Genomic DNA, 67,965 nt, shown 5'->3' on the forward strand with positions numbered 1-67,965 from the left:
CCCTGTGCCCTCCCTGACCCCTCAGGCCTCTCACCAATCTCATTTTTGGCGTTTCCTTGTTTTGCCTGACATATTTGGGGCTTCCCCTCCCTCGATAACAGTTCCTGGAGCTGGGCGAGGAATCCTGGGCGTGCTGAGCTGCCTTGCACAATTCCCGGGGTGTTTGGCCCGGAGGGAACCCGAGGAGGACAGGAGGGAATAAAAGGCGCCGTGCCCAGCTCAGCATCACTCAGTCCTGCTGCTCCTCTCCGTCCTGCGCGTCCTCCGCCGATCCCAGCGCTCCTCAAGGTGAGCAGCTCCTCCCAGGCAGCTCCAGGAGCTGATCCCCATCCTGGAATTCCATCCAATCTTTGTCCCTTCCTTCCCAGCAGGATGAAAACCGACCTGGAGCTGGCGCTGGAATGCGCCGTCAACGTTTACCACCGGTACGCGCTGCAGCGCCCCTTGGACGATTACCTGAGCAAGGACGAGTTCTCCAAACTGCTCAAGGAGACGGCCGAGCCCTTCCTGAGGAACACGGTGCCGGTGAGACCCCAGAAATGTGGGGGGAAAAGGAGGGGAAGGGGTTTGGAAGATTCTCTCATTCCCGGGGTGTTGGGAAGGGGCACCTTGTGCTAGGCTGAGCCTAGAGCTCAGTCAGCCCGGCCTGGCATCCCAGTCTGGGGTGGGTGACACTCCAACCTGGGGTGGGTGACACTCCAACCTGGGATTGGTGACACTCCAACCTGGGATCAGTGACATTCCAATCCGGGATCAGTGACACTGATGGATGTTGGACACTTCCAGGGATCCTTGGGGATGGGGAAGCTGCCGTAGGTGGATTTTGGAGTTTTTTTTGGGGGGGATTTTTTGGGGGGGTTCAGCCCAGCTCTGGGGACAGGCAGGGTGACCCCGAGCTGACTCTGCCCCTGTTTGTGCCCCCCACAGCCCAACACGAGCACCGAGAGCTACATCAACCAACTCTTCACCAAAGCTGACGCCAACCACGACGGCCGCCTCAAATTCACCGAGTTCCTGAGCACGCTGAGCCTCGTGGCCATCGATGCCCACAACAGGTCCCACGAGGGGCCTGGGGGTGACCACGGCCACGACCACGACCACGGCCACGACCACGGCCACGGCCACGGCCACAGCCACCGTCACTGAGTGGAAATGTCACCTGCAGTGGCCACGGGACTCTGAGTCCCCCCAGCAGCCCCAGCCCTCGCCTGGAGCCAAACCTTTGTCACCTGCTTCTGCTTTTGTGGCACTGAAATAAATAAAATTTACTCTGAGCACCAAATCCAGCTGTGTTCCGTGTGCTGGGGTCTCCGGGGAGGGGGTGATGCCCACTCGTGATTAAACGGGGATAAATTGATTAATTATTAATGGGAAAAGCAACGGGAAGGGGAGAGGGGCACAGGGGGAGTTTGTTTTGGGTAAGGGGGGGTCAGGACAAGGCATTGGGGGGTCCCCACTGAGCCGAGGGGGCTCCTGGAGGGTGTCAGACCCCGCGGTGACCCCAAACCTCGGCAGGTGGGGAGGGGGCAGCACCCCTTGAGTTTGGGGGCTCCGGGGTAGGAACAGGCACAGGAACATTCCCAGTTCGTCCCAGTCCCACTTGGGACCAGCTCTGGGAAGTGTCAGGGGTGAAACAGAACTGGGGGGGCTGGGGGGGGGGTCCTGTCCCTCCCCAGGGCTGGGCCAAGACCCAATCCTGGATCTGGGGGTGTCACATTTTAGGGGTGTCACATTCTGGGGGTGCCACATCCCAGGGGTGTCTGGGATAATTCTGGAACCCCCAAACCAACCCAGCAGCCCCGGCAGAGCCCAGAACGAGCCCGAGGGGCTCTGGGGGCTCCTGGGGCTCCATCCCAGGAGCTGCTGGGTGGAACAGCAGCTCTGCAGAATAAATCGAACATTTCGTGGTTTGAGACAATGAAATCTCCGTGGGTTTGGGATCCCCCTGGCCACGACACACCTGAAGCCACCGTGGGCTCCTGGGGATGGAACTGGAGTGGGGAAAAACTCCTGGATCCGTCAGTGAGGGCAAAACCTCCAACAACTCCAACATCGGCCAAAACCTGTCCTGGGTTTGGGTTTTACAGGGGACACAGGACAGCTCTGACTTTGGGGAGCAGCTCTTGTCCCTCTCTGTCACCCCAGGGTCACCCGGGCATCACTGCCCTGGTAGGGCTGGGCTGCGACCCCCGTGGGTTTTAGGGAAAAAAATGGGAAAGTCGGGAAAAGTGGGAAAGTTGGGAAAAAGGCTGAGTGTGGGAGCTGGAAAAGAGCAGCTGGGGAACGGGGGTGAAATTTGGGATGGGTGTTTGGGATTTGGAAGTTTGGGATGGGTGATACTCCAATCTGGGATGGGTGACACTCCAATTGGGATCGGTGACACTCCAGTCTGGGATGGATGACACTCACCAAGGAGCAGGTCCGGGAAACAAAAGGAGCAATGAATGAGTCAGGGATACGGGAACCAAATCCCTGCCATGCCCTGGGGCCTCGGGATTATCCCCAAACAGGGATGGGCACCCCGGTTCGGGCTGGTCCTTCCCTTTTCCTCAGACCCATTGTCTGATTTTTTAATCATCTCATTGTCTGCTCGTCTCGTCCCTAATGTGAGTGGCACGGAGGTGACAATTGCAAAACCCGTGGTGGTTCCTGCACCAGCCAGAAAAGATCCCGACCTTGGGTTTTCTCCTGGTTTTGTGCTCGGTTTCCTCCAGAAAAATCTCTGGAGCGAGAGCAGAGGTCTGGTACAAACGGGAAACAATGGAAAATGTTCTGGAAAACAGAAAACAAGTTATAAAACCCAGATGAGTTGTCTTGGGCGGTGTCCAACCAGTTGGGGTTGTGGAAAACAGAAATCACATTGAAAATTCATCCAAGGGACAAAGCTCTCCCTGTTTCCATGTGAAGCAGCCCAATTTGCAGAAGGAAAATGTGCACATTTTTTTTTTTTTTTTTTTGGTCACTTTGCAAAACTCCCCCAAGTTTTTGGCAACTCCTGGCCTTGCCCTCCACACCGAGGTGTGACAAACGCGGGGTTTTTCCCCTCCCTGAGCCCTGTCAGAGGTGACAGAGGGGAGAAGCACAACATTTCCAAAGCCTGGTGGGTGCAACCAGGAACTGCCAGCACAGGAATGAGGCCGGGAGGGGCTCCAGGGTCCCACCTGGCAATTTCCAGGTGCGGGAAATGTGAACTCAAGCCGATGCTTGTGGCAGGTGTGTCCCAGCTCTGATGAAACAGGACCTCAGACAGGTATAAAAGATGTGCTGCAGCCTCCCAGGTCACAGCAACCGATCCATCCCCTGCAAACCCTCCTCGGACTCCAGGGTGAGTAGGACGGGGATGGTCCTTGCAGGGGGAAATGAGGGAGAGGTGGTTTGGGAGCCCAGCCCTTGGGGTAGAGCAGGAGCTTGTTTGGGGTTGGATAACGAGCGCCAATTAATGGGATTTTGGTGCCATCTTCGCTGCAGGCACCACTAATTCTGTTCCCTCTGCCCTAAACCTTCGGTCAGTGGCCTCACCTGAAAAAAAAAAACCCAGGTGTGTAGGAACAAGCTGCAGAGCTGAACTGGAGCCATAACCCAGCAAAATCCCCAAATCCCCCCATTTCCTGCTCCACACCGAGTGGCTGGAGGGCTCAGCCCCGGCAGGACGAGACTCCAGGTTCAGCTCCAGGTGCAGCTCAGATTCAGCTCAGATTGAGCTCCAGGTGCAGCTCAGATTGAGCTCCAGGTGCAGCTCAGATTGAGCTCCAGGTTGAGCTCAGATTCAGCTCCAGGTGCAGCTCAGGTTCAGCTTCAGATTCAGTTTTCCAGGTTGATCTCCATGTTCAGCTCAGGTTGAGCTCCAGGTTGAGCTCCAGGTTTAGTCCAGGTTCAGCTCAGGTTTAGTCCAGGTTCAGCTCAGGTTGAGCTCCATGTTCAGCTCAGGTTTAGTCCAGGTTCAGCTCAGATTCAGTTCCATGTTCAGCTCAGATTCAGTTTTCCAGATTCAGCTCCAGGTTTAGTCCAGGTTGAGCTCCAGGTTCAGCCCAGATTCAGCTCCAGGTTTAGTCCAGGTTGAGCTCCAGGTGCAGCCCCCGCTGATTTTTGGCCGCTCTCACATCGCCCCCCTTTGTCCCCTGTCCCTGCAGGTCGTTGCAGAGCTCAGCCATGTCCTCCAGCAGCCGCAGCCAGCCCGGGGCCCGGCAGTTCCCCGGGAATTGCACCTTGGAGAGGGCCCTGCAGACCGTGGTGGATGTTTTCCACCAGTACAGCAGCCGCCAGGGCGAGCTGGACCTGCTCAGCATCGGAGACTTCAGGACCCTGCTGACAGAACAGGCACCGAACTTCCTGGGGACCTGCGTGAGTGAGGGGACAGTCCCGAGGGGACAATCCTGAGGGGACGGGGGGACAATCCTGAGGGGACAATCCTGAGGGGACAGGGGGACAATCCTGAGGGGACAGGGGGGACAATCCTGAGGGGACAATCCTGAGGGGACAGGGATGGAGGACAGGGGGGACAATCCTGAGGGGACAGGGGGACAATCCTGAGGGGACAGGGGGACACAGGAGAGATTTCTGATCACGCCCAGCCTGGGGTCACCCCCTGCTCTTCCTCCTGCCCTGGGCAGCCACGGGGGCTTGGGACAAAATCCGGTCCCCTCTGGGCTTTAACCCGGGACTAAGAGTGAAGGGTTTAAATTGGGACTAAGGGTGAGAGGTTTAACCTGGGACACCCCACAGCTTCCAGAACCTTCCCAGGGCTGGGCAGGACCCACCCAGCTCCGTTTTCCCCACGGGGGTGGATCCGAGCAGGGACTTGACCCCAACCGTTGTCCCCCAATTTTAGGACAGGAACCGGGCTGGCTACTTGGACAAATTGTTCCAAGAGACCGACCTGAACAAGGACAAGGAGCTGAGCTTTGAGGAATTCACCATCGTGCTGAGCAAGCTGGCAGACGACGCTCACCGCATCAGCCACGGCTCCGAGCGCTGCGGGCCGGACCGGGACTGAGCCTGGGGACCCCAAAACGGAGCCTGGGGACCCCAAAACGGAACCTGGGACCCCAAAACTGAGCCTGGGGACACCAAAACCGGGCCGGGGCAGCTTTGGGAATGGGGCTGTGGCTGATCCCCGCCTGCCTGGGACAGCCTGGACACAATAAAGCATCGCTTGGAATCCTGTGGGATTTTCGTGTCTCCTCGTCCATCCCCGCGGTGGGAGGCGGGGTCAGAGCGGGGCTGTTGGAAATTGAGGGTTTTTAGAGTTTTTTTTTTTTTTTTTTTTTTTTTTTTTAAGGTTTTTGGGGGCACTTCCTGAGATTGCACCAAAATTCTGCAACGTTCCCGGACACCCGCGTTGTGAAACGTTCCAGAGGTTCCAGAACCTTCCCCCCCAACCCTTGTTGTGAAATGTTCCAGATGTGAAATGTCCCTGCCATCTCCAGATGTTCCAGAACCCCCTCCAGCTGTGACATGGGAGCTGGGGCACAGAATTTTGGGATCATTTCACTCAGGAATCCCCTGCAGGGTCGAGTCCAGCCTGTGGATTTGGTCACTCAGGGCAGTGTCCATCCCCTCCCCCGGTCACCCAGACCCGCTTTTGTTTTGGGCTCCCCTCGCTGTCCGAGCCCAGCCTAAGCCGGGCAGGTTAAGCCAAGCCTAAAGCGGCGTGCTGAGTCAGCACTGTCGTGAGGAAACAGAAGAAATTCTCGTTTTGCTCCCAAACCCGGCAGCTCCGAGCCTCTGGCACGCCCCGAGAGCCGAAAAACAAACAAGGAACAAAATAAGAAACAACAATGGAAAAAAAAAAACCAAAAAATACAAAGGGAGGATGAAGCCCTGGAAATAAAAAAAATAATAAAAAAAAAAATTAAAAAATAAAGGAACTTTCAGCCACACCTGGGCTCTGCACACCTGAGCCTCTGCCATGCTGAGAGACAAAAAACAAACGAGGAACAAAACAAGAAAACAAAACAAAACAAACCACAAAGGGAGGATAGAGCCCTGGAAATAAAAATAAATAAAAAGAAATAAAAATAAAAATGCACCTTCCAGCCACACCTGAGCCTCTGCCACACCGAGGAAAAACAACACACACACACAAAAAAAACACATGCAAAGCGAGGACAGAAATAAAAAATAATAAAAAAATAGAAATAGAATTAAAATAGAAATAAAAATGAAATAGAATTAAAATAGAAATAAAAATAGAATAGAAATAGAAATTCTTGCACCATGTCATTTTTTGGTTTGTCTCGTTCTCTTCTGCTTTTGCTCAGAGCAAACGGATTTTTTTGTGTCCGGGCTTGGTTGTTTATTACATTTTATTAAAAATGACAGAAAGTTCAGCAGCACTTCCAGCCACCTGCTAGGGGACATTTTGGGGACATTTCAGGGATATTTTGGGGACATTTCGGGGCTCGGTGGAGCTGGGCAGGCTCTGGGTGTTTTCACCCCCCGGGCACAGGGAACCAGCCCTGGGAAGGAGCTGGAAATTTGGGGGATTTGGGAAAAATCCCAAAAGAAAGCGGAATTTAATGAGAGCTGGGGGAGGGGACAGAGGACAAAGCCACCCCCACCTGTGACACCCCAAACTTGCGGGAAAAGCCACAGATCCCTTTTTTTTTTTTTTTTTTTGGGGTGAGGAGGGGGGAACTTCCCGGAGCCTTGAGCAACCTCGGGGGACAGGACGGGGACATTTCACAAGGGCTGGGCTATAAGAGGACACCGCGGTGGCACCGGTGCCACCCGTGCCCACCCGGGGGACATCGCCACCATGAGCAAGGCAAGTCCGGGGTGGGGTTTTTGGGGAGATTTTTGGGGTCTTTTCCAGGACATCGGGGCCGGGAGGATCCCCGGGGAGCCGCTCCTGAACCCCACACCCGTCCTGGAGGAGATGGCGACACCACAGAGGCTCCTGGATGTCACCTCTCGTCCCCAAAAAGGGTTTTTTGGGGTGTTGTCACCTGTTTTGTGTCCCCTAAAAGGGTTTTTTGGGGTGTTGTCACCTGCTCTGTGTTCCTTAAAAGTATTTTTGTGGTTTTTGGGGTGCTATCACCTGGTTTGTGTCCCCTAAAAGGGTTTTTTGGGGGTTTTTGGGGTGTTATCACCTGCTCTGTGCCCCACTGAGGGTTTTTGGGGTGTTGTCACTGCTCTGTGTTCCCTAAAAGTATTTTTGTGTTTTTTGGGGTGTTATCACCTGTTTTGTGTCCCCAAAAAGGGTTTTAGGGGTGTTGTCACCTCCTCAGTGTCCCTACAGAGAGTTTTTGGGGTTTTGAGGGGATTTTGGGGGTTTTTGGGGTGTTGTCACCCACTGTGCTTGGTTTCTCAGCAAAGCCAGGCTTAGCAAGGCTCAGTCTGGGGCACAAAGCACCTCTCGCTCACAGCTCAGAGCCTGGAAAATCCTGGAATAAATGAGAGACAGAAGTCTCGATATTCAGCAAAATTGAGATTTCTTTATTTGATATAGAAAAAGCAAGCTGGGCAACTCCACGCTCCACCCAACCTGGGTTTGAAGCCTTTTCTTATATTGTGGTTTCTCGTTGTAATCAATAATTTTTGGTTTTTTGTTTTTTTGTTTTTTTTTTTTTTTTTTGTTTTTTTGGTTGTCATAAGCAGTGGTGGTTGAATAAATATCCTTACACAAATTCACAAAAATTTTGGGCGATAATCAGTCACAGGTTTGGGAGTCTGGTGCTTGCAGAGAAGGTTTAGGAGTTTGGTTTTTGGGATTGGCAGCATCGATCACACAAAGGCGGGAACGGATATTGGAAAATCATTGATCAGACAAAGGCAGGAAGGGTTATTGGAAAATCATTGATCAGACAAAGGCAGGAAGGGTTATTAGAAAATCCGATTTTGCAAGCTGGTAGCCGATACAATTTATTTGGAAAACATAATATAATGTAACATAATACAACATAACAATGTGATTTTAAATTAAGAATTATTTTATCATATAATTTCCTTTATTTAGTGCCCATGCTTAATTCAGAGCTGAATATTCTGGTTTTATACAAACCCCGACGTTTTCGTGATTAACACGAAATCTTTTATCGACGCTCACGATCCCAGCCCCGCTGTGCCCATCCCGGATTTCCCGGGATATTTAATCCCGTTTTTTCCCAGGCCCAGCAGAGCCAGGAGCCGCTGTCGGAGCTGGAGAAGGCCATGGACACCATCATCGATGTGTTCCACCAGTACTCCCGGCGGGAAGGGGACAGGGACACGCTGAGCAGGAAGGAGCTCAAGCTGCTCATCGAGAAGCAGCTGGCCAATTACCTGAGGGTGAGGAGGGACCCCAGGGTCCCCTGGGTGTCACCTGGGTGTCCCTGGGTGTCACCTGAGTGTCCCTTGGGTGTCCCTGGGTGTCCCTGAGTGTCACCTGGATGTCCCTGAGTGTCCCCTGGGTGTCCCCTGGATGTCCCTGGGTGTTCCATGGGTGTCTTTGGGTGTCCCCTGGGTGTCCCTGAGTGTCCCCTGGGTGTCCCTGGATGTCCCTGGGTGTTCTATGGGTGTCTTTGGGTGTCCCCTGGGTGTTCCTGGGTGTTCCATAGGTGTCCCTCGGTGTCCCAGGATGTCCCCAGAATGTCTCCGGGTGTCCCTGGGTGTCCCCTGGGTGTCCCCTCGCTGTCCCCAGGATATTCCTGGGTGTCCCCTGCATGTCTCTGGATGTCCCTGGATGTCCCCTGGGTATCCCTGAGTATCCCCTGAGTGTCCCCTGGGTGTCCCTGGGTGTCCTTGGGTGTCTCTGAATGTCCCTGGGTGTTCCATGGGTGTTCCCTGAGTGCCCCCTGGGTGTCCCTGGGTGTCCCCTCGCTCTCCCCAGGATATTCCTGGGTGTCTCTGGATGTCCCTGGGTGTCTTTGGGTGTTCCCTGGGTGTCCCTGAGTATCCCCTGAGTGTCCCTGGGTGTCCTCAGGATGTCCCTCGGTGTCCCCTCGATGTCCCCAGGATATTCCTGGGTGTCCCTCGGTGTCCCAGGATGTCCCTGAGTGTCCCCTGGGTGTCCCCTGGGTGTCCCCTGGGTGTCCCCTGGGTGTCCCCTGGGTGTCCCCAACCACCCCAAAACCTTCTCCATGAAGGAGCCCCCAAAGCTCACAGGGTGACCCCGCAGCCCCTTCTCTGCACAAATCAGGATCGTGGTTCCCGAAATCTCCTTTTCCCTGGAAACCACAGCAGGAGCAGAGCCCAAAGCCCCTCTTGGAAAAAATTCTTTAGGAACTCGCTTCCCTAAAGCCCCTTGTGGTTTTTTATTTTATGTTATTTTAATTTTTTTAATTTTTTTTTGTTTGTTGTTGTTTTGTTGGTTTTCATTTGAACTTGCTTCCCTGAAGCCAAAAAAAGAGCTCCTTTTAAAAATTTTTATTTTGATATTTTTATTGTTCCTTTTATCTTCATTTTAATTTTTACTTCTTTTTCTTTTCACTTTAAATGTTTATTTCAATTTATTATTATATTTACATTTGCATTTACATTTACATTTACATTTATACTTACATTTACATTTATATTTACATTTACATTTATATTTACATTTACATTACTATTTCTATTTATATTTCTATTTACATTACTATTTCTATTTCTATTTCCATTTAAATTTATCTTTATTTTTACATTTACATTTATTTTTACATTTACATTTATATTTACATTTACATTTATTTTTATTTTTACATTTACATTTATATTTACATTTACATTTATATTTACATTTAAATTTATTTTTATTTTTACATTTACATTTATATTTATATTTACATTTATATTTACATTTATTTTTACATTTAAATTTATTTTTACATTTACATTTACATTCATATTTCCATTTATTTTTCATTTTTTTTTCATTTTTATTTCAATTTACATCCCACATCCCCAAACCCCAAGCAAAAAAAAAATAATTTTTTTTTTAAATTTTTTTGTGCGGGAATTTTTGAATTTTGCGAGAACTCCGCCCTCACCCTGTCCCGTTGTCCCCGGCAGCACGTGAAGAACAAAGCCACCATCGAGCAGATCATGAAGGACCTGGATGTCAACAAGGACGAGCAGCTCAGCTTTGGGGAGATGATGCTGCTGGTGACGCGCGTCACCTGCGCCACCCACGAGCACCTGCACGAGGTGGAGGAGCATCAGCATCAGCATCAGCATCAGCATCAGCATTGAGGCAGCACAACCCCCCACCCAAAAAAAAAAAATTCCCAAAAAAATCCCTCCCCCAAAAAATAAAAAATCTCTCCCCCCCAAATACAAAAAATCCCTCCCCCAAAAAATAAAAAAAAAACCCCAAAACCAAAAAAATCCCTCCCAAAAAACAAAAAATCTCCCCACCAAAAAAAAATCCCCCCAAAAAACCAAAAAAATTCCCCCCCAAAACCCAAAAAACCCCCCAAAAACCAACAACAAAAACCCCCCAAAACAAAAAATAAAACCCCAAAACAAAACAAACCCCAAAAATCAACCCCCCCCAAAAAACCAAAAAAATCCCCCCCAAAAAACAAACAAAAAAAACCCCAAAAAACACCCCCCAAAAAATCAAAATTCAACCCCCGCCCACCTCCCTCCCTCTCCGCTGCCGAATAAAGATTTTTTTTTTTTTTTTCCGAAGCTCACCTTTGCCTCTCTGCTCTTTCCTCACCTGCAGCCAGGTGAATCCAATCTTGGCGTGAGCTCCGCGGGTTGGGGTTGGAAAAATCTGAAAGGATTTTCTGCATTTCCGAGTGGTGGGAAAAAAAAATAAAAAAAAAAAAAATAAAAAACTCGCAAGTTTTGGCCTGGAAATTCTTCCCGGTTTTCCTAAGGCTGAGCTGAGCTGCTGGGCAGGAGCTGGGAGGGAAGGATGGGCAGGGGTGATTTGTAATTTATTGAGGAAAACACTTTTTAGGTTTTTTTTTTGCCCTTTTTAGGGTTTTTTTGGCCCTTCTTAGGCTTTTCCCCCCACCCCCTTTTTAATATTTTTTTTTGCCCTTTTTAGGCTTCCCCCCCCTTGTAGATTTTTTTTTACACTTTTTAGTTTTTTTTTTTCCCTTTTTAGTTTTTTTTTTCTACCCTTTTTAGGTCATTTTGGCTCCACGTTTGAGGGTGGACTCGTTAAATTTTGTGCTTTGTGAGGAGAACAAGAAACAACCCCAATTCCTCACTCGGAACACCCCAAATTTGCGCCTAAAAATATTCATTTATTAATCAATATCTGCTTCCCAGAGGCGAAAAAAAACAAAAAAAAAATTATCTGGAAACATCGATGGAGCAACTCCTGATTTCCAAACCCCTGTCGGGACAGGAAAAGGAGCGGGGGCGATTTCCCAAGGGTGACTCGGAGCCCTGAAATCGCTCAGCTCCGGGAAGGAACTTTCCAGAAGCTTCCCCAAAGCAGCCGGGCTGAAGCAAGACCCCCAAAAATGACACAAGAGATCCCCGGGTTTGCTTCACCCCCGGGGTTGCTTCAGCTTCCTTTGGGGTGTTTTTTTTTTTTTTTTTGGGTTTTGACACCCCAAAATGTCGAATTCGTCCTGACCAGGTTAAATGTGCTGCAGGAGCGGCGTCTCCTCAGCCCCCAAACCGGGAACCCTAAAACCGGGGAGCCCTAAAATCAGGAATCCTAAAACCAGGGAGCCCCAAAATCAGGGAGCCCCAAATCCAGGAGCCCTAAAACCAGGAGCCCTAAAACCGCGAGCCCCAAAATCAGGGAACCCCAAAACCAGGAATCCTAAAACCAGGAACCCTAAAACCGGGAGCCCCAAATCCAGGAGCCCTAAAATCAGGGAACCCCAAAACCAGGAATCCTAAAACCAGGAACCCTAAAAGCGGGAGCCCTGAAACCAGGGAGCCCCAAATCCAGAAGCCCTAAAACTGGGAGCCACAAAATCAGGGAGCCCCCAAACCAGGAACTCTGAAACCGGGAGCCACAAAATCCGGGAACCCTAAAACCAGGGAGCCCGAAAAATAAAGGAGCCCCAAAACTGGGAGCCCCAAAACCGGGAGCCCTAAAAATAAAGGACCCACAAAATAATGAGCTACATCCCACCGGCAGTTTTGGGGTCTCTGGAGCAGGAGGAGCCCCCACATCCAAACCCACAGGGATCCTTTAATCCTATCCCAAATCCACAGGGATCCTTTAATCCTATCCCAAATCCCCAGGGATCCTCTCACCCCAAACCCGCAGGGATCCTTTAATCCTATCCCAAATCCCCAGGGATCCTCTCACCCCAAACCCCTGGAGGGATTTTCCAGCCTCAAAACCCTCCTGGATTGGGAGCCGGGCCGGGCTCCTGGTGCCACCTGCTGGGATGTGACACCGCCGAGACGGCGACACCGGCAGAGCCTGCAGGGACCTGCAGGGACAGGATCGGAGCCTGGCCATGGCCCCATGGAGACTGGATCCCATCCTGATCCCAACCATGGCTCCTTTAGGGTCGGATCCCATCCTGATCCTGTCCATGGCCCCATTGGATCCCATCCTGATCCTGTCCATGATTCCATGGAGATTGGATCCCATCCTGATCCCAGCCATGGCCCCATTGGATCCCATCCTGATCCCAACCATGGCACCATTGGGGTCAGATCCCATCCTGATCCTGTCCATGGCTCCTTTGGGGTCAGATCCCATCCTGATCCCAGCCATGGCTCCTTTGGGGTCAGATCCCATCCTGATCCCAGCCATGGCTCCTTTGGGGTCAGATCCCATCCTAACCCCAAGCCCTGACCTTCTCCATCCCTGATCCCAGTCCCAATCCCATCGGGATGATCAAGGAGTGGCTCCCCCACGGCAGGGACATCATCACCCCACGGTCACCTGGGTGTCACCTGGGTGTCCCCACCGTGCCACCCCTGCCCTGCCAGCTCAGCTCCTGCTCCTCTCTCACCTGAGCTGGGTCTAGGTGGGTCCAGTCTAGGCCCAGAGGCAGCTCAGTGACATTTGGGACAGCCTAAAAAAAAATATAAAGATTTAACCCCCTTTTCCTGCAGGAACTTTTCTGATCTGTGACACTTTCTAAACTTTGCCCATGAACTCACAAACCCCTTGGGCTGTAGAGAAAAAAAAAAAAAAAACAAACAAAAACCCAAACATTTAGGGGATGTCAAAAAAAAAACAACAACAAACATTTAGGGGATGTTAAAAAAAAAATCCCATTTAGGGGATGTTAAACGCAGAGTTTGACGTAGGAATGGAACCTCTGGGTGCCTTTTTTTTTTTTTGGGGATCCACGGCCGTGCAGAACCCTGTGTACCTGACCTACATACACCTGTGCAGGTGTGCTGTAAACATCCTGGGAGCTCCGTGGGAAGAGAACAGGACTGACCGGAAGGAATCTTCTCCTCCTCCCACTCCCGGGAGCTGCCAGGAGCTGCTCCCACCATTCCCAACCCGGCCCCGGCTCCTGCAGGTGAGGCTCCACCGTTTCTTTTTTTGGGGGGTTTGAAATCAGTTTTGTGTTTGGGAAGGTGTGGGGGGGTTGGTTTAGAACTGGTTTTACCCGGCAGGGCTCAGGTCTAGATCAGCTCCCAGGCAGGAGTTGATTCATTTACCCCAAAAGCGCCTGGAAGGTTCCAGGGAACAGCTCCCCTTTAATTTAACCAGGGAAAAGTGGAGAAATGAAGGGGAAAAAAAGGTGAAAGTCCTCAGAGAAGCCGGGAAAGGAAAACTTCTTTTTACCTCTGGTGAAATAAAATTTGGGGAGGCTGAGCGGGATGTTTGGGATCACTGGAATGGGATTTTCGGGATCATTGGAAGGAGATTTTTGGGATCATTGGAAGGAGATTTTTGGGATCATTGGAAGGGGATGTTTGGGATCATTGGAAGATTTTCCTGACTGTGGCTTTGTGATGTTTGGGATTACTGGAATGGGATTTTCGGGAATATTGGAAGGGGATGTTTAGGATTATTGGAAGGCGATTTTCCTGACTATGGCTCTGTGATGTTTAGGATTATTGGAATGGGATTTTCGGGATTATTGGAAGGGGATTTTCCTGCCTTTTCCTCAGGTTCTGCTCCTCCCCGGGACTGCAGCCATGTCCAAACTCATCAAAGCCATCACGGACCTGCTGCAGAGCCCCCAGGGCAGCGCCAGGAAGGGCAGGAAAGCGGAGCCCTTCAGCAGGAGCGAGTTCAAGAAGCTGATCCAGCAGGAATTCGCTCCTGTCAAGGTAACCCCAAGGGGCTGGAGGGGGGGGGGGAAAATGAGGCTGGGAAAGGTTCTGGAGGGAACCTGGGCTGGGGTCTCCTCACCCTCCCGTTTTTATCCCCCCAAATCTCCCTTGCCCCCCTCCCCGGTGCTGCTGCGCCCCCTTTTCCTGCAGGAGCAGGAAAAGCTCTGCACAACTGGAATTTAGGAATTCTCGGGGGGGTGGTCCCGGATTTTTCCCCCCCCCCCAACCCAATTCGGGAGGGTCTGATGGGGTCGTGTCCCCCCTCAGAGGTCCCCGAGCTGCCGGTACCGATCCATCCCCCGGGGCTCGGAGCCCGACACGGAACCCATGAACCAGGAGAGGGGTCCCGCCAAGCGCTGCGTGTACTGAGGGCTCTCACCTGGACAGGTAAGAGACCCCCCAGAACTCCGGGACCCCTCCCTGGGTGGGGACAGAGCGGTCCCCGGGATTGGTGTCACAGGGAGTTTAATCAGCTCTAATTAACTCTGCGCGGTAATTGGGGCAGCAATCAGTGCGAAGAAGAGGGAGGGGGAGAGAATCCTGCCAGGTTTTGGGGATTTTGGGGTGGTTTTTTGGGGGGTTTTGGGATGATTTTGGTGCTTTTGGGGTGGTTTGGGAGGTTTTGGGGTGATTTGGGGGGTTTTGGGGTGGTTTTTGGGGTGGTTTTGGGGGTTTGGGATGGCTTTGGGGGGTTTTGCGGTGGTTTTGGGGATTTTGGGGTGTTTTTTAGGGTGGTTTTGGGGTTTTGCGGTGGTTTTTGGGGTTTTGCCGTGGTTTTTAGGGTTTTGCCGTGTTTTTTAGGGTTTTACCTTGTTTTTTGAGGTGGTTTTTGGTTTTTTTTTTTGGGTGCCCGTGGTCGAGCCCCCCGTGGGTTTTCCTCTCCCTTCCCGCAGGATCCCGGGATTGCTCCGTGGTGGGATCTCCTTCCAGCCTCTCCCTGCTCCCGGCACATCCTGGGAGAAGCCAAGACCCTTCCCAATTCCACCAATTTACCTCCATGAGGCAAAAATATCCCCCCAAAAAATTCGCTCTCGATGCTCCAGCGCTGTCTCCTTTAAAAAAAAAGCAGCTTTAAAGGTTTGGGGTGGAAGGGGGTGTGGTTGGGGGGCAGATTTTAATTTAATTTTATTTTTTTTTCCTCATAAAAAGTAAGGAAATCTCTACCCCTTCACCGCGATTATTGACAGGGAAAAAAAAATAATAAAAAAAATCCCTGATTAATAGAGATGAGCAGGGTAATTAACTCGACTCAGCCTGTACAGAAATAATGAACCCAGAGAGGAGAAAATGGAAATTTTCATTGCTGGGAGATCATTTGGAGTCAACAGCAAAATCCCCACGGGTTTTTTTTTTTTTTTTGGGGTTTCACGGAGATGTTTTTGCACTGTAAATATCCCAAAGGCGTTTTTCCCTGGCTTGTTTTTCCCTTTTTTTTTTTTTTTTTTTATTTTTTTGGGTTGTAACGCCATAAAAACGCAATAAAAAATATCCAGCCCCGTGCCTGCCTGGATTTTGGGAGCCTCCCACAGGGATAATCCCATAGGGATGATCACGCAGGATTGATCCCACAGGGATTGATCCCCAATCAATGATCCCCAGGATTGATCCCCAATCAATGATCCCCAATCGATGATCCCTAATCAATGATCCCCAATCAATGATCCCCAGGATTGATCCCCAATCAATGATCCCCAATCAATGATCCCTAATCAATGATCCCCAATCAATGATCCCCAGGATTGATCCCCAATCAATGATCCCCAATCAATGATCCCCCAGGACTGATCCCCAATCAATGATCCCCCAATCAATGATCCCTAATCAATGATCCCCAATCGATGATCCCCAATCAATGATCCCCAGGATTGATCCCCAATCAATGATCCCCCAATCAATGATCCCTAATCAATGATCCCCAATCGATGATCCCCAATCAATGATCCCCAATCAATGATCCCCCAGGACTGATCCCCAATCGATGATCCCCCAATCAATGATCCCTAATCAATGATCCCCTAATCAATGATCCCCAATCGATGATCCCCAATCAATGATCCCCCAATCAATGATCCCTAATCAATGATCCCCAATCAATGATCCTCAGTCAATGATCCCCAATCGATGATCCCCAATCAATGATCCCCCAATCGATGATCCCCAATCAATGATCCCCAATCATTGATCCCCCAGGACTGATCCCCAATCAATGATCCCCCAATCAATGATCCCCAATCATTGATCCCCAATCAATGATCCCCAATCGATGATCCCCAATCAATGATTCCCTAGGATTGATCCCCAATCAATGATCCCCAATCGATGATCCCCAATCAATGATCCCCAGGATTGATCCCACAGGGATTGATCCCCAATCAATGATCCCTAATCAATGATCCCCAATCGATGATCCCCAATCAGTGATCCCCAATCGATGATCCCCAATCAATGATTCCCTAGGATTGATCCCCAATCAATGATCCCCAGGATTGATCCCCAATCAATGATCCCCAATCAATGATCCCTAATCAATGATCCCCAATCAATGATCCCCAGGATTGATCCCCAATCAATGATCCCCCAATCAATGATCCCCCAATCAATGATCTCCCATGATCGATCCCCCAGTGCAGAGCGATGGATCAAGGCAGGAGCAATCGAGCACAGGGGGGTGCCCGGGGGTGCCCGGGGAACAATCGATCACAGAGTGATTGATCAATCAGGAGCGATCAATCAGGAGCAGTCGAGTGCTGAGCAACGGATTAAGGCAGGAAGACTCAAACCGAGAGCAATCGATCAAGACATTAGCATTCGATCATCGATCGGCAGGCATGAGCAATCGATTGCCGATCTAATCGATCGGCAGGCATGAGCAATCGATCGCCGATCTAATCGATCGGCAGGCATGAGCAATCGATCGCCGATCGAATCGATCGGCAGGCATGAGCAATCGATCGCCGAGCTAATCGATCGGCAGTCGCGATCAATCGATCGCCGATCTAATCGATCGGCAGGCATGAGCAATCGATTACCGATCTAATCGATCGGCAGGCATGAGCAATCGATCGCCGATCTAATCGATCGGCAGGCATTAGCAATCGATCGCCGATCTAATCGATCGGCAGGCATTATCAATCGATTACCGATATAATCGATCGGCAGGCATGAGCAATCGATCGCCGATCGAATCGATCGGCAGGCATTAGCAATCGATCGCCGAGCTAATCGATCGACAGGCATTAGCAATCGATCGCCGAGCTAATCGATCGGCAGGCATGAGCAATCGATCGCCGATCTAATCGATCGACAGGCATGAGCAATCGATCGCCGATCTAATCGATCGACAGGCATTAGCAATCGATCGCCGAGCTAATCGATCGGCAGGCATGAGCAATCGATCGCCGATCGAATCGATCGGCAGGCATGAGCAATCGATCGCCGATCTAATCGATCGGCAGGCATGAGCAATCGATCGCCGATCTAATCGATCGACAGGCATTAGCAATCGATCGCCGATCTAATCGATCGGCAGGCATGAGCAATCGATCGCCGATCTAATCGATCGGCAGGCATGAGCAATCGATCGCCGAGCTAATCGATCGGCAGGCATTGGCAATCGATCGCCGATCTAATCGATCGGCAGGCATTAGCAATCGATTACCGATCTAATCGATCGACAGGCATGAGCAATCGATCTCAGAGCAATGGATTTAGTAATGAGGAATCGAGCTCAGAGCAATGGCTCAAGGGAGAAGTAATCGAGCTTCTTTTTTTTTTTAAGAACAATTGTATTTTTATTCCTTTTAAAAAATTTTTATTTTCATTTTCATTTTTATTTTCCTAATTTTAATTTTAATTTTTTAAATTTTAATTTTTATTTTTTGTTTTAATTTTGATTTCAATTTTAATTTTCATTTAAATTTTTTATTTTAATTTTAAAATGTTTATTTTTTAATTTTTATTTTTATTTTGAATTTAAAATTTACTTTTAACTTTCTTCTCTATTTTTAATTTTAATTTCCATTTTATTCTTTATTTTTATTTTGTTTAAATTTAATTTTTATTTTTTAAAAATAACACATTATAAGAGCGGTATGTGATATCTGAGTGCATCTGGCTGTGCCTGGATGAGTCTGAGTGTCCCTGATCATCAGGGACATCCCCGGAGCTGCTCCTTGTCCTGTGCTGGTCACCTGTGGGCACAACCCCACACGATCCCAGTGCCACCACTGTCCCCACGGCTGGGTCCCTGTGCCTGCCCCATCCCAAACCCATCCCCGCAGGATCCTTGCAGGGATCAGGGGGTCCTGACCTCCCTCCCTGCGCCCCAAACCCCGCGAACATCCCGGCCCCAGCTCCTGGGCACTGATTCCCCCCAAGGAGGAAAATCCACCTGAGCTCCCTGAGCGTGAGCAGGGAATGAGGATCCCGGTATGGGAGATCCTTTATGGAGCTGTCGCTCCTTATTTTTTTATTTTTTTTTTTTCCACCGGAAATCTCTGTCCATCCAGCGCCCAATCCTGGTGACACCTCCCTGACTCAGCCGATAAAATCTCCCCGTTTTTATCAGTTTCCTGTGCCACGCCAGCTGCTAATTGCAGTGGGAAAACCCGTGGGCGCCTGCTTTTCCAAAGGTTCGTCTGGCTTGCTGAAATTAAGCCCGGGTTTAATTATAGCCCCTCCTGCTGCTCCCAGAGCTTAATCCCTGCTTTGGAGATGGCACCAGATAAAGCCAGGAACGATGCGGGTAAAAAGAAGGGAAAATGGCTTTTTGTTCTTCACGGGAAGAACGGAACGAGGGCAGAACCCTCCTGGAATTCCTCTGGAGAAGGAATCGCTGCCTGGGAGCTGTCGGAGGAGGGCACAGGAACAGTTTGAGCTGAAACCCGGCATCGTTTATCAAGAGAAATCAGCGGATTTTTGGCACCCAAAATCTGCTCCTTCCGGCTTCTCCGGGGAGCTGCGCGTGGATTTGGACAAAGCCCCTCGGGGTGTGAATCCACCTGTGGGACCAGGCTGGAGGTTCCCGGGGCTGGGGTGGGTGCCTGGGAATTTGGGATTGGCTGCAGCAGCTGCTCGTGACTCCCGGTGTGCTCCGGAGGTTGGGATTGCACCAGGATCTGACGGAATTTTTGCATTTCCGACGGGAAAAATAATCCATGTTTTGATCTGGAAACTCTTCACGGAGAAGAGCTCAGAGAGCATCGAGGCCAAGCTTAAACAAGTCCCAGCTGGGCGGAGGGGATGTGGTGACAGCCACTCCCCCGGTGGCTGCAGTGTCCCCAGGGCAGGGCGCTCTCACATCCCAAATTTTGGGTGCCCGGACTGGGAGTTCCCAGCTGTGGGTGCCCACCCCACCTCTACGATCCCATTCCCTGTGTCTTGTCCCTGCAGTTCCTGAGGAAAAATCCCTCTCCAGCTTCCCTGGAGATGCTGGCAGGGGCTCTGGGGTCTCCACATTCCCAACATTCCCAAAATTCTCAACATTCCCAGCCTGGATCCACAGGAGAGGGGCTCCAGGCCCTTCATCAGCTTCGTGCTCTCCTCTGTTCTTTCTCCAACAATTCCACGTCCCTTTTGTGTTGGGGACACCAGAGCTGGGCTCAGCATTCCCGGTGGGATTTCACCAGGAATCCCTTTTTGGGATTTCACCAAGAATCCCTTTTGGGATCTCACCAGGAATCCCTCGTGGGATTTCACCAGGAATCCCTTTTTGGGATTTCACCAGGAATCCCTTCCCTCCCCATCCACCCTTACCCTCACCCCACCAGGATGAGGAGTGTAAGGAATCACCCAGACCAGAGGGATTTAGGGAATGTGACTCTTTATTGTCAAAGGGCCACCAGGGCCGTGCCCAGGCTCCGGAGGGCACCGGGACAAGGCGTGGGCCACGCTGTCACCTCATGCTCTGCTGTCACTTCATCTTCTGCTGCGGCACCTGCGGCACCTGTGGCACCTGTGGCACCTGCTGCTGCTGCTGCTGCTGAGGTTTCCCGTGGCAACCGGAGCCACCGGAGCTGTGACAGCCCCCGGAGCCACCGGAGCTGTGGCAGCCGCCACCACGGGAGCTGTGACAGCCCCCGGAGCTGCCCCCAGAGCTGTGACAGCCGCCACCACCGGAGCTGTGACATCCCCCGGAGCCACCGGAGCTGTGGCATCCGCCACCCCCCGAGCTGTGGCAGCCGCCGCTGCTCTGGCGCTGCTGCCGGTGGCACTGGTCCTTGTCCTGGCGGGAGCACATGGCTCTGTGCTGGGTGACCTGCGGGCACACAGGAGCTGCCAACGCCTTTTCCTTCCTGCTCCCACCCTTCCAGGCGGCAGCAATCCTGGTGTTCCTTTCCCTGTCTCAGCCAGAGCCCAAAATTCTCTTCCAAGCTCTCCTGGATCCTTTTCCCGGCTGGGATTGTCCCACCGGGGGTGTTGGGGACGCCCAGGCCATGCTTGGATTTCCTGTGCCAAGCCCCCAGAGCCTCCCTCCACATCCTGGGCTCCCTCCTCACTCACCCCCAGAGCAAATCCCAAATCCCAGCCCAGTCCCAGGCGTGGGGGTCCAAAAATTCACCCCACCCCAGCCCCCCCTCTGAGAGTTTTGGAGCCCCCAGCTCTTACCTGAGCTGCTCGTGCAGAGAAGAGATGAGGAAAGGATCAGAGGCAATGAGGCTTTTGGGGACAGGAGCACTTTTATACCCTCCCTGCACACCCCACCTGGAGGAGAAGCCCCTCCCTGTGCCACAGCTCTGCCCGTTCATTTAATTAGCCGGTGGATTTTTTTTTTTTTTTTTTTTTTTTTTTTTTTTTTGCCTCCCCATTCCTCGGGCTCCTGGGGTGACTCACCCCATCCACGCTGGGATTGCCTCTCCCTTTAGGTCGCCTTTCCTGTCCACAGAAATTTAATTGCTGGCTCTGCTGGGCTGGGGGTGTCGTGTGGGCGGCCCCGGTTTCCCCAGGTCAGGTTCGGTGTTGATCACACCCGGGGAGTGCTTTGGGTTCAGGAGGGGAGGTGATGTCTCATCCCTAAATCACAACATCCCTCCAGAATATCCCGGGCTTCTCCAGGCCTGAAACCCCTCCTGAAAACTGGGATAGGTCTGGAAGTACCAAAAACAGCTTTGGGGAAGGAGGAGACTCTTGTTCAGCAGGAATTCCCTCCGTGCTGGGCACTGGAGAGGGGAATGGCCAGGGCTGTGCCCAGCTCTGGGCAAGAGGGGCTGGAGTGGGTCCAGAGAAGGGAACAGAGCTGGGAAAGGTCTGGAGAGTCCTGAGGGAGCCGGGAAAGGGGCTCAGCCTGGAGAAAAGGAGGCTCGGGGGGGAATTCTGGCTGTGAACAAGTCCCTGACAGGAGGAGCAGGTTGGAATCAGGAGGAATTTTTTTCCTGGGAAGGGCAGGAGCTGCCCAGGGAGGTTTGGGGTCACCTGGAGGTGTCCAAGGAATTCCTGACCGTGACCCTCTGGGCTGGGGACAAGGTGGGGATCAGGCACAGCTTGGACTCGATGGCCTTGGAGGACTCTTCCAACCTCAGGGATTTGGGGATTCGCCTGGAATCACCATTGGCTCGTTCCTCTTCGAACCGGCCAAAACACTCTGGGGCCGGGAAAAAACTCCAAGGTTTCCACAAACAGCTGGAATTCTTATTTTGGGAAGGAATAAGCCCTGCCCTGGGCTTATCCAGGATTGGCAAGGAGCTTAATTATGTGGTTGAGTCTCAGCCCGGGAACAATTCCGGAGCCGTGGTTTTATTCCCGGTGCTGCCGGAGGAGGAGGAGGAGGAGGAAGAGGAGGAAGAGGAATCCCACGGGAGCCCTCGGTGGTGCCACACTGTGGGGGGCTGGCAGACCCCCGGGACTTTCTCCAGAGCTGCAGGAACACCCTTTTTCATGTTCAAAATAATTTCCCCTGATCTCCAATTAGCTCCTAATTGGCCAGCAAATCCCGGTGCTATTCAGCCTCACACGGAGATAATTTGGGATCCTCCCTGTACCTTTCTGCTGCGTGGGCGGGGAATTCTTTAGGACCACGGGACTTGCTTGGCCCTTTTTTGTCACTGCTCGTGGAGGACACTGGAATCATGAAACAGGCAGCAAATCAGGCTGAATTCCGGATTTCCTCATCTGGGAACTGCTGTGGGTTTGTCAGTGTGGAAAGGATTGGGAAACAGAAAGGAAATATTTCTGAAATATTTCTGAAATATTTCCCGAGCTCTCCTGCCTTTGATTTGTCTTTGTGCACGTTGGCCGAGGTTCTGTGGTGGCCACGGGGCCATCCAGAACCCACCCACATTTGCTGGTATCCAAACACTTTTTGGATTTTGGGATTTTGGGAAAGGTGAGAGGACAGGGCAGGTGAAGGAAGCAGGTGAGCAACCTGAAGCTTCTTTTGTGTTGCTAAACTTGTGCCGTGATCTAGAACAGCATCAGGGCAAGCTGTGCCAGGGCTTGGTCTCTGCTCCTTAATTGGGTTTTGTTCTGGCCTCGGCAGAAATGTGGTCAATGACCTCTGGGGAAAAAAAAAAGACTCGAAGGAATTTTTGGCTCCTGGCATTTCCCTGTGATCATTTCCTTGTGTTTTAATTGCTCTGAGTTCGTTAACAACGGGCACCTCTACATTCTGTGTTTGGCCACCTTCATGTGCCTTGAAAATGAGATTTGGAATGCGGGGGGCTCAGGGCAAATCTCAGATTTGGACAAGGATCCATCCCTGCTCCAAAAACAGGGAGGGAGCTGCTGCCTGCACCCTTTTCAGCAATGCCAGAAATTTCTGATGCTCCTGACGCACTGGAGAACGATCTTATCACGGTGACATCCACTTGGTGGATGGCAATACCGGAGCAATAAATTACCCAATTCGTTTTAATTACAAGCTGAGAAGAAATTCAGCAGCTCGTTGTGTAAGGATCGAGCAACGCCCCTGGCACGACCCAGAGCTCGGGCAGGGCTGGGCACGGCGTTTCTCGAAAGGCTGGATGGGGTTTTGCCACCAAGGGCAGAGTTTTGGGGCCAAATAGTGAAAAAAAAAAATTTTTTTTGTTTGTTTGTTTGTTTGTTTTTTTATGGGGCTTTTTGGCTCAAAACCTCTCCCAAATTAGGGATTGTGGCTGCTCAAATGTAGTCACAGACTGATCCAGACACGACTGTGCCAGCAGTGAACAAAGAGTTTATTTCAGCACCCGCAGAGAAGCTCAGGACAGGTTAACAGGGCTCACCAGGGGTAAGGGAAGGAAAAATTTCCATGGGAATTGCTGGGGACATGCAAAGCTCTCCGAAAGTAGCACAGGATCCGGGATGTTCCTGTGGATCACCTGCAGGATCCTGGGGATCACCTGCAGCTGATGGAGCCGTCACTTCATGTTGGAGGACACTTGGTAGATTTGCTGCTGGCACTGCTGTGGCCTTCCCTGGCAGGATCCTCCGGTGGTCCCGTGGCAACCGGATCCGCTGGTCCCATGACAGGATCCGCCACTGCTGCCATGGCAACCGGATCCACCGCTGCTGCCATGGCAACCGGAGCCGCTGCTCCCATGACAGGATGCGCCACCGCTACCGTGGCAACCGGAGCCGCTGCTCCTGTGGCAACCGGAGCCACTGGTCCCGTGGCAACTGGAGCCACTGGTCCCGTGGCAACCGGAGCCGCTGGTCCCGTGGCAGGAGGCCCGTTCCTGCTGGTGGCACTGGTCCTTGTCCTGGCGGGAGCACATGGCTGGAAACCTGCCGGGAAAACTCGCCCGTGAGAGAAGGCAACGGCCAGGGATGCTGGAAGAGTCCGAGGAGGCGTTGGATGGGACTTGGAGAACCCTGGGATAGTTCTGGGGGGCTGTCCCTAAAATCAGTGAGCTTCCAAGCCGACCCTTTCCCACGATTCCATAATTCCACGATTCCACAATTCCAAGCCTAATTATTGATCAGCGGAGGCGTTATCACAGCACCCCTGCCCGTGGTGGCTTCTTTGGGAAAACCTTCCCCTTTCACATCAGAGAGAAAAAAGGAGAAGAGCTGGACAGAGCCCAGAGCGAGACACGCGGAGCCCTCAGCCGCCAAAACCAGGAATTTTTACAATTTTCCTAATTTTCCTACTCGGAAGAAGCGCCGAGATGGAGACAGGACGCGGAGCAGAAGCGCCCAAGAGCTCAGGAGCGGGGAGAAGCCGCAGAGCCTTAAAGGTGCGGAAATCGGAGGGGTCTGCACTCACCTGGATCGGGAGGAGCTCGGCAGGAGACGCTGAGGATCTGAGAGGCTGAGGAGCGACGAGGAGCGAGCGCTTTTATGGCCCGGCCCGGGTTTCTCCTCCGGAAACGCGATGGGGCCCCACTGGAGGGACCTGATTGCTCAGCACCCCGAGCTCTTGGCTAATTGGGAGTTTTTGCGCTGCTGTTTTGACTCATTGGAGCTGATCGATATCCCGACATCGCTCTTGTTACCCCATTAAAATGTTAATTGCCCACCACGCCTGGCCCGGGGGGGCTCGGAGCTGGGATGGGTTTTTGTCACCTTTTGACGCCTTTTTGTTGCCTTTTGGCTGTGGCCCAAAGCGCAAACTGAGGAGTTAGAGGGTGAGCTTGTGGGGTTGTAAAGGAAATCCAGAAATTAAGGGGAAATGGAACAAAAAAGGCCACGGTGGTGGGTAGTAAAAATAAACGTATTTGGACAGGGTGTAGCATCCAAGAAACACCGAAAATTCTGGATAAAGCCAACAAAGAGGCACTAAATCGGGGTTGGAATTTTTCAAGCCGGTGTTTTCTTTACTCAAAGTCTTTCAAGCCAAGCAGAAGGAATTGAAAGCCCCGTAGGATGTGGGAAATGTCCCGGTAGGAGCTGGAGGACATCGGGATCTGCAAAAAAAGTGTCTTTGTGCCCATGGAGAGCTCCAGGCCTGATCTCCCACAGGACTCTAGAGGCCACTGTGATATTAAAAATAGCCTGGATTGAATTAAAATAAAATCAAACCCAGCGTGCAGGAGACTCCTTGGTCCCCAGTGGAGCTGAATCACCGGAATTGATGGATGAGGAAATCCGAGCACGACTCGGGACATTTCACAAACATCGGGAGAGTGGGAATCCTTGTGAAACTCATTATTCACGATTAATTACAGCCCTGATTCGGTGCATGGGGATAAACCTGTTCCATCGGAGATGGAGACAAACACCTGAGCAGGAGCTGGGGGCCCAGGTGTGGGACAGGAAGGTGCTGACCCTGTCCCTGTATCCCCTACAAAGCTCCTGCTCCTTGGACAGGCATGCCTGGATCCATTCGGAGCAGGAAACGACTTTTTTTTGGGGGAATTTATTGGTTTGATGAAGGAATTGCCTCTGCAGAGGTTGGCAGGGGAGGCTCAGGGCAGAGTCAGAGGCTCCAGATCCCTGCTCCGCCCCAAAAATCCTCTCAGGGGGTTCCTCTCCAAACCCCACAAGACCCCACCAGGAATTTGGGGTCTTTCACCCTGTTGGAGCCATTCCCAAATCCTCTTCCTACCTTTTATGCCCAGGGCTTTTTTTTTGGAGGTTTATGGAGCAAACCCAGCTGTACCCGTTGCCTCACAGTCCCAAACATCCCCTCTGCTTTTTCCCCCTCTCTGACGAAATGCGGATTTTTCCTCACACAACTTTATTAATATTTAATTACTCTCTTGCAGAACCACTCCGTGATGAGAACTGTTACTTTACAGACCAGGAATCTGCCTGGAGTGGGAATGAGGAGCCACCAGGTGGAACCAACCCGGAGCCTCCTTGCGAGGCCGCTGCAAACCCAGCTTTGGCCACCAGAAGGACCAGAAACCGCTGAGAGGGACGAAGAGGAAAAAAACCACGGATGCCGGGGGATGGGGTTTGAGCCAGCATTTTTTTTTTTTTTATTGCCTCCACATCTTCTGTGGAACAAGCGAAGAGAATTTTAAATTCCACAGCGCCAGTGGGTCACAGCTTGCGTTACAAGCAGGGGGACAGAGCAGAGATGGGTGACAGCGCAGGGCAGGGACACGGCACGAGAAGGGGACAAATTCCTTTTGTTTCCCCTCGCTCCTCACGGCCTTTATTTGATCTTCCGGGCTGGAACTTTGCAGATCTGCTTCTGCTGCTGGTTGGGGATGCCCTTGGCTACGGGGACACAGCTCTGCTGGACCGGAGGGGGACAGGGACAGGGACAGCTCTGAACTGGTGGGGGACAGCTCTGAACTGGGATGCTCTGCACTGGTTGGGGACAGCACTGCACTGGTGGGGGACAGCTCTGAACTGGGATGCTCTGCACTGGTTGGGGACAGCACTGCACTGGTGGGGGACAGCTCTGAACTGGTTGGGGACAGATCTGAACTGGGATGCTCTGCACGGGCTTCCCACAGCACGGCTTCCCACCCTGGGCCACCGCCCCGTGGCACCTCTCGGCACACACGGACCTCCCGTAGCCCTGACACCCCCCTGAACCCCCGTAGGACACCGTGGGCCTCCTGACACAACTGGACCCCCCTCCATGACACGAACCCGACGAGCCGTGGCACCTCTCAGCACACACAGACCTCCCGTAACCCTGGCACCCCCCCGAACCCCCGTAGCTGTACGTCGGTCTCCTGACACAACCGTGGCACGAACCCGAGGAGCCCGAGGAGCCGTGGCAGCGCTCGGCGCAGCGGGGCTGGCGGTAGCCGTAGTGTCGGTAGTCGTGGCCCCTCATGCCCTCGACGCCCTCGCCCTGGCAGCCCGGGGAGCAGCAGTTGGAGTAGCCGTAGCGGAAGGGCGTGCGCCGCGTGTCCAGCCACGAGCCCGACGGGTCGTACCACGTGGAGTTCAAGTTGAAGTAGGATTCTCTTCCCGATGAGTAAATCATGGTGGGGCTGTGGGGGGGAAAAAGCTGGAGGAAAGAGGGGTTGGTGTCAGCAAAATCTGGTCTGGGTGTGTTTGATTTCCCCGTAGAACGGCGGGGTTTATCCGGAGATAAACCGGGTTTGTCCTGGGTCCAGAGGGAATTCCTGTAGTTGCCCAACAATGGTCAGATTCCATCTAAATTGCATCTAAATTGCATCCAAACTGCATCCAAACTGCATCTAAACTGGATCCAAACTGCATCTAAACTGGATCCAAACTGCATCTAAATTCTATCTAAACTGCATCCAAATCTCTTCCTGTTCTTCTCTTCCCGATTTTTCACCTCCAAAACCAACCAGAGTGGTGGCACCGCTGTAATTCCCACCCTCAAGTCCCTCAAGAGCTTCTCCCGTGGCTCAGAGCCTGGTCTGAAGGTCCAGGTGTGCCCTCCCAAATCCAGACCCCCAAATCCAGACCCCCCCAAATCCAAGCAGGGACCAGGCTGAGTCTCACCAGCTCTGAATCAAAGGCAGGTGTTGAATGTGAGCAGAATGTGAGAGGCCAAGGGGCCCGGGGCTTTTATAGAGCTCTGAGTGCTCCCCTGCCCGTGAAACACTCAGCAGGAACGAGGATTAAATTATTTATTGGCAAAACATCTCCTCCGTTTGGATGCTGTTCCCGGTGCCTGGCATGTTCTGCTTGACTCACGATTTCTGATAAGCATCTTTTAATTATAACATCGCTCCCCAGCCGGGCACATAAAAGAGTGACACGGCCCAAGCCACACTTTGGCTGTGTGAGACGGGTAATAAAGGAATTATTCAGCCTCTGCAGGGGACAGGACACTGACGGGTGACCTGTGAGTCAGGAACGGTGATGGCACCGCTCTGGAGGAGCCATTTCCAGGTGAAGCACGAGCAGGTGATGGGGAAGAGCCAGCTCAGAGTCACCAAAAGCAAATTGTGCCCCCTCGGTTTCGGTGATGAGGGGGTGAGGGCGGGGAGAGCCTGACACGACTTTTCCAGGGAATTCCTGGTGCCTCATTGCTGGAAGTGTCCAGGTTGGACAGGGCTGGGAGCCTGGAAGGTGTCCCTGCCTGTGGGACTTGGAGCCAGATGATCCCAAAGGTCCCCTCCAACCCAAACCATTCCCTGATCCTGTTTCTCCTCCATTTCTGATGATCCCAAAGGTCCCTTCCAACCCAAACCATTCCCTGATCCTGTTTCTCCTCCATTTCTGCATTCCACATGTGGAATTCCTCACCCCAAGATGTTTTTTTGAGGTCCTTCCCAACCCAAACCGTTCCACCATTCCACGTTCTGGTGCCCCAAATTCTGCGAGGATTTTGGCACAGCAGCCTCGGGGTTAAACTGGTGGAGGCTTGGACTGGGTGGATGAACCCTGTGGGGGTTGAAAAAGAGGCAAATTCTGGTGCTGGGGCTGTTTAATACCTTAATTAAATCCCTGGATAAAGGGATGGGCTTGGAAAATCCTCGGGTGGCACCGAATTGGGGTGAGGGGCTGGAACTGCTGGAGGAACAGTCCTGGAACTGGGGTAACTGAGGTGGGGTAACTGGGATAACTGGGATGGGATAACTGGGATGCAAGGGCTGGTGAAAAGCAGCTTGGAAGATGAACTGGACCAAACTGGAGCTGGAAGTGAGGGCAGAGCTGGCCCTTGGTCTGTGGGCTCTGAGTCAGCACCAGGAACTGGGAAAAGACTGAGAAGAAAATCCCGAATAAAAAAAAGGGCTCTCCTAAGGTAAATTCCACAGGCGAGCGGTTTTTTATTTGGCTGGCATTAGACACGAGAAAAACAAATTGTTGTGGTGAAGAAAACGAGGGTGAATTTCCTTTTTTTTCCCTTCCCGGCTCTCCGGGGTGGTTGTGTGAGGACACGCCTGGGCACAAAGAAACCAAATAATTTATTTTTTAATGCACTTCGTGGGAGGCTTTTTTTTGGCGAGTTGAGGAGAAGGAGCAGCTCAGCCGTGTGCCTGCACCTCCCGGCAGGAGCGAAAAGGCATCCCCGGCATGCTCGGCCACACCTCCCGCGCTCATTATCGTAATTAACATCTCAGTGAGGATTCTTCCATCCAGGGGATGATGGAATCCAGATGTTGGTGCCCGGGTTGGTTGGGAACCACGGTGGGGAGGATTTTCCTGGAGGAACCGCTGCAGCCAGAGCTGAAAGCCTCCCGTGTGAACCCTGGCTCTGATTTAAATGCACGAGTTTTAATTTAAATGCACGAGTTTTAATTTAAATGCTCGAGTTTTAATTTAAATGCACGAGTGAGTTTTAATGGCTCTCAGCATCTCGTTGCAACGTCGGTGATGTTTGTGCGGGCAAGAAAGAGAGGAACCAAATTTGCTCAATATTTTTCAGCTTTATTCTTGAATACACGGGGAGGAGATAAAACCGCAGGAGTCCGCGGTGCTCCTGCCGTCACAGCGGTTCCCTTTTTTCCCTTTTTTCCCTCGCAAAGTCCTGGGGCTGCTTTCAAACAACCTCGAAACCAGAGCCCAGTGAGAAGGGAAATCCGTGGAAATCCGGGACACCCATCCGCTGCTTCCCCAGGGAAAAACCAAAACGCGGCAGGTTTAAATTCCGGCCGGGAATTTAAAGTGTCAGTGCTGGGGATGGCCCGACCCCGAGCGTGATGTGCAAAGAGCAGCGAGGAGCGCAGGGCGGGGGTCGGAGCAGACTTTGGGCAGGGGGGGAACGAACTCTCCACGAGTTGGGGAGGGGTCGCGGGGGTTCAGTTCTTCACGCACAGCGGCACCAGGGTCACTTTGTGCTGCTGCTGCTGGTGCTGGTGGCCGGGATGTGGTGGCAGCGGGACAGCGGGGGGGCAGCAGCGGGGAACGACCCGGGGGCAGCAGCGGGGCGCGACCCGGGGGCAGCGCTGGCTGCAGGGACAGCGATGCTGCAGCGGCAGAGGCTGCAGCACCACCGGGGGCTCCTCATCCTCCTCCGGGCACTGCTCCACTCTCCTGCGCGGCTTCCCGCAGGATTCGGGCTCCGGGCAGAGCGGGCGAGGCCGGTGCTGTTCCAGCGGCCTCCGGTGGATTTTCACGGGCGGGGGGCACACGGGGGGCACCGGGCTCACCTCCACCCTGCGCCGGGGCTTGCAGCTCTGCGGGGCTGGGCAGGAGGAGGGCTGGGGAGGGCAGAGCTCGCCGGGGTGGCAGCCCTGGGGAGGGCTCTGGCAGGAGCCCTCGATGTCGTGGCTGATGCTGCCGGGGTTGTGGCAGATGCCGGCAGGGTCGTGGCAGTGCCCGGTGGAGCTGGGCCATGTCCAGCCCTTGTGGTCGCAGCCCGGGGAGAGCGGGCACGGCTCGTGATCGGTGCCGCCTTTCTGGTAGAGCATCCTGGGGCAGAGATCACAGAACGGGGGAGTTATTGAGGGTGGGAAGGAATTCCAGGGTCGCCCGTGCTGGATCAACATCGCCCAGCCCAGCCCAGCCCAGAGTGCCACGTCCAGGAATTGCTGGGACACCTCCAGGGATGGGGACTCCAAACCTCTCTGGGCAGTTCCAATCCCTGACCTCCCTTTCCAAGGGGAAATTCCTGCTGATTCCACCCTGAGCCTGCCCTGGCCCAGCTCCTCTCCTCCTGTCCCTGCTCTCTGGGAGCTGAGCCCGACCCTCCCCTCCTGTCCCCTCCTGTGCAGAGCCCGAAATTCCCCCTGAGCCTCCTTTTCTCCAGGCTGAGCCCCCCCAGTTCTCTCGGGAGCTGCTTCTCCCATGACTCACAAATCCTTTGAGCGTGACCAAGCCCTTGGGCATAAACAGCCTGGGAAAAAGAAAACAACAAAACACCGACTCCTTTTTTTTTTTTTTTTTTTTTTTTTTTCCTCTTTGGCCATTTCCAAGGGGAAAACTGAGGAATTTGAGAGAATCCAACTCACCCTGCGAGCAGAAACGGGCCGGGCTGAGCAGGGAGTCGGAGTCCTGGGCACAGAGCTGGGGCTGAAAGCTTTTATACGTGGCCGAGCTGTCCTGGGAATGAGGCACGTCCTGGGAATTAATAGCTGAGCACTGAGGCCGCTGCCGTGTGTGTGTGTGTGTGTTTTGTTTCTGGCACTCTCTGTCGGATTAATCAGCCGCAATTAGCGCCGGGCCAGCGCTCAGCAGGGCCAGTGGCCATTATCTCATTAGCCCTGGTCATGCTCAGATCGGCTCCTGCCTCTGAGTCAGGTGGGATCCGGGGGTGCGGATACCTGGGATGCCGAAATGCTGAGTGGTGCCCCCAAAAAAGAGGCTCCGGTGGCGGTGGGAAAACCACGGGAAAACCCAGGGTGGCCCCGGGACCGAGAGGAACAGCGGGTGTTGCTCCTGTGGGTGACAGGGAAATGGGAATCCAGAATCCCTACGGACACTGAGGGGGGGGACAGTGGCGAGCTGGGGATGGGATTTTTGGGATGTTTATTCCCTGATTTAAACGCATTAATTCGCTCCCCAGTGGCTACGGCAAGGAAAAGCCTTTTATGTGTGGAGAGTCTGGAATGGGGACACCAGAGGAGCGATGACCTCACACAGAAACAACGCCAGGCTTTGCCAGGCACCTTCCTGTGCCACCTTTCTGGCATTTCAGCTTTGATTCACGCTCCGGGGAGCTGCTCCACTTCGCCTTTCTGTGGCCGAGACGGTTTTTTTTAAGCACCAGGAAAATTCCCGGGGTTCCCAAGGCATTTCCACGCGGAGCCTCTGTGAAGGATGCTCGGAGTTGGAATTTGGGTTTGAATCAGCGGGAAAAGCATCCGCAGAATTCGGGGGTGTGGCTCCAGGGCTGCGCTGGCACCTGACGGGGCTCTGCTGTAATTTATTCCGTAGCTACAGGAGAAGTGGAATTGCCTGGCAGGAAGCCACGGGATTTGCGTGGAAAGATGATAAAAAGACCTCAGGATCTTTTAGGACCAACCAGGATTTTAGGTTTAGAACTCATTGCCAGAGTCCCAAGTTTATGCTGGTTTGGGATTTTTTTTTTCCCTCACGTTAGAGGAGTTTTGGAGCAACTTCCCGAGGATTTCACAAATCCCCAAGTGTGAATATGGAGTTTCTGATCTCGCCTCTTAAAGTTTTCCACATTTTAATAGATTTCAGAGAAAACGACTCAGCATTTCTGAATCCTTTAAATCTGATCAGCCTGGACACGTGGGAGGTGTCCCTATCCTTTAAAGCTTTAAAGTCCCTTCCAACCAGAGCGATCCTGGTCTATTTAATCAATTTAAGAACCCTCCTTTAAAGCCCAGCAAACTCTCTGGAAAGATTCCCATTAGGAAAAAAAAATCAGCTCTGGCTTTGGGACCACAGAGATGCTTTGGTTGTGAACTGGGTCTCAGATCGGGAGAATTTCGAATAATCAAATAATCAAACGGAATTAAACTGATGCTCCTCTTGCTGAGGTGACATTTTTCACCTTCAGGTCCCATTTTTCCCCCAGGTGAGCACCGGCCCAAGGAGCTCACCAGGTACACCGGGGCGTCGTCATCCCAGAGTGACAAACATGCAAAATTAATTACATTAATCAATTAGGCAAACGTTAAACACCCTCCCACAGCGGAGCTCCTGTTTAAGGGATAAAGAGAAATGAATAAACATAACCCGGGAGTTTGCAGGGTCAGAACTCACAAATTTTATTCTCTCTCATGGCTAATTGGAGATTAAAGAAAGAGGAGGGAACATCCCACACACCGGGAGGGGGAAGGAAGAGCAGCGCAAGAAACTCGCTGGGCAGCGGCTTCAGGGCGCAGCAAAACACCTAAAGGGGACTAAAAGCAGCAAAAAGAGAAGGCCCGAGCGTCCAAAAAGAGATTTTTGGGGTGGTGTCCACGTCCAGGTCCGTGTCCGAGCCTCAGTTGCCGCAGCAGCCGCCGCTGCCGCCGCAGCAGCCGCTGTTGTTGTTGCTGATGGTGTAGCAGCAGGACATGGGCATGCAGCAGGACTGCATGGGCATGCAGCAGGGGCTGCAGCACTGCATGGGGCTGCAGCACATGGGGGTCTTGCAGCAGCGGGGGCTGCTGTAGCAGCACACCGAGTAGCTGTTGCCACCGCCGCAGCACCCGTTGGGCATCTTGGGGGGGTTTGGTGGGGAGCTGGAAGGAGCAGAGAGAGAGAGAGGCCGTGAGTGGGAGCACGGGTTGGGTTAATTTGGGGTTAATTCGAGGATCTCTTCGTTCATTCGCATCCCCGGGGCTCCAGGAGGGGAAGCCCAGGCGTTGTTTGTAAATTGTGAAACGCACAACTCCGGGTTTTTCCCGTGGTGCAGGTGCCCAAGGATTCATTCCAGGGAAGCTCTGGTGTCTTAGGAAGAGCAGCCCAGCATTGAACCCTCACTCTGAACCCTTCTGGAATATTCTCCATCCCCTTCCCCTGCTGAAATTCCCAGAGCCTCCCCAAACATTTCCATCTCCGTAACTCCTCGTGCAGAGTTCATAAAACCCCAACATCCAAGCCCCATCCCAGACCCCCAGCAATCTTAGATCTGCTACAACAAATCCAAAAAATCCCATTTTGGGAGGGCGAAGGAAGGGTTGGAAGTTGTCACTTACCCTGCTGAAGAGCGAGGAGAGGCTGAAGAGGAGGAGACGAACGAATGAAGGGAGCTGGGCCTGGAGTCCTTTTATACTCCTGGCCATCCTTCCTCCTGGAAGTGAGACAGTCGTTGACCATTCCAGCTTCCCTGTTCATCCATCCAAACCCATATTTTTTAGCCATATGTGTCGCCTGGAATTTGCATTTCGCCTCATTACTGGAGATCACCACCCTCGTTCTGCCTCGTCACGGTTTAGCCTGGAGATAATCAAAGGGCTCCCATGAATTTGGATGAATTTGTCCTTCCCACAAACCTCGCCAGGGAGCCAAAAAATGCGGCCTCGTATCTGCTGGACTGAAATGTTCTGGGATTGACTCAGCAGCAGCTGATGCTGAATCAGTGCCGGAGCCCAAACCGAGCCCCGGCGTCGTGCCGGGGGTTCCATGGGGAAGGAGTTTGGAGCAAATTGGGGAAATGTCAGGAAAATTAGGGGTGTTTGTTCCTGGCTGCTGGACGGGCACGTGAGGAGCGTTTGGGGTGCCTGAGGCTCGGACTCCGCGTGCAAATCCCTCGTGGAATGGTTTGGGTTGGGTTGGGTTGGGTTGGGAAGGACCCCAAAGATCTCCCAGTTCCACCCCAAGCAGAGCAGGCTGCTCAGAGCTCCATCCTGCCTTGTCCTTGGACACTTCTAGGTTTGGGAAGTTCTCGTTTCATTCATTCGTTTTTTTTTTGTCATTAGCAGCGTTTTTATTAACATACCAATTAAAAAGGTTAAGGGGCAGCTCTGCACGAGGGACGGTGTCTCCGGGGCTGGCTGTGACCCCAAATCGACATTTCCCTGCTGCTGGAGCCCAGCTGGGTCCTGACCCTGGGCAGGACCCCCCTGCCCTGCCCCCAGAAGGGAGGGAGGGGTCTGGAGTTGGTGCAGGACCCTCGGAGGGTGTTGGAAGGGGAAAGGAGCCAGAATGAACCAAAGGTGAGAAAATTGAGGAGGAAGAGAAGAACCAGCACAGAAACTGCTCCTCACTGGGCTGGTGGGAGCTGAGGGACTCGGGAAGAGACTTGGCTGAGGTGAAACCATTTTCTGGGAGGGACAGAGAGGAAGGGAGGGACGTGAAGATGAGGCAGAGCCTTGGGCAGCTGAACCCTGGCAGGAACAATTCCGGTGAGGAATTTGGGGAGGAATTTTTGCACGGTCTGAAATTGCAGCTCTCAGCCGAGGACCCGGCCACATTATCCTGAGAGCTGCCTAATGAGAGGATGGTGGATCCTGCCTGGCCTGTTCCCTGCTGCTGCTTCCTGACATCCTCAGGGATCCCGGGGCTGCTCAGGACTGGGCTCGGCCCAGCTGAGCCGGGACCAGCCCCGGGACGGTGACAGGGACCTCGGTTTGCTCTCTGTGCAGCACAAGGTTGAGATTTTAGAGCTGTTTCACCCCTGCAGGAAATTCCAGCAGCTCCTTTCCAGGCTTCCCTGGCATGAGAGCAATTCCTTGGAGAAGCAAGGCAGGGAATTGTGACTTCTCCGTGAAGGGCAGGAGAACACACACGGCATTTCCTTCCCAACACTTATTTGTGTCTCAATCAATTTATTAATGTAAATCCATTCATTAATTTACAAGGAATTAACGGGGCACAAGCAGAGGGATGCACTCCCCTGGTGCCTCCCGAGGGAAATTTTCCTTTGGAAATTTTCCTGCAGGTGTGAGAAGGGAGATCGAGGTGGGCATTTCTCACCCTGGGTGGTCGTGCCTGAACCATTTTTGGGGAGTGGGACGTGGATCATAACAAAGGGACTGGAGCAGGATGGAAACAGAGCCAGGGAAAGGCATTAAATGCATCGAAACTTTTGATTTTTTTTTCTGCAGTGCAGAACTTTGGTGTTTTGGTGCAGCCCCGAGTGACCCTCGAAGGCAGCAGAGGTTTCTCAGCGCTTGTTTTAGAGCTTCAGCTCAGCCCTGGGGACTCAGTTCCACGTCCCCAGTGTCCGATTGTGCCCAGGGACTGTCCGTGGGTCCTGAGGAGATTTTTGGCTGGCTGGAATCCACGGAACTTTCCTACCCAGGTCGTGTCCGTGTCCTTTCTGAAAACATTCCCGTTTTTCATGACTTTATGAATTATTTCCAGAGAATCAGAGACTGATTTGGGTTAGAAGGAACCTTAAAAATCCACTTATTCCTTCCACTCTCCCAGGTGACTCCAAGCCTTGTCCAGCCTGGTCTCGGGCATTTCCAGGGAAGGCACAACCAGAAATTCCCTGGAAAACCCCCAGGTCCTCACCACCCTCACAGGGAATGGTTTCTTCCCAATATCCAACCTCAATTCCCCCTCTGTGCCCCTGACCCCATTCCCTGTGTCCTGTCCCTGCGGTTTCTGTTGAAAAATCCTTCTCCAGCTTCCCCGGAGCCCCTGCAGATCCTGGGACATGCTCTGAGGTCTCCACACAACCTTCTCTTCTATTCTCTTCCCATCTCTCTGTTATTTTATACTGGGAGGGCAAATATCGCTCCCAGAAACCCCAGCTTGAATTAATTTACCAGGGATGCCCTGATTTTCTTGATTTTCCCTTAGGGAACACCTCGGAGGCAGGAGAATCCCAACACTGGGGAGAAAAAAACGCCAGAAAAAGGCAAAAAGCACAAAACCCCCTCAGGATCCACCAGCGGACAGACAGATCAACACCAGGAAGTTGCAGGGTCACAAACTACAGATTTTATTGGGTTTTTTTTCAGACAAGTTGGAGCAGAACAGCCATGAAAAGAGCGGAACATCCCACACACCAAGAGGGAAAAAAAAAAAAAAAAAGGAAGAGCGGGGGAAGAACTCGCCGGGCGCGGCTTCAGGGCACACGACAAGCACGAGGCGAGGGAAAGCAGGAGGACAGGAGGAGTTCTGGGGTCTCTAAGCACGGGAGGAGGAGAATTCGGGCATCATCCACGTCCACATCCATATCCAAGAGGGAATCAGCCAGGCTGGGCTCAGTTGCCGCAGCAGCCGCCGCCGCTGCCGCCGCAGCAGCCGCTGCTGTTGTTGCTGCTGATGGTGTAGCAGCAGGACATGGGCATGCAGCAGGACTGCATGGGCATGCAGCAGGGGGTGCAGCAGGGGGTGCAGCAGGGGCTGCAGCAGGGGCTGCAGCACTGCATGGAGCAGCACATGGGCCTCTTGCAGGTCTTGGGGCTGCTGTAGCAGCACACGGAGTAATTACTGCCACCGCCGCAGCAACCGTTGGGCATCTTGGTGGTGGGAGAGGAGGCAAAGCTGGAAGGGAAAGAGAGGATTTGTGGTTTTTTTTCTCTGCTCGAATCTTCCCGAGGATGAGGCAGCTCAAAGCGTTATTATCCTTAAATCCATCCCAGAATAGCCAGGGACGTTCCTGCTCTCCTGGATCCCAGCACAGGCTCCTGTGCTCCTGGTATTTTATTCCAGCGCTGCTTCTGCCAGAGAGAACCCACCTGGGTGCAGCCCAAAACCGACCTCCAGTTCCCCAGAACCAAGCTGCGACCCCAAATCTCCAGTCCCAAACCAGACAGCCTAAAAAAATCCTGGAGAAGCCGAAGGGAACAGAGTCCCAAAGTAAAACCGAGCAGCAAAACCCATCTTAAGAGAGTCCCAAAGTAAAGCCAAGCAGCAAAGCCCGACTTACCCTGCTGAGCAGTGGAGGGAGGAGAGGAGAGGAGATGATCGAATGAAGACCCCTGGGCTCGGGAGGTTTTTATACTCTCCAAAGCCTCCTCCCCTGGAAATGAGGCATCCCTCGACAATTCCGTGACCCCTCACGCGCCTTCCTGCCGTGTTTAACCTCTGCCTCCTTCTGTTGGCTCACCCCCTCAATTGTGCCCCATAATTACTCGTCCAGAGGAGCAGCAGATGCAAATTCCCAAAATGGATTTGCGTTAATGGCACCCCGGAGCTCGGAGGAATTCCCAGCCCTTCCCAAGGAATGACCTTGGGACACCGGGGACGCCGAACAATGTGCCTGGGGGGGAGCCAGGTGCTGAAGCAGAGGCACAGCCACGCCTGGAACTCGGAGCTGTCGTTGTCCTGGTGTCCCCTGTGCCCCTGGCCGGGATCTTTGTGGGCCAGTGGAAATTTTGGGTCGATGGGGATGCTTTTACCCCCGTCTCTGTGGTCAAAGTTTAGGCTGAAATTTTCCCCTTTCTCAGCCTTGCTCTTGGGTCTCCCTTCAGGGTGCTCCCTCTTGTTTTTATTTTTGTTGTATTATTAAGATTTTTTTTTTTCATTTTCACCCATGGAATGGACGGGTTGAGTGTAAATGAAGCAGCAGCGCACACGTGAGGGTTTTTTTTCCCCCCTGAAAAATCTCATTTTCTGAGATTACCTCCAAGTTTTCAGAGTCTGAGGACACTTGTGGTGACCACACTTGAGCGTTCACTCAGAGCAGGCACAAACAACCCCACGTTAGAAGACGCTGGTGGTGATTCCATACGGCGAGAGGGGCCCTTGGTGAAAAAAAATGTGAATTCCAGGGTGCTGAGGCAGCACCAATTCATGACAAAAAGCGGGGGCCATCACATCCAGGAGGGTCTGACTGTGAGGCTGACGTGGTGGCAGGTGATCCCTGGTGACTGGGACAGGATCTGCCCTTCCAGGATGTGACCACGACCTCCTGTGACGTCTCGTGTCCCTTCCAGAATTGACAATTCCCTGGAATTGTCCCCAGGGGAGCATTGTTTTGGTCACCCAATAATCACCAAGAGTTGCCTGCAGGAAGCAACGTCCTCCTTGTGTAAACCCTCAAACATCTCCCCTGGATCAAGCATTCATCGCATTTTTATCGGGCTTTATTGTTGTCCTGTTGGCCCTGATGATCCCAGTCACAGAAATTCGGGGTGATTTGGGTTGGAAGAAACCCCAAAGATCACCCAGCCCAACCCTCCTGGATGGGCAGGGACAACTTCCACTGTCCCAAGCTGCTCCAATCCCTGTCCAGCCTGGCCTTGGGCACTTCCAGGGATGGGACACCCGTGGAACACCCTCGTAGGGAAGGATTTCTTCCCCAAATCCCCAAATCCCATCTAAACCTGACTCTTCTCCAGGCTGAACCACCCCACCACGCCCAGTACTTGGAGCATTTTCCCCGTTCAGCTCCATTTAACCTGCACTTGGCACAGAAATAACACCTCCACAAAATTCCTTTTCCATCCTGGGATGTCTTTGGGAGATTCCTTGGTGGTGCTGTGATTCTGAGTTGCAGGACCTTTGCTCCTGCAGCGTTTCCAATGTCAGGTGAGGCCAGGTTGGATGGAGATCTGGTCTGGCTGGAGGTTTCCCTCTCCATGGATTTTAACATCCCGTCCAACCCAAAGCCATTCCATGACTCTGTGATTCAAAGACTGAATGAATATTCACAGAAAGGTTTTTACAAAACCTTCTGATACGGGATATCCTCCTGCCCGTGCACTGTGCCCGATTTACAAGAAATAAAAACCCTCCTCAAGACCCAGGCAACGATTCCAGAAGAGTCAGACATGTAGAGAAGAAGATTTTAATGTAGAGAAGAAGATTTTAATGCATGTGAAGGTTGGAGGAAGCAAATCAAGCCGGAGCTCCAGGCATTTTCTCCAGACCTTCAATTCCGAGCTGAGCCCTGAATTTTAATAGCAAAGAAAGTCCCAGCCGGGGAGGGAAGGCATCGCTGACTCACGGGTTTGCTATTTTAGGAATGAGGCTTTTAAATTGGATGCCAAGCTCGGGTTTCATTCCCGGGCTCGTAATCCAGGAACGCGCAAGGGAAACGCTCTGCTCCCCTAAAAAAAAAAAAAAAAATCCCGATTTCAGGGGGTTTCTAAGCTTTTATTTTTGGAAGATGGTGATGGGAAGAAGATGCTGCCCGCTGTCCAGTGAGTAGTGAATTCCTCTGGGAATGATTCCGAGATCAGGGATGAGCTCCTGTGCGTTTTCGCAGCTTCCTCCCGAGGGGCAGCTCCGATCTCTGGGACCAGGGAAGGGCTGGAGCTGGGCCAGGGAAGGTCTAGGTTGGATATTTCTAGAAAGTTCTTCCCCCAGAGGGTGCTGGGCACTGCCCGAGGCTGCCAGAGCTCCAGGAGCGTTTGGACAGCGCTGCCCGGGTGGGATTTTTGTGGAGGGGCAGGAGTTGGACTCCATGATCCTGGTGGATCCTTTCCAAGTCAGGATATTCGAGGAATCTCTGATTTGTGGTGTTTGTGTTTGTGAAACCATCTCTGGTTTCAGATGGTGCAGTTCTGCCTCGCTCAGTTTGGAGCTTTAATTACTGCAGCTTCCAGCTTTGCTGTAAAATCTGAGCTGAGGTGAAAGATCAGGAGGGGCAAGAAGGGGTCAAGGAATGGTTTGGGCAGGAAAGGACTGCAAAGATCCTCCTGTTCCTCCCCTGGCCACGAAACACCTCCCACTGCCCCAGGCTGCTCCAAGCCCCAGTGCCCAGCCTGGCCTGGGACACTTCCAGGGGTCCAGGGGCAGCTCTGGGAATTCCATTCCAGAGGATCAGGAATGCTCCACCTGCTCCAGACGCGACCGAATTTGTGCCAGCAGCCTGGACAGCTTTTTGTGTCCCAAATGTTCTGCTGTGCCACTGGGACACGTCCAGGACCTTGGCCAAGGGCACAGGGGGTGCCAGAATGAGGACAAACATTGGGCAAGGTGACAGATCCTGGGCAAGGTGACAAACTCTGGGCAAGGTGACAAGTCCTGGGCAAAGGTGACAGATCCTGGGCAAGGTGACAAACTCTGGGCAAGGTGACAAACTCTGGGCAAGGTGACAGAATCTGGGCAAGGTGACAAACTCTGGGCAAGGTGACAAACGAAGCACAAAGCCATTTAAGAACCACCAAAAGACCAAACGTTGCGTTTTGCTTAATGCTAAATTTTATTGTCTACAAGTCAAGAGAGGAAATGAAAAGCGGTCACAGATTTCCCAAACACCAGGAGGAGAACGAACACCTCGCTAATATCTAATGGCTGATAAATTCGGGGCTACTCAAGACAGCCAATAACTAAAGACAGTCGGTAACTAAAGGGCAGAAAGAAGCTTGAAAAGAAGAAGAGAATCGCTACGAATGGGCTCCATCACGATGAGAAAAGGAGCAGCTTTTCACCTCCGTGTGCCCGTTCCCAGAGGGGGAGCAGCTCAGCAGCTCTTCTTGATGCAGCACTGCTGGATGGGGATGCAGGGGGTGCAGATCTTCCTCACGGGGGTGTAGCAAACCACCATGGGCTTCTTCACCACGCACGAGCAGCAGGACACGGGCCCGCAGGGGCAGCAGCAGGGCCGGGGCACGCAGCACACGGACTTCTGGCACACCTTGGTGCAGCACACGGACTGCTGGCACGGGTCACAGCAGGACTGGCATGGGTCACAGCAGGGCTTCTGGCACGGGTCACAGCAGGACTGGCATGGGTCACAGCAGGACTGGCACGGGTCACAGCAAGGCTTCTGGCATGGGTCACAGCAGGACTGGCAGGGATCACAGCAGGGCTTCTGGCATGGGTCACAGCAAGACTGGCACGGGTCACAGCAGGACTGGCACGGGTCACAGCAAGGCTTCTGGCACGGGTCACAGCAGGACTGGCATGGGTCACAGCAGGGCTTCTGGCACGGGTCACAGCACACAGTCTGGCAAGGATCACAGCAAGGCTTCTGGCATGGATCACAGCAGGACTGGCATGGATCACAGCAAGGCTTCTGGCACGGGTCACAGCAGGACTGGCATGGGTCACAGCAAGGCTTCTGGCACGGGTCACAGCAGGACTGGCACGGGTCACAACAAGGCTTCTGGCACGGGTCACAGCACACAGTCTGGCAAGGGTCACAGCAAGGCTTCTGGCATGGATCACAGCAGGACTGGCATGGGTCACAGCAAGGCTTTTGGCACGGGTCACAGCAGGACTGGCATGGGTCACAGCAAGGCTTTTGGCACGGGTCACAGCAGGACTGGCATGGGTCACAGCAGGGCTTCTGGCACGGGTCACAGCACACAGTCTGGCAAGGGTCACAGCAAGGCTTCTGGCACGGGTCACAACAGGACTGGCACGGGTCACAGCAGGGCTTCTGGCATGGATCACAGCAGGACTGGCACGGGTCACAGCAGGACTGGCACGGGTCACAGCAAGGCTTTTGGCATGGGTCACAGCAGGACTGGCACGGGTCACAGCAGGACTGGCATGGGTCACAGCAGGGCTTCTGGCATGGGTCACAGCAGCAGGACTGCTGGCACGGGGAGCAGCACACGGTCTTGCAGGGGCTGCAGCAGACAGTCTTGCATGGGCTGCAGCACACGGTCTTGCAGGGGCTGCAGCACACAGTCTTGCATGGGCTGCAGCACACAGTCTTGCAGGGGCTACAGCAGACAGTCTTGCAGGGGCTGCAGCACACGGTCTTGCTCTTCACGACAGAGCAGCATCCGGTGGAACAGCATCCAGTGGAGCACATGGTGTTGGGAGAGGAGTGAAGGGTGGCCGGAGCGAAGACCTGGAACACAAAGGACTTGGAGATTGAATCCTCTTTCCACCCTGCCCACATCCCACCCTGCTTCCCGTTTCTTTGTCTTGAGTTGGGAACCCAAGATCCTCGCAGGAATGGAACCAGCTGTGCTCTGTCCCAGAGAGAATTCAGCTCTCCTGGGAGCCGCCTGTGCTCGGCTCATCCAGGATGTTCCCTCCCTGAATTTCCAGCCCTGACCAGTTCATTTTCCACTGTGCTCTCTCCACCTTCTCCAAGGGGTGACAGAGCAACAGTTTCAGAAAAAAATCTGGATTTCAGAGAGAGCTTCAGATCATGGAAACTGAAACCATGGAATCGTAAAACCATGGAATCGCAAAACCATGGAATCCCAAAGCCATGGAATCCAAAGCCATGGAATCGTAAAACCTTGGAATCCCAAAGCCATGGAATCAAAAACCCATGGAACCCCGAAGTCATGGAATTGCAAAGCCATGGAATCACAACGTGGAATCGAAAATCCGTGGAATCAAAACCCATGGAACCAAAACCGCATGGAATCAAAACCTCATGGAATCATAAACCCATGGAATCCCAAAGCCATGGAATCATAAACCCGTGGAATCACAGCACAGAATCACAACATGGAATCAAAAACCCCACGGGATCCCAAAGCCGTGGAGTAAAGAACTCCATAGAATCAAAAACCCGTGGAACCATAAAGCCATGGAATCCCAAACCCACAGAATCAAAAACCCCCACGGAATCAAAAACCCCCACGGAACCCCGAGCCCATTGGAACCCAACAACAACTGGGGTCAGGAGAAGACCCCTAAAGCTCCAGCCAGCCCAACGCCCTGCAGAGATCCAACACCAAGCCCCAGCTCGTGGCTCACCCAAAGGAGACCCGAGGACCCCTGGAGGAGGCACTCACCGTTCTTGCTGGGAGCTGAAGGTGTGTGAGGAGCAGAGGCACCCGGGCAGCTTTTATTGAGGCCGGAGCTGTCCCGCCGGACATGAGGTACCCGCCAGCAATCCGTGATTTACGCACCAAGCCTGTTCTTATTCACCCCCCTGGGCCTTCGTGTGTTTAGTCTTTGCCTCGTGGCTTTTGACCAACCCCTCAATTTGGGGTCATTACCAATTTGTCGTGTGAATTTTTTACAATTTTTTAATGTCGAGTTAATGCTTGCGGGGCGCTTGGAGGGGTTGTTTCTGCTGGCTTTGCATGCGGCGAGGCTGCCTCGTGGAGATGATTAATTGGCATAAAAATCCTAATTAAGATTGAGGTGAGGTGGATTCCAGAAGCTTCTGGACGTCAGTTGCTCCTTGATATGATTTTTAGAGTAGAATTCCAGGAAGTGCAATCCCACGGTCCCGTGCTTTGTGTCTGAATGTGGGAATGGTGGAGCCCAAAATCTTTCTCTGGGGACACCAAGCTCCTCCTGGGGGGTGCTTTAGAGATCTTGGCATGATGGGAGGATAAATTAGCAAAATAAAATCCTTTTGTAAAGGATTGCTTGCTCAATGAAACGTTCAACAGTGAATGGAACAGAAGATTTTTTCCAAAAGGAAAAAAAACAAAAAAATAGTGCTCAGCCTGAAAGCTCCAAAAAGTAAAAGAACAATTTAAATTTTACAAGGTAGCAAAAAGTTTTAATGTATAGCCAGGGCGAGAAATGCAAAATTATCCATGCAAAACGGTAGGTATGAATATGGTGAATTATAAAATTCAGAGAATTTTATATGTGACAGGAAAGTCAGAATGACTGAAGATATCCAAGAAAGTTTTTGGCGTCTCATCCCATCTGCACATGTTTTCCCACGAAAATGGAATTATGGGATGGTGGAATATCCCAGGTTGGAAGGGACCCACAGGGACCATCCCCTCCAACCCCTGCCTGAGGTCGCTGTCCAGACTCTCCTTGAGTCTGGCCAATATCCCACATTCCCACTGCAAAATGGAAATTTGGGATTGGTTTTGGAAATTCGGAGTTGGTTTTGGAAATTCGGGATTGGTTTTGGAAATTCGGAGTTGGTTTTGGAAATTTAGAATTGGTTTTGGAAATTTGGGATTGGTTTTGGAAATTCGTGATTGGCTTTGGAAATTCAGAGTTGGTTTTGGAAATTCGGAGTTGGCTTTGGAAATTCAGAATTGGTTTTGGAAATTCGGAGTTGGTTTTGGAAATTCGGGATTGGTTTCGGGTCAAATCGGAGCCTGCATTTTTTTCCCAATTCCTCTCTGACGTATTTAAATAAATGCAAAATGCAAAACCTCTCTGGAAGTTTTGCATCTTTGTTTATGCTCGGCAGAACTCGATCTGCAAAATTCCTGTTCGATTCTTTTCAGATTCCAAGATGCCCTGGAGTAATGGAAGAGCCACCCACGGGATGTTAATTCTGGAAAAGCTCATTAGTGCTGATGCTAATGATCGTGTGATCAGTCATTAATGATGGATGCTAATATCTGTTTTGCATGAAAGCATCCGTGGGATGTCCTGAGCATCTCTCGAGGATTTCAAATTAAAGCGTGATTTTATAAAAAATTATCTCTGTCCTGTCAGGGGAAGCTCACGGGATCCAGGATGAGCGACCTTGGACTGTGAGTGACCCCAAGCTGAGTGACCCCGGGGTGAAATTTTTGTTGTCTGAGGTCACCCCCACGACAAGGGCTTCTCCTGCTGGGGATCCCCTCCACCCCTGGAGACCCCTCGTTCCTGCTGGGGCCATTTTGGCTCCGTTTGCTCCTCCACTTTGGGATGTTGAGGACGCTTTGGGTCACCAGAACCTCCCCTCAGTTCTGCTCCCGACTGGCTGCGTCACGATTTGAGGAGCTGCTCCTGCTTCCAGGGATTCCCAGCACCGTGAAGTCACCGCCTCTCCAGGCAAGGTCACTCCATTTCCAATTGGGCTCAGCTGCCTTAATGACCTTGAGCCGGGTGCCTTAATTAGCGATTGGCATTAATTAGTGATTGACGTTCAACACCGGCTGAGCCTGCAGAGAAGGGACAGGAAACTCCAGCATTTTGAACATCCAGAGAACGAGGCAGTTTTGTGTTGACTTTGTATGGGTTTGGTGCATGGATTCATCCAGCGAGCCAAAAAAATTCTTCATTGTTACAGCTGGATGTGGAAAGCAGAGGTGTTCAAAGGTCTGCAAGGTGGAGCCATGGACCCAACAGCGATTTTACAGAGGAAAATATTCAAATCAGGGAAAGCAGAGGTGTTTAAAGCTCTGCAAGGTGGAGCCATGGACCCAGGAGATTTCACAGAGGAAAATATTCAAATCAGGGCCGTGAAATTTCTCAGTTGTGATTTGCTTTGAGTGAAAGGCTCTGGAAGACGCCCAGAGGGGCAGAGCTGTGTTTGTTTGGATTGGGGATCCAGGAAAACAAATCTTGCAGGGACACACGTGGCAAACTCCTCCCCGTTAATCCCTGGCGGTTTCCTCACGTTTTATCCCGGTTGTGGAATCCATTGTGTGGTTACTGGACGTGCCCTTAGAGCAGAAATGTCCCTTTTGGCCACCTGGATTTCTCCTGCCAAATGTTTGTGGCTCTCCAAGGCCTCCCCACCCTCACTGGGAACAATTTCTTCTTTTTGTCCCGCCTAAAACTCCTCTCCATCACTCTGGAATCATTTCCCTGTGTCCTGTCCCTGCAATTCCTGAGGGAAAAATCCCTCTCCAACTTCCCTGGAGATCCTGGGAGGGGCTCTGGGGTCTTCACAGTCTCAGCATTCCCAACATTCCCAGCCTGGATCCACAGGGAATGGGCTCCTTATCGACTTTATGACCTTTTCTGGATTTGGAAAAGGAAATAAAACCACGGTGACAGAGGAGGAAGTTGGAAGCTGAAGGAATTTCACAGGGAAGTGAAAGTTTCTGCTGGAAGACCAAACCTGTGCCCATAAAAACCTCAGGAACCCAATTCCCACCTGCAGGGAGGGCAGGAATGAGTAAGAAAATTATTTTTTTTTTTTTTTTTTTCAGGCTGAGCCACCTCTTAGCAAAGACAAGAACCCCCAGGCAGGTGAATCATCCACGGCAACTTTTCCTTTTTAACCCATTCCTGTCTAATGGGCATTTCCCCCATTACCTATAAATAACTAATTCCAATTGCTTATTGACCAACTGGTCATTTAGTGGCTGTTGCAGCACTCAGCTCATTCCAGGCCCTTTCCCACGCCAGGGATGGGTGATGAGGGATGAATCACGCCGGGGAAAACCTTCTCTTATTTTACACTGCAGAAAATTGAGTTAATTGAGGCTGTTCCGTGCTCCAAACCCTGCAGGAATTTTATTTCGGTTCCAAAAATAGCAGCGGCTCTGAGAGCAGGAACGGGAGAGGGAAACATGAACGCACAGGTCAGGGGGAAACCCGAACCCCAACATCTGCTCAGCCCAGGGCAAGGATTTGTTTCCCTCACGAATTCACCCCTCGTGCTCCTCCCGGCCCCGCAGGCGTTTTCCATGGATTTCACATTTCCTTGGCATCCCTCTGGCTCCAGGGATTAAATTTTGATTCCAAACCAGCAAGGAAATAGAGATGCCACTGGATCCCAGAGAAAAGAGGTCTCGGGCCACCAAATCCAAGCCGTGCCCGATGCCCAGAGCACCGAGTGCCACCTCCAGGAATTCCTTGGACACCTCCAAACCTCCCTGGGCAGCCCCTGCCAAGCCCTGACCCCCCTTTTCCATGAGGAAATTCCTGCTGAATCCAACCTGAGCCTCCTGCCAGGGAGTTGTGGAGAGCAAGGTTCCCCCCGAGCCTCCTTTTCTCCAGGCTGAGCCCCTTTCCCAAATCCCTCAGGAATTCTCCATTCCCTTCTCCCGCTGCCCCAGCTCCGTTCCCTTCTCTGGACACGTTCCAGCCCCTCAATGTCCCTCCTGCCCATCGATCCAGCCGATGAAAACATCCAGAACTATTTAATGAAAACATCCAGGACTGTTAGGTCGGCTTGAAACACCATTTTTTATTTCCTTGCTGGAGAACGAAGCAGCAGAGCAAGAGGGGAACCATTCCCAGCGCTGGCAGAGGAAAGATAAAACAGCTCAGAGCTCCTTAAAACCAGAGATTTCATCCTAAAACTGCATCACCTCTGGTTTTAGAAGGCTTTGCTTGGGGAGAAGTGGCAAAGCGAGAACTGGGACGAGCTGGAGGCTTCGATTTGGTCCCGGTGCCGGGTCCTGCCCTCAATATTTGGGGTACATCGGCAGCTTGCAGATGTTCTTGGTGACCTGGGGGCAGACTGGGGGGCAGTAACGCTGCACCGGGGGGCAATAACTCTGCACCGGGGGGCAATAACGCTGCACCGGGGGGCAATAACGCTGCACCGGGGCACAGCAGGGTGTCACGTAGCTGAATTTCTGCACAGGCTGCCTCTGGATGGTGTAGTGGCACGAGGGTCCCGAGTCGTGGCAGGAGGAGCGGGATTCGTGGCAGGAGCCGCGGGATCTGTGGCAGGAGGACTCGTAGTCATGGCAGGAGCCGCGGGAACACATCCTGGACTTGTGGCAAAGCTGTTTGGAGCGAGGGATCAACGTGGTGAGAGGAGCCTCTGATTCACTTCTTACATTCCCTCCCTCCCCTTTTCTTTTTAGTATATTTAATAGATTTCTATTTAGGTTTTTTTGGGTTTTTTTTGAGATCTCTCCTGAACTATTTCTCCCTTTCTTTCACCTTTAATCCAGACCCAGCACCCCCTCGATCCCGCCTGGATCTGCTGGGTGTGCTCTGGGAATTGGGGCGTGAAATCAGGTCCCTGTGAGCCAACTGGAGCCCATCTGCCAAACCCCGGTTCCAGCAGAGTTTGTGTCACCCCAGGATCCCTCCTGGAGCTGCACCTTTCCCGGGAATCCTCGGAAGGAATTCTGGGAGGGAATGTTTGGAGGGAATGTTTGGAGGGAATCCTTGGAGGGAATCCTTGGAGGGAATCATTGGAGGGAATCTTTGGAGGGAGTGTTTGGAGGGAATCATTGGAGGGAATCCTCAGAGGGAATCCTTGGAGAGAATCTTGGAGGGAATGTTTGGAGGGAATCCTTGGAGGGAATCTTTGGAGGGAATCCTTGGAGGGAATTTTTGGAGGGAATCTTGGAGGGAATCTTTGGAGGGAATCTTTGGAGGGAATCCTCAGAGGGAATCCTTGGAGAGAATCTTGGAGGGAATGTTTGGAGGGAATCCTTGGAGGGAATTTTTGGAGGGAATCTTGGAGGGAATCATTGGAGGGAATTTTTGGAGGGAATCTTGGAGGGAATCCTTGGAGGGAATCCTTGTCCCCCCACCTGCCATTCCCCTCCCATCCCTCAGCACAGACTGGAAGCTCTTCCCTAAATCCCAGCTCCATAAAAACCCCGCGGTGGAGATTTCCTCTCCGCCAGCAAGAACGGAAATAACGAATTTATTTCTTAATTTCTCTTACCCTTCTCCAGCTGCAGCGAGAAGTTTCTGGAAGCGGAGGCGAGCGGTTGTGGAGGACGAGGCTGAGGGACCTTTTATACCCTCCCGAGGTTCTCTGGGCTCTGAGGCACCTCCTTGCCACGACACTTTAATTAATTCTGCGTCCAATCCCGCCGATGTTTGCGCTTCCCCCTGGTGTGAGGTGTTCCCTCCGTGACGCCCTGTCCCGCCGGCGATTCCTAACGCAGGGATTTTGGAAAGCTCCCGTCTCCCATTTCCTGGAGACTGACACTGATGATGTGACGGGTGTTAATTAGGGATGAGGGACGAGCTGGGATTGCATCAGGCACGGAAAGGTCTCAGAAACGCTGACTCCTGCTCCCGTTGGGCGCAGGTGACAGCTCAGGGTTTTAATTCCCCTTGCCCATGTGCCAAGAGGAAATGGGATTACCGAGCTGCAATTGCTGAGGATGGCACAACGCCGGAAAATCCGGCGGGATCTCCTCGGCTCCCTGCGATGGCAAGAAGGAAAAAAATGTTCCTGAGTTTTCACGTGTCCCTGGACCTGGCAGATGAGCCCAGGATGATCCCATCAGGTTTTTCCACAGGTTATTCATGCGTAAAATCAGAGAAAAAAAACCACCCGACCCTGAGCACGAGGTTTGAGGATGTGGAATTTTCACGTTCCTTGGTTTCTCTTTCCTTCTCACATTTTTTTTCGTCTGACCTCACCAAAGGATTCAGAGGAGAGGAGCTGGATTTTGTCACTGCTGGTGAAATTTTGGGGACTAAAACTGGATTGATGGCCCTGTTTCACTCCGAGTTTGAAGGGCAGGAAAACGGAACTCCTCAAACTGGGAAAAATGTGGCTCATTCGAGCAATTCACTGCCTGGGAAGGGAAGATCTCCCAAACTGGGAGGGGGTCCCACTGCTGTTCTGCAGGCTGAACGCAGCCAGTTCCTCATGGGGAGTTTTGTGGAGCACAAGAGGATGACAGGAACCCCTCAGGGACGTTTGGGGACCCAGCTGTGGGACCCTCAGCAGCTGCCCCGGTGACAAAGTGGGAGCTCGTGTGAACAGTTCTCCTTTTGCATCACATCGATGCTCTCCAAAAATCCTTCCACCTCCTCAAGAGCCTTCCAAAAACACCCCAAAACCGTCTCTGAATCTTTCAAATTCAGGGCCTGCTCAGGAGAACGGGATCTCAGAAGATTCCCATCATCCTTTGTTTTTTTCAGAGGAATTTGGGCATTCTGTTTTCAGACATCTGGGAATTTATACTCAGAGAGCCTGGAGAAAGTTGTTACATATTGAGGAGGAACGCTGACAACTGTGACCTCTCCATTCCCCTTCCATTTAATTTCTGGAATCACTGAGGTGGGAAAAGCCCTCGGAGATTGACTCCAAACTTTGACCACCTCTCCCTTTCCTTTCCTCACTCGTCTTCTATTCATTCCCAAACCAACATGGGAATTATTTGCCACCAAATATTGGGATACTTTGGAAATACAAAGAAATCTGAATGGAAAAAAAACCCTGAAAAATTACAGAAAAAAAAAAAGAGAACAAAGGAATTCAAAGGCAACCAGGGTCTCATGAATCAGGATTTATTGTTTCCCACAACCCACATGAGTCTGAAACAGAATCGCAAGACAGAGAAAGATCCCCAACTGTACCCCGAGTAATTAGCAAAGACATTTCCCGAATAATTAGCAAGAATAACACCACGAACAATAATCAGGAGAACATTTCACCCCCACCACGACACCCCCCCCCTCCCCATGGCAGAGATTTCAGCGCGGGCGCGACGAGCCGAGATCGGAACCGGGACTGGATCGGCTTCAGTACTTGGGAATATTCCAGATGTTCTTGGTGTACTGGGGGCAGTAAGGGACCTGGGGGCAGCAGGGGACAGGGGGACAATAGGGGACAGGGGGACAATAAGGGGCAGGGGGACAATAAGGGGCAGGGGGACAATAACGCTGCACTGGGGCACAGCAGGGCCTGACGTAGGAACATTTTGGCACCGGCTGGACCTGGCAGGGAGGCTCCGGGTCGCGGCAGGACGAGCGGGATGTGTGGCAGGAGAACCAGGAACGGAGGCAGGAGGAGCGGGAGCCGTGGCAGGAGGAGCGGGAGCCGTGGCAGGAGGAGTCGTAGTCGTGGCAGGAGCCGCGGGAACACATCCTGGGATTTCTGGAGGGGCTGGAGGGAAGAGGGAGAATGGTCAGGCTGGGATCTGTCCCCGCTGCTCCTTCTGCGTTTTTCTTGGCTCTTGTTGGGGACTGAAATGGGAAATGTTTCCCTGTTTTGTGAAGGCCCTTCCTGATGGGAATTTCCCTTCCGAGATGCTCCTCTTGGCTTTTTAAGGTAGAATTCCCTTCCAAAGGAATTTCCTTCTGCTCTGGCTTGTCTGAGCTCTCTCTGCCTCCATCACCTGCCAGGAATGAATTCCCTGCTGGCTCCCAAAACCTCCCTGTCTTCAATTCCTCCCTTTTTTTCTGCCATCCCACCCGGGAGCAAACCAAGAGTGTGCTCAGGCACCCAGTCACTGAAAATGAAGAATTTTCTAAGACAAAAGCAAGGCCTAAACACAGAATTCTGCGAACTCCTGCTGCTCAAGAGCAGAGAAATCAACATCACCCAACTCACCCTTGGCTGGAGCAAGAGAAGGAGCTCGGGGAGCTGGTGCTGAGTGAAGGATGGACAGGGAATGCTGGACTTTTATATCTCCCAAAAGCTTGTCCCGGGAATTAGGCACCTCTTGGCAATGCTGACACAAAACCTCATATTCATATTTCTCCAGCGTCTCATTTTTAGCGTTTCCCACTTGACGCAGTCAGGAAAAAAAAAAATAATAAAACAACCAACCATGACTTTTTTCCCCCCTCAGCACTTTCATGAGCAAGGAATTTCCCAATCTGCTTAGAAGGGAATTCTGGAGGGAGTTGCAGATTCCCGTGGCAAAAAAAAAAAAAAAAAAAAAAAAAAAAAAATGAACCTATCCCCGGAGTTATTAAGTGATTTGTCGTTGGGCAACCGGGGTTGCATCAACTCCGGGGCGCTGACTCCTTCCCCGCGTGCTGCCCCTGGTTCTCCGTGGCAGAGTCGCAATTTGATGCATAGGGACACAATTAAGGGACTGTAATTAAGAGCCACAACTCGCAGGGACTTCATTAGAGGGAGGTCCTGGTGATTAGGTCGCTCCCGACGCCTCGACTCCGGAGGTGACGTCCCCAATCCCGATTTTTTTCCGTCCCGTTTGCCGACCATCAGCTGTTTTTTTTTTTATTTTTTATTTTTTTGTTTGTTTGTTTGTTTTTTTTTTTTTTGTTTGTGCCACAGTATTTTCCTGTTCGTGCTCCTCCTGGATGGAGGGGGTTCCAAAATCCTCAGCAGGAAGGGTCTGTGGGAGGATTTCACCTCATGGCAATATCTTGTCTTCCACCCCAGATTTCTGGGGGATCTCATTTTATTGGAGCATTTTAAAAAATTTTTATTTATTTCTGCATTTTGCTCATTGCTTCCAAGTTTCTCTCAGATCAGCCCAAATTTTAGGACAATAAAATGAGTGATTGTCCTTTTCCTGGGACTTTTATCCAGGTGAGTGCCAAAGGAACAACTCAGGGATGATCCTTAGGGCCCCTCCCAGCTCAAGCTATTTTATTATTCTGTGATTATTTTTATTTATTTGTCAGGCTGTGGTTCAGAAACCCAAAAGCTTTTAAGAAAAATGTTTCAGAGCCAACCCTTGCTTAGGAAAATCTGAAGTCTCGTGGGAGCTGCTGTGAGCTGTGATGTCAAAATGGGTGGAAAAAATTCATCTGGGAGGAAAAAAATTCCTTTTTGGGGGTGGCCTTTGAGTGGATTCTCCGTCAGGCAGGAGGAATCCATGGAAGCAGGGAATTGCAGAGTGATTTGGGCTGGAAGGGACATTAAAGATGAGCCCATTCAGCTCTCAGGGTTATTAATTCACGCTGAGTGTGGTTTCTGAGCTCCTGGGGGAGCTGATGCAGCCACTGAGCCTGTTCTGGAACCGGTGTCTCAGCTGGACCGCGAGATAAGGAAAGTCTGAGGTTGTCAAACGTCCAGAGAGGTTTCACATTTATTGAAGTGCCTGCAATTGCCACTGAAAACAGTAATTTGGGGCTGAGTGAAAGAAGGAGGGTTAGGAAAACCCACGAGGTGCTTATTTGTATTTATTAGCCACCTGGCAGCGTTTGTGGCTGAGTCAGAGGCACAAACGAAGTGCGAGGAGCTGAGGAGGGGACTCAGCTCTGCGCTGAGTAAAATCCTGGAATGGCTTGGATGGGGAGGGGACCTTAAATATCCCTGCCGTGAGCAGGGACAGCTCCAACTGTCCCTGGGTGCTCCAAACGCCGTCCAGGCTGGCCTTGGACACTTCCAGGGATCCGTGGACTCACCTGTGCCTCACCACGCTCAGGGGAACAATTCCTTCTGGGTGTAAATGTGTCAATTCTTGTTCTGTGTATCAACGTGTTAATAAATAGGGTGCAGGTGAGCTCCCCGAGCCTCCCCCTGCTCCAGAAATTCCTCGGGAACCACTGGCTTTTGTTATTTTGAGATTTTAGGGACGTTTCGTGACCAGCTTGAGGAGAAAAGTGGTGACTGACTGAGAAGTCAGAGGCAACGATTACTCTGGGGAAAAACAAACAGACCATAAACGTCTTTTGCTTTGGGAAATCAAATTTTATTGTTTTGGAAGTGAAAAAGCAGCAGGAATCATTCCCAGCTTCACAGAAAACAACCTGAGCTGGGTCTTGCTTGCTGAGCAAATTCAAGGAGACAGGAGCAGAACCAGGAACCCAAATCTAATCAGGGATGAGGAATTCGAGGATATAATTTAAAACAGGGACTAAGGAGCCATTGATCCAAGAACCAGGAACTTAAATCTAATCAGGGACGAGGAATTCGAGGATCAAAATTAAAACCAGGACTAAGGAGCCATCGAGCCAAGCTTTAGGCGTGGAGAGGATCCAATGCCGGGTCCTGCCCTCAATATTTGGGGTACATCGGCAGCTTGCAGATGTTCTTGGTGACCTGGGGGCAGACTGGGGGGCAGTAACGCTGCACTGGGGGGCAGCAGGGCTGCACCGGGGGGCAATAACGCTGCACCGGGGCACAGCAGGGTGTCACGTAGCTGAATTTCTGCACAGGCTGCCTCTGGATGGTGTAGTGGCACGAGGGTCCCGAGTCGTGGCAGGAGGAGTGGGATTCGTGGCAGGAGGAGCGGGATTCGTGGCAGGAGCCGCGGGAACACATCCTGGATTTCTGGCAGAGCTGCAGGGAAGAGAGGAGCGGTCACAGCGGGCATTACAGACATTTGTTCTGGTGTTCCCCATTTTCTTCCTGATTTCCAGTTCTTCAGGGGTGAGAAAGAGGGGTCAGGGTTGTTGGGAGATGCTTTAAACCCACACTGAACTCAGAACATTTTATGGATGGGAATCATCCATCAAAATTGAATTTCCAGAGAAAAACTGATCCAAACATTCATTTCCCAAGAGCAGCTCCAGAGCCTCTGGTTCCTCCTGCTTGGAAACCTCCAATCCCTTTTCCCCAAAATTTTCTGTCTGTGTTTTCTGCCCTTTCCATTATTTTGGTTTGACTCGAGCCTTTATTGTAATTTGTTACAATAATTTGCTCTTGTGGGTAACAAGAACTTGGACTCCATCACAACCAAGATCCAGAGGTGAGGAGGGAGGATCCAACTCTCCAATTCCACCCAAACTCGTGGGAAAACATCCATTTTCCTAAAGAAACTCCAGGGGAAGAGAAAAAAAAAAAAAAAATGGGACTCACCCTTCCAGCAGTGGGGATGGAGCTGTTTTTGGAGCAGAGCAGCGAGTGAAGGAAACTGGGGTGGGAAAACCTTTTATACTTTTCCACGGGGTTATCTGGGACATGAGGCATCCCTAATTACAGATCTCAGCCCATTTCTGTCCGCTGTGTTCAGCTTCCCGTATTTTCCCTTTGATGCTCTGTGCTTTTAGCGTTGTAATTATTAATAGCTCATTAATTCCTTCACTCCCTATGAAGGAGATTGGAAGGAATTTCACGTGAAGTGACGCCAGCACCGGCACCCATGGATCTGCTCGTGGATCAGGGACGAGAGGTGTTTGTAATCCAGAAGTGCCAATTCCTCAGGGTCACGGGGATCGGGAGCTCCACGTCATCGACGTCCACGTGAAATAAAAATTATTGATGTTAATCCCTGTGGATTAAGGCAGACAACAGGTTCAGGGCAGGAATTCAGAGGAATTGCCCAATGGGGCCGGATATCCCAGTGAGAGATTTGCATTAGCCCAAATCTGTTCCTTATCTGGAATTCCAACCTGCCTGCCCTGGCCCAGCAAGGAATTCTCCTCCAGGTGTCCACCAAAGCTTGGGGGTCACAAATTCTGTCCCCAAATCTTCTCCAAGGTGGGCTCCTGTCCCCAAATGTTCTCCAGGATGGGCTCCTGTCCATGGGGTCACAGATTCTGTCCCCAAACCTGCCCCAGGGTGGGCTCCGGTCCCTAAATCTGCTCCAGTTGGGCTCCTGTCCATGGGGTCACAGATTCTGTCCCCAAATCTGCTCCAGGGTGGGCTCCTGTCCATGGGGTCACCTCTGTGGATCCCCACCCACCAAACCCTGGCCGAGCAAACCCAGCCTGGGGCTCCAGGTGCTGTTTCAGTCGCGTTCTGTGGTGTTGGGGGCAGTGGTACCAAATCCCGGGACAGGACGGGTTGAGGTGAACAGAATCCCAGATTTCCAGAATCATCCATGTTGGAAAAGATCTCCAAGACCTCTGAGCCCAAACTTTGAGCAACCCCCACCTTGTCCAGCACATCAGAGCCCCGAGTGCCACGTCCAGGAGTTCCTTGGACACCTCCCAAGTGCTGCCCACCCTCCCGGAGGTGTTTTGGGTATTTTCTCTTCTGGTTTTACTCAGAATTTTTTATTTTAGCTGGGACCGAGTGCTGCTGTTGCTGTCCTGCTTCCAGCACTTCTGGGATGGTTTCAGGGGTGATGAGACAGGGATGAAGCTCGAGAGGGACACAAACAGAGCCGTGTGGTGCAGGAGAGGTTTCAGAACCGGGATTTTCCCGTGAATCACGGGTGAACTTTGGCCTCTTGTGTCCCGGTACAAGTCATGCCCATCTGACCCATCAATTACAACTTCTTGTCCCATGAAAGGCAGGAATGTGTCAACACTGGGATGGCACTGGGGATTAGGAGTGAGGCACCGGGGATTTGGGGTGATGCTCCTCTGACTCACTGGGATCCCTCAAATTGTTCCATTCATGGCTGAGCTTTGTTATCCCAGCGAACAGAACCAAGCCAAGGACTCTTCCCTGCAAGGTTTGGGTGCAGGCAGCACCTCAGGGGTTTTTGGTCGTGTGTGGGAGGGGATTTGGTGTCACGTGAGAGAGGTGAGGAGGAAAAAATGGAAAAAAAAAAAGTGTCAGAAGTAAATATCAGGAACTGGGGGCAGGAAACAGAAACGTCTGAGTTCAAGAGAGGGCAAAGCCCCCGATGCCCCAAATCCCCCATTCCCCAAATCCCCCAATCTCCAAATTCCCCAATCTCCAAATTCCCCATTCCCCAAATCCCCCAATCTCCAAATCCCCCATTTCTCAAATTCCCCATTCCCCAAATCCCCCATTCCCCAAATTCCCCAATCTCCAAATCTCCCATTCTCCAGGATTCTCACATTCCCCAAATTCCCCATTTCTCAAATTCCCCATTCCCCAAATTCCCCATTCCCCAAATCCCCCATTCTCCAGGAACCCCCGTTCTCCAAGATCCTCACTGGGATCTCCCAGCCCCACGAAATTTGGGGTGAGCAGCTGGAGCCGAGCAGCGGGGCTGTCACTCCCCATTTTTGCGGGGGTCTCATCAATTTATATAGAAATTTATTTCTATAAATATTAATTTATATAAAACCATCCCGAGCCTCCGTGTGTGCACGCCTGACTTGGCTCTGCCTCAACCCGATCTGAGCTTGCTGGAAACAGCTCAGGAGGGAGAGAACTTCCCTGGAATATTTCTCTGAAAGGAGAGAACTTCCCTGGGATATTTCCCTGCAGGAAGGACAGAATTTCCCTGGAATATTTCTCTGAAAGGAGAGAACTTCCCTGGATTATTTCCCTGCAGGAAGGACAGAATTTCCCTGGGATATTTCCCTGCAGGAAGGACAGAAATTCCCTGGGATATTTCCCTGCAGGAAGGACAGAATTTCCCTGGGATATTTCCCTGCAGGGACTCATCACCTCCGCTGCTGTGGGAGGGGAAGGTGGGGACAATTTCCTGCTGGATTTTTCCTGCAGCCTTTCCTGCTTGGCTCCGCAGATGTGTGCGGAGATAACAGAGCTCCAGCTCGGCAGAGATTCCCGGTCTCCTTTCCTCGGCCCTTCCCGAGCCTCTCCTTCCATGAAGTGACACCACCCGGACGGCTCCGGCTCAGCCGGGAGCGCAGGTGAAACCTTGGATGGCTCTGAAAGGATTCACGGCGGAGATTTTATCTCCCCTTCCCGCAAAGTCAGGCTCAAACCCCACCTGGAACCTCTGGTCTGGCCGGGATTGAAGCCCTGGGTGGGTTTGGCACTGCCCGAGGGGTGCAGGGGACAGGGATTGGCACTGGCACCGCTCCGTGTCCCTGTGCCAGGCTGGAGCCTCACGTTCCCAAACCTTGGCGTTCATCCCTGGCTGCTCACACCTGGGATTGAGGCTCTTTGCTATTTTAATTAAGAGTAAGAATAAAATTGGAGTGCTAATAGTAGGTTTGTTGTTCCTCTCAGAGGCTTAGCACAAAGCCTTGGCTGATGAATAATGAAATGTCTCACACCGAGCTGCTCTCACCCAGCAGAGCCACCAGAGATCCCCGATGAGAGATTTGCATTAGCCCAAATCTGTCCCTCATGGGGAATTCCAACCTGCCTGCCCCGGCCCAGCAAGGAATTCTCCTCCAGGTGTCCACCAGAGCCAGGGGGAATCACAGATTCTGTCCCCAAATCTTCCCCAGGGTGGGTTCTGGGAGAGAGCCCAGGCGGTGAAAAATCCAGTTATTCACGGGCATCTGTCCATCTGAAATTCTTTTTTTTTTTTTCCTTTCACAGCTACAAGGGGAGCTCAGAACTTTGATGGTTTATGTCAGTTTGAACCCCGGGAGGAGCTGGGAATGTTTATTCCCTTTTGAGAGGGACATTGAGGGGCTGGAACGTGTCCAGAGAAGGGAACGGAGCTGGGGCAGCGGGAGAAGGGAATGGAGAATTCCTGAGGGATTTGGGAAAGGGGCTCAGCCTGGAGAAAAGGAGGCTCGGGGGGAACCTTGCTCTCCACAACTCCCTGGCAGGAGGCTCAGGTTGGATTCAGCAGGAATTTCCTCATGGAAAAGGGGGGGTCAGGGCTTGGCAGGGGCTGCCCAGGGAGGTTTGGAGGTGTCCAAGGAATTCCTGGAGGTGGCACTCGGTGCCCTGGCCTGGGGACAAGGTGGGGACTGGGCACAGTTTGGACTCAGAGGTCTTGGAGAGCTTTTCCAGCCTCAGGGATTCTGGGATTTCCTCCAAGGAACAGACTCATGATGGGATTTTCAAAGCAGGGAGAGTTCCCTGGCAGAAAAAAACCACAATTTAACCCCAAATTCTCTGTTCAGAGGGGTCAGAAGTGACACTGAGCTCCTTCCTCTGCTGGGATCCTCCTGTTCACGGAGATCAGGGATTCCCAGACTTCCCAGAGTCTGCTCTGTGCTCTCCAGCCGTGAACAAACTGCAAACCCTGCACAAGGCGAGGGGCTCCGAGCCAAGGGCTGGGGCTGCAGAGATGCAGATTTGGAAATCAGCCTGGCAGGCTCCCAAAATGTGGGGACCGCAGAGCTGAGCCACCCCAGCAGCTGGAATGCCCCGGGAAGGGGAGGATCTGTGGAAAGCAGCTCCCCCCAGCCCAGCCAGGCTCGGGAACGATGCCAAAGATGAAGAAAAACCCGTGGAAAAAAACACCAGGAGAGCCAGCAGGTTTGATGAGCTTTTAGGCTTTAATATCACACCTTTGCTACTGGAGACGGGAGCAGGGAACGAAGAGATGGGAAAAAAAATCCCAATTCCACCGCGCTAATGCCACTCGGGGCTCTCAGGAGGAGGGGATTGGGAAGAGGGGGGACCAGCACAAGCTCAGGGACATGGGGGACACGAGAGGCTCCGGGGGTTCCCGTCACTTCTGCTGCTGCTGCGGCGGCCACTGCACCGGCTGCTTGACCTGCTGCTGCTGCTGCTGGCACGGAACCTGAGCCACGGGCACCTGGCCCGTGCCCGTGGCCACCGGGCACTGCGGGGTCAGCACCACCACGGGGGTCACGTCGGGCACCGGGGTCACCTCGTGGCACACGAGCCCCTCGGAGCCGTGGCAGGAGCGCTCGCTGTCGTGACAGGAGGAGCGGCCTCCGTGGCAGGAGGAGCTCTCGGAGCTGTGGCAGCCTCTGTTCTCACGGGAGCACATCTCTGGGTTGGTCGGGGAGCTGGGGAGGAGAGAATTTTTGGGGTGAGGTTTTGGTGTGAGATGAGCCATTCCCACCGCTCCGCTGTTGGGGTCGGGGTCCCCAGTAGGATTTGCCTTTCTGCCCCTCCAGTTTGCCCAGTTTGGGGCTTTGTTCCTGCACTGCTGGATCAACCTGGAGCATCTGAACACCCCCACGAGTCCCCAGAGCAGCCCTGGCCTCGGCTTCTGCTCGGCTCCATGAGCTGCTCCCTTCTTCTTCCATGAGCCACTTCCCTGCTCTTCCTCGAGCCATTTCCCTCATATTTTTTGAGCCATTCCCTGCTCGTCCTTGGGCCATTTCCCTGCTATTTTTGAGCCATTTCCCTGCTATTTTTTGAGCCATTTCCCTGCTCGTCCTTGGGCTATTTCCCTGCTATTTTTTGAGCCATTTCCCTGCTATTTTCTGAGCCATTTCCCTGCTATTTTTTGAGCCATTTCCCTGCTCTCCCCTGGCTGCATCCTGGGATGCTCCCGGAGGAGCAGATGCTCTGTTTGATGCTGGGATATCCCGCAGCAGCACGAGGCGCCTCGGCAAGAATCCCAAAATCTCGTAGCCTTGAGGGACCCTGGCACAGCCAGGATTGGCAGCAGAGCCCTGGAAAAATCCACTTCCAAAGGCAGGTGCCCAAAATAAAGACAAATTCCCGTGGTTTTCTCCCTCCTCGTGTCCTCTGCTCCCTCCAGGCCAAATTTCCTGAGCGTGGGGAAAATCCTCTGTGCACATCCCAACCCCCTGCCGAGGATTGCTGGGATTTCAGGGATGCTGAGCTGGAAGAGGATCCTGCTGCTCCTTCCTCTCACACTTTCAATCCTCCTTCTCTCTTCTTCCCTAAATTTCTTCAAGGACTTTTTAATACTTTCAGCTCCTGAATGTTTTCCAAAGGAGCTTAGTCAAGGAGTCAGGCTTATAAGTGCAATTAAAATTCCCATTTTAACCCCAAGAAGGATCAGCCTGCTGTCTCATCCATCCCCAGATTCCATTATTCGCTTTTATTCATTTCCAGCCTGTCCTTTGGATACTGGAAAGCACCAGAATAATCAAAATATAACTACAGGTAATCAATTTTACTACTAAGCACTAATTTCTGAGAGCACAGAACAGCCCCAGAGCCAAGGATTTGGCTCTCAATAAACCCAGGAAATGCCCCCCAGAGCAAAGCTCAGCTCGGAGCAGGGAATTTTCTTTGGGATGGAAGGTCAGCATGGGAGCAGGGACTCACCTCGGCTGTGAAGTCTCTGGAGGATGAGCGGAGCTGAGTGAATGAGCTGCTCTCCCCTCCGAGGACTTTTATACAGCTCCCCAAATCCCTTCCTGAAAAAAACGCAATCACCCCCCGCCCCGGGGGAAAAAATGACCGAGCTATTTACAAAACAGCCACACCTCCTAATTACCCAGCACCTTCAAAAGCTCCTTCCAGCCCATTTCTTGGATTGATTTGTCAGGCTTTGGATTGTCTTCCTCGTGTTGCACAGCTTTAATTGCGCCCTGCCCCTGCGGGCTGCAGTGAAAACCGTGTGGGCGGCCCCGGCTGTCTCACCCTCACGGCGCGATGAGTTTTAAGTTGCAAAATGGGTGGCAAAGGTGGTGAGTTTTGAGGTTCCTGTCCTCCCGAAACCTCCCAGCTGGAGTCTGGCAGGAAGGAGAAGTCCCAGTGTTCGGTTGTCCATGTCTGGTCTAGGCAGGACCGGGTTCTTTGTTGGGAAAAACCGCAGTTCTCAGGTCCTGGCTGTAAAAAAATGGTAAATTCTTAGAAAGTCCCGGTTGGACGTGGTTGGAAAACATCTTTAAAGTGGTTTTCACCCCGTGAGACACCTGCAGGGACCCGACCTGAGCCGAGGGTTCCCTGTCTGATGGTCATTTCCCAAAACCAGGACCGTGCAGTCTGTGGCCACCGTGGGAGGCTCTGGCAAACCCGGCTGGTGGCACAGGTCACTTTTGGAAGGGTTGGCTTCTACCTGTGAGCTCCCCAAAAATGTGACGAGGTCTCCTCAAGGTGAGGGAGAGCTTCTCGCCACGGAGGGGGGGCAGAGCCCCGGAACAGCTGCCCAGGGAGGGTCTGGAGTGACCCCCTGGAATCATCCCAAACCCTCCTGGGTGTGTCCCTGGGTCACCTGCTCCAGGTGACCCTGGTGCTCCGGGGTGCTGTGAGTGGGAGAGCGAGGATCCTGAGATTCTGAGATTCCATGGGATTCTGAGATTCCATGGGATTCTGAGATTCCATGAGATTCTGTGACTGGGAGATCAATGATTCTGAGATTCCACGGGATTCTATGGTTCCATGGGATTCCGTGACTGAGACATCAGGGATTCTGTGATTGGGAGATCGGGGATTCTGAGATTCCATGGGATTCCATGACTGGGAGATCAGGGATTCTGTGATTGGGAGATTGGGGATTCTGAGATTTCATGGGATTCTGAGTTTCCATGGGATTCTGTGATTGGGAGATCAGGGATTCTGAGATTCCATGGGATTCTGTGACTTGGAGATTGGGGATTCTCTGGTTCCATTGGGATTCTCTGGTTCTATGGGATTCTGTAACTGAGACATCAGGGATTCTGTGATTCCATGGGATTCTGTGGTTCCATGGGATCCTGAGTTACCATGGGATTCTGTTACTGGGAGATTGGGGATTCTGAGATTTCATGGGATTCTCTGGTTCCATGGGATTCTGTGATTGGGAGATCAGGGATTCTGAGATTCCATGGAATTCTCTGGTTCCATTGGGATTCCATGACTGGGACATCATGGGATTCTGTGGTTCCATGGGATTCTGAGATTCCGTGGGATTCTGTGACTTGGAGATTGGGGATTCTCTGGTTCCATGGGATTCTGTGGTTCCATGGGATTCCATGACTGGGAGATCAGGGATTCTGAGACTGGGAGATTGGGGATTCTCTGGTTCCATGGGATTCTCTGGTTCCATGGGATTCTCTGGTTTCATTGGGATTCCATGACTGGGACATCAGGGGATTCTCTGGTTCCATGGTTCCTGCCCGTGTCCATCTTCCTCCTGCCCAATTTTACCTCCGTTCCACCATCCCTGACGCAGCCACCACCAATTTTCATTTGCTGACGTTTCTCCTGGCCAGCCCCGAGATGCCCCACACAGAATTCCTCTTTGAAAAATTCCCTTTTTTCCCCCTCATCTTTGCCGGGCTCCGGAGATGTGACAGGAAATCGGAAGCCGCTTGTGCAAACCTTCCACCTGTGAGTAAGCTGTGAGTAAAATGCTGGGTCAGAGACCACGCAGCCGAGCTCCCCACGCATCCCGAGCTCTTCCCTGGGGCGGGATGGGAGCACTGGGAGCACTGGGATGGTGCAACCCTGGATGCAACCATGGCTTTGCAACAGCGCCGGTTTCTCATTTCCCCTCCTGTTCCCGGCCTGACCGTGGAATTCCAGCAGCACTCCCGGTTGTTCTCATTCATTTTCCACCTGAACTCCCTCCTGGAGCCGCGAGGTTTTGTTGGGAGCCCAGGGGCGGCTCGGGTTCGCTATGGCTGAAACAATTCCTGGAGTTTCTATCCAGAGGCGCCAGCTGAGGCCAGAGCCGTGTTTGCTGCTCAGCCTGTTCACCAACAAAGCCTGGTTTAACAAGCCCCGACAGGCTCGGGATGAGTCTTGGCTTATCAGAGCCGGGGATGAGTCCTGGCTTATCGGAGCTGGGCATGAGCCCAGTATTACCAGAGTTCAGGATGAGTCCTGGCTTATCGGAGTCGGGAGTGAGTCGTGGTTTATCAGAGCTGGAAATGAGCCCGGTATTATCAGAGCTGGGGATGAGTTGTGGTTTATCAGAGCTGGAAATGAGCCCGGAGTTATCAGAGGTCAGGAATGAGCTCAGTATTATCAGAGCTGGAGATGAGCCCAGTGTTTTTAGGCTTTGGGATGAGTCCAGTGTTACCAGAGTTGGGAATGAGCCCAGAGTTTTTAGGCTTTGGGATGAGCCCAGTATTGTCAGGCTTTGGGATGATCCCAGTGTTTTTAGGCTTTGGGATGAGCCCAGTGTGATGAGTCCTGGTTTATCAGAGCTGGGAATGAGTCCTGATTTATCAGAGTCAGAATGAGCCCAGTATTATCAAAGTCGGGAATGAGTCCTGTGTTTTTAGGCTTTTGGGATGAGCCCAGGATTATCAGAATCAGGATGAGCTCAGTGTTATCAGAGCATCTCAGAGGATGACTCGTCCCAGCCTTGTTGCACAAGGAGAGGGGAGGAAACCTCGCTGTGCTGGGGATAAAACCCAGCCTTGGACTCCTCCTAGGCTTGGACAGGAGCTGAGCTCTGGGGAGGCTGGATCAGCTCCTGCTCCTCGTGTCCAAACCCACCCTGCTCGGCCTGGGTCTATTAAATATTGATACCAAATATTGATACCAAATATTGATACCTGGCTCTATTAAATATTGAACTGTCCAAACTCAGGGAGCCACAAGAACCAGGGAATGAGAAATGAGATTTTCAAGTGTTTTCTGCTTTTTTTTTTTTTTTTTTTTTTTTAATGGGAAGGACAGAAATTATGAGCTGGTTTTCGGTCAGCTGGATAAACACAAATATTTGAAGGTTCCTGGCTTGGTTTTGTGGAATTCTCTGGGAATTTGTTCGAGCTCTCAGAGTTTTTTTTTTTACTCCCTTAATGAAGGAAGGAAACCCACAGGATATTGATAATGAAGTGGTAGATTTTAGAAATGGGAATAAAAACAAATTAATGATAACGCTGCCTAATTTTAGAAAGGAATTTAATAAGGCTGGTGACAAAATCTTGTGTAATTGTCCCCACATCTTACAACACTTCACGTGTGAGGATCCTGTGGCATCAAACACGGGTTTAGAGCCCAGGGGATTTGGGTCTTTGATGTTTCTGGATTTTTATTGTGTTAAAAGGGTCGAAATCCCCCCAGGTGGGTGAAAGCAGAACGGTAAAAAAAAAAAAACTACAAAAAAAAAAAGCAACGAAGTGTTTTTACATCTCACTTTTAAATGGGCACAGATCTATGGGTGTTTGTTTTTTTTTTTTCCCCCTTTTCCTAACGAGCATTTGGATGAGTCAAACAACCCCAGAGAAAAGTCCTGGAAGATTAAATGTTGGGCAAACCCCAACTCCCAACCAACACTGGAATTTGTGCCTAATTTAGAGCCTGATCCTCTCCAAAAACGCCACGAGCAGCTTGTGGGGAGGATCTCTGCAGTTGCCTCATGCTCCAGGTTCTGGGTTGCGCCATCCCGCGATCCCTGGGCCAGGTAAACAACCTTTCACTGGCCAGGTGGAGCCGTGGAAAGGAGTTTTAACCCTTTAAGTGCGGCAAAAAAGAAGATGCACGGCTACGTGGTCGTCTGTCATGACAGGAAGAGAAGGAAAAGTTTCTTCAGAAACACACTTGGTTTTATAGAGAAAAGGTGATTGGTTCAGAGAGAAGCCACCCCATTGCCAGGGCCTGCCCACACACCACAACAGGTGTTTTATTTTATTATTAATTCCTTTTTTATTTGAACCAAATTAGCACCCTGGGAGAAATTCTCCCCAGCTTTGAGCTGGACCAGCTTATCAGGATGGGAACAGAGCTGAGAAACTCCAGCCTGGAATATTTTCCGGGCTGTAATTTTCTTACTTTCTCAATGTGTTTCCCACAACCAGGTCACGCTGTAAACAACAATCCTCGGAAATTCCCCGGGACATTGGTGGATCTCCTCAAGCGAGGCTCAAATCCCGGGATTCTGGAATAGTTGGAGCAGGGAGGGGCACAGGGACACGTCCAGGTGAGTTTGGGATGACTCTGGGAGTCTCCACTCCTTCCGTGGGCGGCTGCTCCATGGAAAGGAATTCTCCCTCGTGCCCAGGTGGAATTTTGGCTTTGGTTTTTTGGTTTTTTTTTTTTTTCCTCCTCGTCCTTCCACTGGGAAGAGTCTGGCGCTGTCCTGTTGCCACCTGAACTTCTCTAACTGTTGAAAAGGCTTTATTTTAATGGTATTAATAAAAACGTCACTTTAAATCGGGTGTGAAATACCCGCGACAATTCCTTGGGGAGATTCCTTGGCGACCCATTCGCGTTTTGACTGAAGGAGCCAGAAATGAAAGAAATCACCCCAAATATTGAAACTACCCACCGGCTGCGAGGTTTTATTTTCCAACCCGTCATCCGAAGGAGGTGGAGAAAAGAATCTTTTCCCGTTTTCCCTTTTCCCAGCACCTCTCGGGGCCACTGCTGTGATGCAACGACACGCTCAGGGCGGGGGGGAGAAAATTCCACTTTTTTTGGGGGGGGAAAAGCGGGTGTAAAAATGATGATTTTTGGGGTGAGTCACTTCTTCTGGATGGGAGGCCACTGGGTGCTCTGCTTGCACTGCTGGGCCTTGATGGCGGTGGGGACAACCACGGGACATTTCTGCTGCACCACCTGGGCGCACTCGCCTCCCGCAGGGTCGAGCTCCACGCTGGGGAATGTGACAGCTCCGTATCCCCCGTAGCCCCCTGAGCCTTCCGTGACCACCCCCGTGGCCGAGCTGTCACTTAGGGTTGCTCCATACCCATACCCTGCTCCTAAATCCCTTCGTCCCACATCCTCGCCGTACCCCGTTGTCACTCCGGAACCGTAAACCGGCACCGCTCCCGTCGTCGCCTCCTCCCAACCCGACGTGAGCCCGCCGGTGGCCACGGGGCACGCGTGGCCGTCACACGAGGAGCCCACTGGGATGTTGTAGGGGGATGAGGCTGGCAAGGGTGGCCAGCACTGCGGGGGTCTCCGGTTGTAGGTGACCGAACCTTCCCCGCCGTAGGTGAAGGAGGCGCGGCCGTCGGAGAAGGAGCCGCTGCAGAAGCGGCGGTGGCTCACGGAGATGTCCCGGTTGTAGCCTCGACCCCGCCGGGAACATTTCCGTCGGAGATAGTGGTAGATCTGAGAGAGGAAAGGAAAACAAACCCCCCCCCAAAAATATTAAAAAAATCGCGTGGTTTTTGTGCCTGGGAGGGTGGGGAGGTGCCAGGTGGGGTGGCCGGGAAAGCTCGGGGTGATTCCAGGCTTTGGAACCGAGCTGAGCTGTTAGAGAGCCGTGGAATTGTGCGGTGGTTTGGGTTGGAAAAGAACTGAAATCTCATCCACCCTGCCATGGGCAGGGCCACCTTCTGCTAGAACAGCCCCTGTTCTCCAAATCCAAGGATATCTGCACTTTCCTTGGGATACTTTTCCTCTCTCTACCTCTATTTCCAGAGAATCCGAAAGCTGAAATACATTCTGAATCCAAATTCTGAATCCAAATTCTGAATCCAAAATTCTGAAATGAGAAACCTGAAATTTATTATTTTCCCCTCTAATGACTGCCGTGGTTTCCCCCACTCGTTTTCTTGTCCAGGTAACAGAGCTGCAAAAAACACCGAGGATATTATGCGAAAATATCCTCGTATTGTGCAAAAATATCCTCGTCTCTGTTTCTCAGCTGTTGCAAGAGCGATGGATCAAAATTTCCACCCTGGCTCTGTTGCTGCAGCCCCAAAATCCTTTGATTTTATTCTTTTTTTTTTTTTAAATTTTTTGATAGATGATGATCGGCCCGGACACAGAGGTTCGTGGCTATTCTGATGTCCAGCTCAGGGTTTTTATTAATTAATATAAAAAAATGCATCCTGCACATTCAAACCCACAGAGTTTGTGCAGTCCGGCCCCACCACGGACCCATCCAGGTTTTTTCCCTTCTCATCCCGGTGTGGTGCTTTGATTCCCCCTTTTTCTCCAGGGTTTGGATCCAGAAGGGAACAAAAGCTCACCCAGGCTCGGCTCAGGCAGAGCCGAGGTCTCAAAGCAGCTGCATCCCGTGACTAGGAAATGATAAAATCCCAGAAAAAAAAAAACAACAACAAAAACCCCAGACTTACCCTCTTCAGCCATCGGAAACACATTTAGAAGGTAAAAGTCGTCTGAATGAGGAGCTTTAAGAGCCTCAGGAACATTTATACGGCGTTTAGCGTGTATGGGAAGTGAGACACCCTCGGGAATGAGAAGGATTTATTTACCGAACTGCGATTTCAGTGTTTGCTTTGGCACCCGATCCGTATCTCCCTTCACACCGCTCATTTCGCTGCTCTAATTGGTACTTCTGCTTAATGAGCCCATTCCTGTGCCCCTGCCCTGGGCTAAGCAGGAACCCTCCGACCCCCCAGCCCCGGGACAGGTGGGTGGGGATGTGGGAGGTGGAGAATTCGCGGCGATGCCAGGGACAGTGGGGCACGGGGCAAGAAATGTCACAGAGCTCTGGTGACAAGCGAGCCCCTCCCGCAGCTTCCTGCTGGCTCCAGGGAGAGCTTTTTTGTTTTATTTTATTTTCTTTCTTTTTTTTTTTTTTTTTTTTTTTAATTTTGTTTTGTTTCTTCGTTTGTTTGTTTTGTTTTTGTTTTTTTGTTTTTTTTTTTTTTTTCCGAGGAAACCATTTGCATATGACCCAGAAGGTTCGTTAAAAGTGATTGATGCCCTAAGTGGGAATTTTGCAAGGGTGCTTAAAGGCAGAACTTGCGGAGGTGTGAACGTCCCGATGTTTAAACCCAGTTTAGCTGGATTAGGCTTTAATGAAGGACTGTGCCTCCAAATCCTTCCCTTCCTCTCTCTCACCTCCTTCCTCCGGGTTGCAGAGAGCTGCAGGGGCACTGGAGGGGTTGCACATCCCAGCGAGGCTCCAGCCTGAGCACAGCAATTCCTGGGGGTTGGAGCAGCTCCGGGAATTTCGCTGTGGGGGCAGAAAAGTCGCGGCTTTGGCCAAAACTCCATCCCCGGGCAGAAATCCAGGGCGGGGGAGCAAAACCTGGGAAGGGAAAGATTTGAGGCAGATTTGCAGCTCCCCGAGGGATTTGCTGCTGGTTTTATTCCATCCTGCCCGGCCCCGGGGCTGGCTTGGCTGGTTCGCAGGTGAGGTTTCCCTCTGGGTATAGATTTTGGAATTCCAGAAAATCTGAGGCTGGAAAAGCTCTCCCAGACCATCGAGTCCAACCTGTCCCCAGAGCTCTGAGTGCCACATCCTGAGCCCTTCCTGGGACACCTCCAGGGATGGGGACTCCAAACCTCCCTGGGCAGTCCCTGCCAAGCCCTGACCCCCCAATTTCCATGGGGAAATTCCTGCTGATTCCACGCCCTGAGCCTGCCCTGGGGAAGGGGGAGGATGGCAA

General features: G+C 52.0%; 7 protein-coding genes and 1 long non-coding RNA gene across 10 annotated transcripts; 4 read left to right on the forward strand and 4 right to left on the reverse strand.

The window, feature by feature from the left end:
• The first annotated feature begins 372 nt into the window (after positions 1 to 372).
• LOC106862311 (protein S100-A12-like) lies at positions 373 to 1,146 on the forward strand. Its single transcript, XM_014891254.2, has 2 exons — positions 373 to 525; positions 928 to 1,146. Exons 1-2 carry the CDS (start codon positions 373 to 375, stop codon positions 1,144 to 1,146), a joined length of 372 nt encoding a protein of 123 aa, XP_014746740.2.
• Positions 1,147 to 2,855: 1,709 nt separating this feature from the next.
• On the forward strand, positions 2,856 to 5,168 carry LOC106862346 (protein S100-A7A-like). Of its 2 annotated transcripts, XM_088154709.1 has the most exons (4): positions 2,856 to 3,100; positions 3,214 to 3,325; positions 4,131 to 4,341; positions 4,829 to 5,168. In XM_088154709.1, the coding sequence occupies exons 3-4, from the start codon at positions 4,150 to 4,152 to the stop codon at positions 4,991 to 4,993; spliced, it is 357 nt and encodes a 118-aa protein (XP_088010835.1). In that variant the 5' UTR covers positions 2,856 to 3,100; positions 3,214 to 3,325; positions 4,131 to 4,149; the 3' UTR covers positions 4,994 to 5,168. The 2 variants fall into 2 exon arrangements, with proteins under 2 accessions (XP_088010835.1, XP_088010834.1); XM_088154708.1 differs by having other exon boundaries at positions 2,856 to 3,325.
• Positions 5,169 to 6,629: 1,461 nt separating this feature from the next.
• Positions 6,630 to 10,745, forward strand: LOC148220775 (protein MRP-126-like). The gene is made up of 3 exons (XM_088154710.1): positions 6,630 to 6,766; positions 8,110 to 8,268; positions 9,970 to 10,745. The coding sequence occupies exons 1-3, from the start codon at positions 6,758 to 6,760 to the stop codon at positions 10,147 to 10,149; spliced, it is 348 nt and encodes a 115-aa protein (XP_088010836.1). The 5' UTR covers positions 6,630 to 6,757; the 3' UTR covers positions 10,150 to 10,745.
• Positions 10,746 to 26,146: 15,401 nt separating this feature from the next.
• Positions 26,147 to 26,935, reverse strand: LOC106862309 (uncharacterized). The gene has a single exon (XM_014891253.2). The coding sequence runs from the start codon at positions 26,933 to 26,935 to the stop codon at positions 26,147 to 26,149; it is 789 nt and encodes a 262-aa protein (XP_014746739.1).
• A 2,737-nt stretch (positions 26,936 to 29,672) lies between these two features.
• On the reverse strand, positions 29,673 to 30,362 carry LOC148220776 (uncharacterized). Its single transcript, XM_088181016.1, has one exon. It carries the CDS (start codon positions 30,360 to 30,362, stop codon positions 29,673 to 29,675), a length of 690 nt encoding a protein of 229 aa, XP_088037142.1.
• Positions 30,363 to 36,588: 6,226 nt separating this feature from the next.
• On the forward strand, positions 36,589 to 49,870 carry LOC148220777 (uncharacterized). 2 transcript variants are annotated; one of them, XR_015798639.1, is made up of 4 exons: positions 36,589 to 39,314; positions 44,241 to 47,096; positions 47,267 to 47,436; positions 47,583 to 49,870. It is a non-coding gene; the product is annotated as an uncharacterized LOC148220777 (long non-coding RNA). The 2 variants fall into 2 exon arrangements; XR_015798638.1 differs by having other exon boundaries at positions 44,241 to 45,847.
• On the reverse strand, positions 40,580 to 41,881 carry LOC148220778 (uncharacterized). The gene is made up of 2 exons (XM_088154711.1): positions 41,753 to 41,881; positions 40,580 to 41,683 (listed from the first exon to the last, which is right to left on the reverse strand). The coding sequence occupies exons 1-2, from the start codon at positions 41,879 to 41,881 to the stop codon at positions 40,580 to 40,582; spliced, it is 1,233 nt and encodes a 410-aa protein (XP_088010837.1).
• A 15,246-nt stretch (positions 49,871 to 65,116) lies between the features above and the next one.
• On the reverse strand, positions 65,117 to 66,708 carry LOC106862306 (uncharacterized). Its single transcript, XM_088154707.1, has 2 exons — positions 66,685 to 66,708; positions 65,117 to 65,710 (listed from the first exon to the last, which is right to left on the reverse strand). Exons 1-2 carry the CDS (start codon positions 66,706 to 66,708, stop codon positions 65,117 to 65,119), a joined length of 618 nt encoding a protein of 205 aa, XP_088010833.1.
• Positions 66,709 to 67,965: the final 1,257 nt, after the last annotated feature.

The sequence above is a fragment of the Sturnus vulgaris genome, chromosome 31 (genome assembly GCF_052056855.1).
Source record: "Sturnus vulgaris isolate bStuVul1 chromosome 31, bStuVul1.hap1, whole genome shotgun sequence".
NCBI classification, from domain to species: Eukaryota; Metazoa; Chordata; class Aves; order Passeriformes; family Sturnidae; genus Sturnus; species Sturnus vulgaris.

Bases quoted from the DNA above. Each gene is read 5' to 3' on its own strand.
- LOC106862311 (XM_014891254.2), top strand. From the start codon at position 373: ATGAAAACCGACCTGGAGCTGGCGCTGGAATGCGCCGTCAACGTTTAC. The intron at 526-927 runs GTGAGACCCCAG...TGCCCCCCACAG, and splicing joins TCCTGAGGAACACGGTGCCG to CCCAACACGAGCACCGAGAG.
- LOC106862346 (XM_088154708.1), top strand. From the start codon at position 4,150: ATGTCCTCCAGCAGCCGCAGCCAGCCCGGGGCCCGGCAGTTCCCCGGG. The intron at 4,342-4,828 runs GTGAGTGAGGGG...CCCCAATTTTAG, and splicing joins CGAACTTCCTGGGGACCTGC to GACAGGAACCGGGCTGGCTA.
- LOC148220775 (XM_088154710.1), top strand. The intron at 8,269-9,969 runs GTGAGGAGGGAC...TGTCCCCGGCAG, and splicing joins AGCTGGCCAATTACCTGAGG to CACGTGAAGAACAAAGCCAC.
- LOC106862309 (XM_014891253.2), bottom strand. From the start codon at position 26,935: ATGATTTACTCATCGGGAAGAGAATCCTACTTCAACTTGAACTCCACG.
- LOC148220776 (XM_088181016.1), bottom strand. From the start codon at position 30,362: ATGTTGATCCAGCACGGGCGACCCTGGAATTCCTTCCCACCCTCAATA.
- LOC148220778 (XM_088154711.1), bottom strand. From the start codon at position 41,881: ATGTGCTCCACTGGATGCTGTTCCACCGGATGCTGCTCTGTCGTGAAG. The intron at 41,684-41,752 runs GTGTGCTGCAGC...AGCCCCTGCAAG, and splicing joins GCTGCAGCCCATGCAAGACT to ACCGTGTGCTGCTCCCCGTG.
- LOC106862306 (XM_088154707.1), bottom strand. From the start codon at position 66,708: ATGTGTTTCCGATGGCTGAAGAGG. The intron at 65,711-66,684 runs GTAAGTCTGGGG...TTCCTCTCTCAG, and splicing joins GTTTCCGATGGCTGAAGAGG to ATCTACCACTATCTCCGACG.